The sequence below is a fragment of the Tachysurus fulvidraco genome, chromosome 10, assembly GCF_022655615.1.
Source record: "Tachysurus fulvidraco isolate hzauxx_2018 chromosome 10, HZAU_PFXX_2.0, whole genome shotgun sequence".
In the NCBI taxonomy this organism is placed as follows: Eukaryota; Metazoa; Chordata; class Actinopteri; order Siluriformes; family Bagridae; genus Tachysurus; species Tachysurus fulvidraco.
In genome coordinates this window covers 24,058,458-24,126,927 of record NC_062527.1, presented here as the reverse complement: position 1 = coordinate 24,126,927, position 68,470 = coordinate 24,058,458, and the positions used below count along the sequence as shown (strand labels likewise).

Below are 68,470 nucleotides of genomic sequence, written 5' to 3'. Positions count from 1 at the left end.
TCCACCAATGAGCTCATTCGGCGCATGAGCATGCTCACCACGACACAGGCCTCCTCGCCTTTTACGAGGCCACCTGCCCAGCCCCCCCAACCCGTGGTCGAGCAGAACATAAACCCCATTCGGGAGCCACATCTGCCCCATCCAGAGTGTTTTTTGATGCAGTGCTCAGTGATCTTCAAGCTCCAACCCTCCTCCTTCCCTTCGGATCGGTCCAAGGTAGCGTATGTTATCTCTTTGTTATCCGGGAAGGCCAAGATCATTGGCAACAGCAGAGTGGGAACGTTAGTCAGTCATCTGCTTCTCGTTCGATGCCTTTTCGGCTGACCTGCGCAAGGTTTTCGACTCCACTCTGCCTACGATGGACGCCACACGAGCCTTGTTCGAATCATCTCAGGGGTCCCGCTCAGTGGCTGAGTACGCTGTGGATTTCCGCATGGCAGCTGGGGACAGTGGCTGGAACCCCACGGTGCTCTACGACGCATTCTACCGCGGCTTATCCCCCCAGGTGAAGGATGAACTTGTGGCCCGAGAACTCCCCCACGAGCTTGACGACCTGGTTGCCAGACAAACCAGCTTGACGACCTGGTTTGTCTGGCAACCAGGATCGATCGCCGTATCCAGGAACGAAGAGAGGAGGGACGCCCAACTCGTACCTGGCCTCCCAGAACCCCATATGCCAAACCCCCTGTCGAACCAGACAGGTCATATGGGCCTCCCAGAAACCCATATGTCAAGCCCCGCTCGGAGTCTAACAGATCGCACTCGCCTCCACCTCCCCAGCCCATGGAGATAGGACGGCGTCTTTTGTCCGCAGCAGAGAAGGAGCGGCGCCGGGCCCACGACCTCTGTCTTTACTGTGGCAAGGCAGGACACTTTGCCTTCGCATGCCCAGCAAAAGACAGGGCTCGCCGTTGAAGGAGGAGCCCGCGGCAAGCCTCTGGTGTCTAGCCTCTCCCAAGCCACTTCTCCAAGCCCGTTTTCAGATCAAGAGCCAAGAACATGATCTAGCGGTCTTCGTTGACTCTGGAGCTGACGCGGAGTTCCTTGATGAGGAGTTAGTGCGTCAGCTGGAGATCGAGACTGAACCTCTACCCACCAGTCTCCAGGTATGGGCCCTGGATGGCCATATCCTTCACCGAGCTCGCTACCGCACCAAGCCCCTGCTGGTGTCCGTCACCAATGAACACACGGAGTCGATCTCCTTCCTCGTTATCCCTTCGCCCCACGCACCAGTCATGTTTGAATTACCTTGGCTGCAGAAACATAACCCTCACCTGGATTGGTCCAGCGGCCGGGTCCTTGGTTGGGGGATCTACTGCCAGGCTCATTGCCTGACCACCTAGAAACCCCGCTCGTCATCAGTCAAGGAGGACCTGCCCTCCGATCTCTCTCTGGTGCCTGCTGAATACCATGATCTGGGACAAGTGTTCAGTAGAGCTCGTGCCACTTCCCTACCACTGCACAGACCTTATGACTGTGCTATCGACCTCCTGCCAGGCACTTCCCCCCCCCCGGGGGCGCCTGTACCACCTATCCAAGCCTGAAAGGGAAGCCATGACCCAGTATATACAGGAGTCCTTGGAGTCAGGCATTATTCGCCCGTCTTCATCCCCAGCCGGTGCAGGTTTTTTCTTTGTGGAGAAGAAGGACGGGACTCTACGACCCTGTATCGACTATCGGGGTCTTAACCCTCTGGGGTCTGACCATTTTGGGACACTGGCAGAGGTTCTGACATGCTCTTACATTTGGTCTTTTTTCAGTTATTTCAAAACATATTAATGGCTAATATCACATAACATTGTATTCAGCACAAACTGGGCTACAATATTAGGCAAGTAAAATGTATGTACATGTTTGTATTTTTAAGTAAATGATGTTTATGTTTGGGTAGTAAAAAAAGAAAAAGAAAAGATGCTGAAATAAGGCCAAGAAACACATACTAAACATTTGTTCACACACAATAAAGTTCTCTACTCTTGTAGAGTTGATAATTTGCTACAAAAAGATGTGAAAACCATTTTACCCACTCATTCACATGAAACAATACATTGATTTAACTTTTGTAAGACAGTTTTTGTTGTGTAAAGGCAATATGCAAGGGAGGGTCAATGGTCATGAATATTGATGATTCACACCTGAGGAGGCCCAACCCCCTAATGGCTTAGTCTGGATTGTGTTGACAAAAGAATGGGGAGACTTAAAGAGAAAATCTTTTGCTTGTAGTGTAATAAAATAGTGTACAATGAAGTACAAAAGACTTAAGATTTTATTTATATCTGTACTTGACAAAATAAGACTTTTATTTTACCAATGTTAAAAAAACATGAACAATACAATAGAGTCAAGAGTCAAGAATTGTATGCAATGATTCAAAATGTCAGCTGTAAATGTACAGTTTGGTGTGCATCTAAAAATACTTTACATATAAATTAAATATTTATATAAATATAAATTTGTTAAATGTTGTCATGCCATTGTTCAAAACAGTTCCTATTTAACTGAACACACAAGGGAACATTACATGTTTTGCATTTCCAAGGTGTGTCCTGTCTTTTACCATGCACTGTCTTGCAGCGCACACATTTATTCTTTATTGTTCTCCCCGGCGCGTTTTGAATGACGGAGTATTTTAAGTGCATTTCACGTTGAAGAGGAAAAAAGCGCCAAAAACGCGTCTGCGAGTCTGTCGACCCCAGAGAGTTAATGCCATCACCATTAAGAATCGCTACCCGTTGCCTCTCATGGCCTCCACTTTTGAGCTCCTCCAGGGGGCGACCATTTTCTCCAAGCTGGACCTTCGGAACGCCTATCACCTAGTCCGCATCCATGAGGGCGAAGAATGGAAGACCGCATTCAACACTCCCACTGGTCAGTACGAGTACCGGGTGATGCCGTTCGGCCTCACTAATGCCTCAGCAGTATTCCAAGCACTGGTTAACAACGTTTTACAGGACATGTTAAACCTATTTTTGTTTGTTTACCTGGACGACATCCTCATTTTCTCCCGCACACCTGAGGAACACACCCGTCACGTCCGCGTAGTGCTCCAGAGGCTTTTGCAGAACCAGTTATATAAGAAGGCAGAGAAGTGTGAATTCCATGTCACGAAAACCACCTTCTTGGGCTTCATTCTGGCATCAGGGAGTGTTCGGATGGATCCTGACAGAATCAAGGCTGTTAGGTACTGGCCCTGCCCTGGAACACGTAAGCAGCTCCAGCAGTTCTTGGGATTCACTCATTTCTATCGCGATTCATCCGGGGCTACAGCTCGGTTGCTGCACCCTTGCACCAGCTCACTTCTCCCCTTCAACCTTATTCTTGGGGGCCTCAAGCCGAGCAAGCCTTCAAGAACCTGCAAAAGCTTTTTACCTCTGCCCCCATCCTCTCCTTGCCGGATTCCACACGACAATTTGTGGTTGAAGTTGATGCATCTGATACCAGAGTTGGAGCCGTTTTGTCTCAAAGGGACGTCAAGGACAATAAACTTCACCCGTGTGCTTTCTTTTCACGCCGTCTCTCCTCGTCTGAACGTAACTACACTATCGGCGAATTTGAGCTACTGGCAGTCAAACTCGCCCTGGTTGGAGGGTGCGGAACTACCGTTCCTGGTCTGGACTGACCATAAGAATCTTGAGTATCTCCGGACTGCCAAGAGACTGAAACCCCCACAGGCTCGTTGGGCACTCTTTTTCGGCAGGTTTATCAGCCGGGAACGAAGAACGGGAAGCCAGATGCTCTCTCTCGTCAGTTCTCCCCCGATCCCGTCGAGGCCATCGCTGAACACATTCTTCCCCCCTCTGTCACTGTTCGGGCGCTTCGACTCGGGATAGAGAGAAGGGTTCAGCATGCGGTGTCTAACCTGCCGGTTCCTACTGACTGTCCTGAAGGCAAACTTTATGTCCCTGACCAGCTCCGTTCCCAAGTTCTTCAGTGGTGTCACAACTCTCTGCTTTTCTGTCACCCCGGTTTCCCTCAGACCCTATCTGTTCTCCAGTGACGTTTCTGGTGGCCTTCACTCAGATGTGATGCACGGGAATTTGTCACAGCCTGCCCAGTATGTGCGCAACACAAGAGGATCATTCGTCTTGGGCCTCCAACCTTGTTTGGGTCGAGTATGCCCATAACTCTCTGCCTAGTGCTGCCAAGGGTCTGTCCCCTTTTCAGGCTGCCTATGGCTATCAACCCCCATTATTCTCCACACAGGAGCTAGAAGCCTCGGTTCCCTCGGCCTTGGCCCTCGTGAGGCGCTGTCGTCGAGTCTGGAGAAGAGCCCGCCTCGCCTTGCTGAGATCTTCCCAGAACTATGCTCACTGGGCCAACCGCAGACGCCGCCCCGCTCCTCCTTACCGTGTCGGGCAACGGGTGTGGCTTTCCACCAAAGACCTCCCGTTGAAGATAGCATGCAGGAAGCTGGCTCCCCGTTTCGTTGGACCGTTCCCTATATCTAAGGTTATCAATCCAGCTGCAGTCCAGCTCAAGCTGCCCAGAGTGTTGCGCATCCACCCCACCTTTCACAATTCCAGGCTGAAACCTGTCCAGGCCTGTGCACTGGTTCCCTCCACCAGACCCCCTCCTCCCGCCCGGGTCATTGATGGCGGCCCTGCGTTTACTGCCCTCCAGACTCCAGGGTCTACAGTACCTGGTGGACTGGGAGGGTTACGGCCCTGAGGAACACTCCTGGGTTCCGGCACGCCACATCTTGGACCCGGACCTCATCTCCCAGTTCCATCGTGAACACCCCGACCAGCCATGTAGGACGTCGTGAGATGCCCTGTGGAGGGGGGGTACTGTCAGCGCACTCCTCCGAAGCTCACCTTCGCGGCGCACTCTTGTGACGTCATTCCCTGTCGCATGACATTTATACTCGGCTGCGCTATTTAAGCACGCCGTTCATGCTAGATTGTCGCCAGATGACCTCTCATCACCACGTCGCTTTTGTGAGTCACTCCTGCCAGCCTCCGGTCCGAGTGTTTTCTGTGCCTCGCTGTTTGTATTCCGTGTGGATTTTCCCGTCTCGGATTACTTTTTTTTCCCCGGGATTCCTTACGTGAGTTTTTTTTTCATTCTCTGCTGCCGGGTGTTTTTTTTTCCGTTCTTTTTGCGCTCCGGTTATTGACTATAAGGATTACCCTTTTCCTGTGTGGATTACTTCCTTTTTCTGTTTGGATTATTTTTTGCCCATGCTTGGATTACTTCCTTTTTTTTCCTGTGTGGATTACTTTATTTCTCGTCAATCGAACTTCCGGTTTCGAGACTGTCTGTGCATTTATGCATTTATATATAGACATTTATTACTATCATTTATTTTAATAAATTCTCTTTTTTTGGACCCTGGCCTGCGTTTGGGTTCTCCTTCCCAGCACCCTCATCTGTTTGCTGATATTATGTTTATGTTCTGTAAAGCTGCTTTGAGACAATGTCTATTGTAAAAAGCGCTATACCAATAAACTTGAATTGAATTGAATTGAATAGACTTAATGCCCATTTGCTGTTACTGAAGCCTATGCTCATAAGGAGTTGTATTTACTTTATGGATATATTTGTGTGGTTTGACAAGTTTTGGGATGAGGATATGATAAACCTGTAAATATTTTGAATACAAGTGATGCAAGCAACAAAAGAAATGATCCCCCCCTTGTAATTTCTTATAGCATGAACAGTGCAAAGTAACTGAGACTGTTATAAGCTCAATGCACAATACACAACACCAAGGGATATGTCCGTTCGGTATTTGTGCTCCTGTCATCCCAAGGCATTTTATGTGGAACCATTTTGTGCAGGTTCACACACTGAATCTATAAGGGGGGAAATATGTAAATTATATCTATAAAATATTTATATTGCCATCCACTCTGCAGATCTCTTGCACGCCCCCATACTGAATGTAACCATGATTTTTCCTCCACCTAACTTGACTGTGTTCTGTGTGAATCTTGGGTCCATGCGGGTTCCAATAGGTCTTCTGCAGTATTTGCGATGATTGGGATGCAGTTCAATAGATGATTCATTAGAAAAATCAACCTTATGCCACTTTCCACAGTCCATGTTAGAGTAAATAGAAAAAATGTTTGGAACTGTAACTGAACAAACAATGCATAACTGAATGATAAATAGTTTTTATAGAAGTGTATGAGTGCATTATGGTAGAGCATTACGTTAGCATCGCAAAGGTTGTGGGTTTGACTCCCAGGGAACACAGTGATACTGATAAAATGTATGTAACTCAAATGCATTGTGCGTAAAAGTGAGTAGAAGATAAAAGTGTCTGCTAAAGGCATGAATGTTAACCTCTTATGGACCTCCGCCTATATGACTTGCCCAACAAAAAGTGGTACAGCTCCCACATTCTTTGACACACAGGGGTGACACACAGGCTGGTCTCGTTTGAAAGAAGAGATTCTCTAGTTTCAGAAACTAGTTTCAGATTGATTCTAGGCCTTACTGGCACAAAGTTACAGGGGTTTGAATGCAGGTTTTCCTGTTCGCCTGGGTTGTTTTTCTGATCAACTGATTAATCTTATTTTTCTGGAACATACTAGGGACAAACCAACAAGTCATAGCCACATGTCTTGGCTTTCACCAAAAAAAATTTCAAGTCAAAAGACCCAAAAATGGATTTTATATGAATATTTTTCTACGGCCCTGGTCGTCTGGTGCAGCGTTTTTGTGTACTTGTTTACTATATAACTTTGAAATAAAAGGCTGCAGGCTCAGTCTGACAAGCCATAAATAAGCCTAGACTCTCTCTCTATCACTCTGGTGGGAAAACAGGCCTGTAACTTGACACCCTGAGCTGTGAGAGGGACAAAAGGTCAGGGATTACGCAAGAATTCTTCTGCGCATCCAGTTCACGCAGACACAGTCAAAGAACATACGGCATGCCGCATACCGTTGGAATCGTCTGCTTATTGGCTAAACAGCTGTATAGGTCCCAGCCCATTTCATTGCTATTGGAAGGAGTAATTGTCAGTCAAAGGCAGGTTCCCAAAAATGAGGTCATGCCACCATTGGCTTCTCAGCCGTCTATCTCTGCCATACAAGCACCGATTGGCTCAAATGAGGGCTTATTTGATTCGTTAGGACCTGGGCTATAAATAGATAAATACGTAGACTTTGAATTTTTGAATATCCCAATTAGGAGTTAGAGCGGCAAAACGAGATGATGGCGCACTTCTGTTTCCAGTTTTCAGAACACTAACGGAAAATTTGCGGCGCATTTTGGATTAAAAGGCTTACAGATTTCAATTCCTTGGACCTGTGTGGATTTTTGTGGATTATTTGTGTTGGAATATATTACCCCAGTGAAGAAAGAGACGCGTCCAAAGGTAAGGGAAAAACCGGTCTAGCGCCACCTAGGTCAGTTTTGTCCAAAAATTTTTTCTAATTGTATGAAGGCTGTGAATCATATTGTGCTTTGTGTGTGGGCTTAAAAAAATTATTGAGAGTATAAACTTTACTAGGTAAATAGTTTTTTTGTGTTTTTGGAGGATTTGATGCTTTAAAGTTGAATTGAAGCTTGTTTCTGGGTCATCCCCTAGTGGCCACTTTGACTGCGACCCCTGCCATGCTGCCAAAAAAAGAAAAGCAAAAACAAGACACAGAAGTCAATATTTGCATTTACATGACATTAAGAGGTGGGTGGGGGTAGTAGTATACCACTTTTTTTTGAGGACTACACCACTGGTTTTATCTAATTTTATACAACTGAGGGTTAAAGGCCTCAGGGGCCCAGAGGGGTCTTAGTGTACCTGGGATTTGAACTCAGGACCATTTAATTGATAGCCCAACACCTTAAGCTTTTAGCTGCCACATCCCCTGTAGTTTAGCATTAATTGATAATTAAGCATTAATTACAAGTTTAACACATTACTTATGCTGTGAAAGCTTTAGAAAGGAGACGCAAAAAAAAAGCAAGTCTGTGGGATTGGGGTAAGTTATAATCAAACACATATTCACACACTCCTTGCCTGCTCGATGTCTTCATCTTCATGGCTGAAGGTGAAAACATAATAAATAGAATAGACTTTGCTTTTTCTGTCCAAATAATCAGAGTTTCTATTTCTGAAGTAATGAAATAAAAATCTATCTGATTTCTCTATTTTAATCTAATGTTGACTTTATACTAGCAACTCGTGTGAGGTTGGTCCTTGTTAGCTGACTGGCGAGGTCCGATGTTTGCTTTTCACTTTATACTTTACTTCACTGTGTAATTTGTAATAAAAGTGAAATATTTTATTTGTACTTGCTTTAGATAAGTTTTAAGTTTGTTTCGGGACAGAATACTTTAAGTATCTATATAACAATATTTTGGGTTTCTGATGTGTAAAATGTAGCTTTTGGGCATCGAGGCAGGATACACCCTGGACGGAGTGCCAACCCATCACAGGGCACACACACACTCTCATTCACACACACATTCACACACTACGGACAATTTTCCAGAGATGCCAATCAACCTACCATGCATGTCTTTGGACCGGGGGAGGAAACCGGAGTACCCGGAGGAAACCCCCGAGGCACGGGGAGAACATGCAAACTCCACACACACAAGGCGGAGGCGGGAATCGAACCCCCAACCCTGGAGGTGTGAGGCAAACATGCTAACCACTAAGACATGGTGCCCCCAGCTTTGGTGAAATTATTATTATTACTAAACATATTTTTCTGAAATAATATATATTTGTTCACATTTATTCTGTTTCGCTGTAGTAATAAAGGAAATTCTAATCAAGTTCACTCACTCACTCACTCATTCTCTACCGCTTATCTGAACTTCTCGGGTCACGGGGAGCCTGTCTCAGGCGTCGTGGGTCATCAAGGCAGGATACACCCTGGACGGAGTATCAAGTTCATATATTCAAAAAAAAAAGATCAGAATACAATTCTGAAAATAAAGAGTAAATGAGTGTGTGATGCTGTTCTGGTGAAATACTGACAGGGTGGTGTGATGGTGTGACTACATGACTATGTTTTTATGGTAAAATGATATTTAAACAAATATCTGTTTCTCACAAATGTTCTAGCAGATAAGTGTAAAGTCCTCTGTAATGAAGACGTCTGAAAGCTTAAACGTTCAGGTTTACTGTGGAAGAGCTGACACTGAAGACTAGTTTCAGAAAAGGTCGATGATGAACTCAACATGTAATAAATAAATAAATAAATGTCAGCTTATTAAGAATTACACACAGTTTGTTTATGTTCAGCTCCTCTGTACAAACCCCATGAATCAGCTATTAAGTCCAAGTTAAAGAGGTTAGGAAATATTAACACACAAGAATAACACAAAGTTTTATAAGATAAAGATGTTATGAACATATTAAAAAGTGTTTAATCCATTTTTATGGACCAGTAAAATAAACAAGGCTGACTTTGTTCTGGAGAGCATTTTCCCCTGTAAGATTAGCATTAGCATTAGCATGACTGAGTGAGAAGATCTCTACTTTAAATTCATATAGAAATAAGCAGCACTTAGCTAATGCTAGTTAAAGTGACTAGCTGGTTAATCTGATGTAAACCTGAACGTGTCTCTGTACTCTGTTAGGAAGAACTTAAGATAACTCGATAACGGAATTCAAGCGAATCGATTCATCAAAGCTTCAGAACCGACACTTTGTTCTCAATAGCGCTAATGAAAGAGTCGACTCTTTTGGGAATGAACTCTCAGTCAGTACAATAGTGCTTCTGTGTCTGTAATTTAACATGACTCGCTGATGTTTACATCGTTTACATTTCAAGCTGCTATCGAAAATTATTCAATTATTTTGTCTATTTTGTAATAATCCAGGAGTAACATTTCCTTTATAAACGTAAAACAACAGCTTATATTCAAAACGCGAGTCAGAGCTCAAAGTTCAAAATATACGATTGATTAAAGAGCCGAATGAAGGAGTCGACTCGCAAACGACACATCATTGTTAGAGCTACAACTGACGTGCGTAGGTCAGCGGAGATTTTTTTTTTCAGCGATCAAACTGAACACGCAGAAAACGTGTGGATACGTGTGTATAGACCAGTAAAAGTTTAAGTAAAGGAGGAGAAGAGCTATGAAGCTGCTCGCTGCAGTGTGTATTTGGCTCCTGTCTGGACCTCCAGCTCTAGGAGGTGACTTCACATTAATAACTGACTAAAGTGAAAGTAAAAACATTCATAACAAATAAAACGCTATGTTTTTGAACTTTAAGTTAAAAGTGTTTATTGTTAATTTTTCAGTTGATGTTTTCCTGTTTGGTCATTTATTCTGACTGTATTTTTACAGCATTTAGTCTCTATAGTGTATTATAGTGTATTATAGTGTGTTCTGTTTGCTCTTTAAGTGATAGTGAGTGTGTATATAAGTGTGGAGCTTCTTTAAATGTGTGTGTTAATCTAAATCGTCCAGTTTCTTGGACGTTCACGGAGGTAACATCTCACAGTGTGGCCTCTGAATCCTGACCTATATTGTTCTGTGTAGTTTTCATTTTAAACTGTTTATACATGTGAATTACACATGGATTTAGATTTAGACATGTGAAAAGAGAAGAAATTCTTTTAATCAGTATCATCTTTGATTAAATTTTTAAAATGTTAAAACAATTATGTTATTATTATTATTATTATTATTATTATTATTATTATTATTATTATTAGCCAAAAATTTATTTTTAAAAATGTGGCCTAGGGCTAGGGGGCACGGTGGCTTAGTGGTTAGCACGTTCGCCTCACACCTCCCGGGTTGGGGGTTCGATTCCCAACTCCGCCTTGTGTGTGTGGAGTTTGCATGTTCTCCCGGTGCCTCGGGGGTTTCCTCCGGGTACTCCGGTTTCCTCCCCCGGTCCAAAGACATGCATGGTAGGTTGATTGGCATCTCTGGAAAATTGTCCGTAGTGTGTGAGTGTGTGAGTGAATGAGAGTGTGTGTGCCCTGTGATGGGTTGGCACTCCGTCCAGGGTGTATCCTGCCTCGATGCCCGATGACGCGAGGTGAGGCTCCCCGTGACCCGAGAAGTTCGGATAAGCGGTAGAAAATGAATGAATGAATGAATGAATGAATGAATGAATGAATGAATGGCCTAGGGCTTTCGAGCCACATGCACCAAATTCGGATATGTCGTAGACCCTGGTCTGAAGTTTGTTGCTCCTATTTTTCTAAGTAATCGGAATTCCGGCATTCCCAGTACGGAAGCTCAAAGTGGCCTTTTTCCCATAGACTTCCATTATATATGTTTATATTTTTCGGTTTTCCCGTAGTCGACAATCGAACATCCCATAGACTTGAATGGGGAATTCCGAAAAGTCCTCTAAGCTCTCACACACGCAGCATGCGCAGAGCTCAGGCACGGCTTCTGTTCTGTGTTCTATGCAGTATAATAATAAGTAGAATCCCATAATGACTGCAGTCATGACATGAAACGTCAAAACCCTCAGTAGCCACTTTTTGCCAAAAGTACTGGCACCCCACCGGGTATTCTGGTGACGTCACTCGACACCACGAGACGTCACGTGTAGCCCCGCCCCCCAAAACAAGGGAAATCAAAAATTTGCACAACATGGACATGTGACGTATCAAAACACTCAGCACAATGAGGGGAACTGCCCCACGGGTATTCTGGTCACGTCACATAGGGCAGTTCATGTGGAGTCACGTCATGTGGGGCAGTCACGTGACGTCACTTGAAAATTAAACATTTGCAGAACATGGACATGTTATATATAAAACACTCAGCACAATGAGGGGAACTGCCCCACGGGTATTCTGGTCACGTCACGTGACGTCACGTGATCTAATCTCAACAAATCTAGTTATTATTATTATTATTATTATTATTATTATTATTATTATTATTATTATTATTATTATGTTTCTTAACATTTAGTCAATTTGTGATTTGGGACGTATTAGTTAAACATTTTCTCCACATGTTGAAGTAATATTTTCTACATGTTTCCTCCAGGTGAATTCTCTCTGTTTTACATCTACACGGCGCTCTCTAAACCTCTCAATCTGCCTGGAATCTATGAGTTCATTGCTATGGGAATGATCAATGATCAAGTGATTGATTACTATGACAGTGAGACTCAGGTTAAGGTTTCTAAACAGGACTGGATGAAGGAGAAGATGGAAAAGGATTACTGGGATAAAGGAACTCAGTCCCGTAAGAGCAAAGAGCAGTGGTTTAAGGTCAATGTGGACATCCTGATGGAGCGAATGAGACACAATAAGTCTGGTTAGTTCAGTTTTATTTAACATTACTCATTAAATGTCAGATTTCATTTGTTTATGATTCTTAATGGCACACAGTTCTTATCTTTACTGCACTGTCTCCATTTCAGACCTTCATGTTCTTCAGTGGAGACATGGCTGTGTGGTTGAAGGTGAAAACGGAAATAGTAAATTTGTGAGAGGAATTGATGAGTACAGCTACGACGGCACTGAGTTCCTCTCGTTTGATGATAAAAACTCGAGGTGGATCGCTCCAGTTCAGGCTGCTGAGCCAACCAAAAGGAAATGGGATGACGTGTCCATCCTTAACACATACACCAAGAGCTACCTGGAGAAAGAGTGTGTGGACTGGCTCACCAAGTTTATGGACTATGGACAAGAAGAACTGAGAAAGTGTTGTGAGTATCCAGGAGTTTTTTCTTGAGTCACATTCATCTTGATAAATTAAGAAGGAAAATGAACTTTATATCTTCTTTCAGGTCCCCCAGAGGTGCAACTACTTACAAAGAGATCAGTGACTGACAGCAAAAAGCTGACCTTGACCTGCCTGGCCACAGGTTTCTACCCTCCAGATGTGGAGATGCGGGTCCACAACTTCCCTGCCTGAACATCTGGTAGTATCTTCAGGAGTCAGACAAAATGGTGATGGCACATACCAGCTGAGGAAGACTGTGGACATCCTGGAGGATGAAGAACCACTGTACACTTGTTATGTGAACCACAGCACCACCACAGTATCAATAGATAGAAGAGGGGGTACGTGTTGCATTTGAAATGCTGAGAACTGTTTTGCTACTTAATGTAAAATTATTAGATTTTCATTTTAGTACATTTCATTCTGTCTTACTGTTCAAAGCTGTGTAATTAGGGGTGTAATTAGATTAGATTAGATTCAACTTTATTGTCATTAGGCATGTACAAGTTCAAGGCAACGAAATACAGTTTAGGTCTAACCAGAGTGCAATAGCAGCAAGTGCAGGATATAGTGTTTACAAGAGTTAAATAAGTTGAATAAAGTGGTAATATGGAAGTGATTTACTGCTGTGTGTGTGCTATGAACATGATATAGAGATGGCAATTACTATAAACTGAAATTTACAGAAGGATATGTGGCCGGGTATAATAAAGAACACAACACACCGGAAGCAACAATGCTTTTCTCAAACTTGGGTTTAATCTGACTGCTGTTTGTAAGTAGAAAAAGATGGGAGCAAATTTGAACAAAACCAAAAGTCTGATTTAAACAATTTTACAAAAAGAAGAAAATAGTGTGAATTTGGTGATGACAAGATTAAATCTCACTTAAATCAAACCAAAACACATCTCAGACTGCCTTATTGTAACAAAAAAAAACAAAAAAACAGATTCAACTACCAATTGAGATACAGTCAGGTTAAGCAAAAACACATACTTGAAACATTCTAGCAAATTCTACTAGCTTATGCGAGCTAATACTAACTACTAATACTGTTAAATACAGTCAAATACAAACAAATACTAAGTAAATACTATTTAGCACTAACAAATACAAATAAAATACGGTAGTGGCTAATATGTTAATTTACCAAGAGATTCTCTCGTCACAGGCACATTAGATCCAAATGTGTCCAAAACAATCACCAATAAGCAGCAAGCACAATAAACATACTTCTCTCACCACGTGAAAAAGATGGCTTCTCCGACTTGGCCCACAGCTTCAAAACTCGCAAACTTTATTGAAAAAAGGAGAAAGTGCGTCTCCTAAAGGAGCCATGACCCTATTTTAAAACACTACAATGATGTATATTTTAGCACCTGGCTACAGATATGTACTATAAACATAATCTAATTCATATAAATAATTAAGGGTATCTTCTACATCACACATACCAATACATTCCGCTATTGATCACAATTTCCTCACTCATTCATTTGAAACATCCTTCCTTATTATTCCCATTCTCTTGCTTAGACCTTATCTGTTCATTATTAGTCCTAATCCCATCGCTTGTTTGCCCTGGTCCATATATGCTAATATCATACAGCAAAAGAAGAAACAAGTGCAGATACTTATTTCTACAGTGTAAAAAGGAACAAACATACCATGAGATATTAACCAAATTTTTAAAAAGGCTCAAGCTTGTCAATCTGTCCCTATTTGTCCAGAATCTGCTCCTCTGGATCCCACTAGCACTGAAGAAATTCATTTGCAGTCCAGTCTTGCAGTTAGTGAAGGTGAAGACAAATGCAGTTGTGATATTTATAAGTATTGTGAAAACAGGAACAAAATAACTATGAAACAATAAAGCAAATTTTACCAAAATAGTAAAAAAAACAGGAACGAGGCTATGGCAGGGTAAACAACAAACCAACCATGACATCAGCATCTGCTTGGCAAAGAAAATGAAAACAGGAACTAAGTCAAAAAAAAAAGATCAAAAAGTACATGAGATTACCATCTGGTATAATAAGGGGTTGTCCATAAAAATAATAGCTTTATTAAAGAAATACTAATTCCTTATTCCAAAATATTATTTCAAAACAATGCAAAAATAATTCTGTTTTAAAATTTCTTTAATTTATTGATCTAAAGCCTTTAAAGTTCCTACGGACTGATGATGTGGCCATGTGATGATAAAATAAACTGATTGAGTATCCCCCCCCCGGGATTTACGCCCATGAACACGTGTGTTATACGTGGGTCAATATTCATATTAATCTATCTGGAGTTTATACGATAAAGGATGATGAAGATGAGGAAGATGATGGCTGCAGTGTGTTTGTGTGTGACACTTTGTGTCTTCGCGCCTGCTTTGGGAGGTGAGTGTCCGGAAACAGAAAGTAATCCGTAAGTACTTTATAAAATCATTATAACAGAACAAAAAGACACAGAGATGTAAAATATTATTCTAAATACATGGCAGAATGTTTGCAGTTATAAGTCTAATCAAACTTTAACATTTAACACAATAGTAATATTTATATGTTAGAGTTTTACAGTTTTACAGTATTTGGAGTATTTGAGTATTCGACACGTTTTGCTGTAATAACAGACACATTTGAGCTCCATGTGCTTTGCTTTACCACGTGTTCATGTAAAAGCTGATGATTCTTTTAGATCAAATCCATCCGACTGAAGTCTGAACAAGAAAATCAGATTTTTTTGTACAAAGCAATTAATATGGAAAAGATCTCAGACAGGGAGCTAGAACTAGTGCAGAATATTGGATATTACATTAGATACTGAATATTAATCACATTATATATAATTAATTAACATCATAAAATTAAACATATTGAACATCTATTTTTTGGTTTAAATATATATATATATAAAATATATATATATATATATATATATATATATATATATATATATATATATATATATATATATATATATATATTATAAGTCAAGTCAAATTGACTCTGTTGATAATTGCATTTTTTTATTTCTATTTGTTTCTCTTTATTTATTGCATATATTAAATGCTGCTACTAAAACTGTTGTATAAACTTAAAGCCTCACTACAATACTCTCAGTGGTCACTTTATGAGGAACATCTGTCATCATACAGGTCCAGCATTTCAGCAGATGTTCACAACAAACATCAAAGTCTGATCTCTGTGACTGGTATCATATGGTTTCATTATGACTGAATTGAGTTTACACAGTTTAGTTTTTACTAATAAAGTGGATGGTGAGTGAATTTTTGAGTGTGATTGTGGTTTTGGGTTCATGTTTGTAAGAGTTCTACATGCTCATGAAACCACAGTGTGTTCACAGTAGCGGAGGTGTTTCCTGTGTCCTGTGTCGGCTGTGCAAAAGATTTACGGTTTACTGCACATTTTTTGTACACATTTTCCCATAATAAGTGTTGCATGTAAATGAATTTAAACAAATCATCTTCACCCTGCGTTAGAAACAAAGAAATCAAAAAAATCAAAACAAAAATGATTAAATGTAATAAAAAATGTGAACAGATTCACTTTGTTCACTCTCTCTCACTCACTCATTTTCTACCGCTTATCCGACTACCTCGGGTCACGGGAAGCCTTATGTGCCTATCTCAGGCGTCATAGGGCATCAAGGCAGGATACACCCTGGACGGAGTGATTCACTTTGTTCCAGAGTGAAAATGTTATTAGTAATAAAATAGTATGGGACTTTGAGTGAAGTTATCAGCTGATAGAATAATGATGCTTAATCATTTGTCCAAAGTAAAGAAAACATTTCCAGTGTAGGAATCACATTAGATCAGAATAAACCAGCCTCGAGCCAACAAGTCTACTGAACCCTGAGTCTCAAACAGAACTGCTAGAGAACGGTTGAGTTTGTCAGTTCAGTCAGATTCTCAGTTACAGAGAATAACAAGTAACATTATTTCTTTTTATTACTTCTTTTTGGGTCGTCTTTTTTCTGTTTTTGTTTATTTTCAGCCTGAATATTTCAGTGGCATTTTTGGTGTTGAATGTAAGTCAAACTTACACTGAAAGGGTTCATCTCACATTCAGCACAGATTATATTTGTAGTAATGGAGGAAGCTGCACTGAGATCAGGGAGAGAGGCAGGGCTGTGTCTGTTAATATCCGACAGGTTAAACACCAGTGTACAATGCTTGTGTTGTTTCAGTGTTTTCTTAAAAAATAATAATAAAGAAATAGAGGAGATCAGGAAGAGGCAAAAACTTTTTAACAGTGCTGTAGATCAGTCGCTCTGCCATACATTCATATGGAATTTACATTTACAGCATTTGGCAGACATTTTTAAATGCAAAAAAAAGTCTTGCGACTCTGGGAAACTATTGTTTGATCTCGTTCCCTCTGGTACATGTGTGCGTTGGAAGGACTGCTGTGACTAGTCCGTTACACGATCTTGTTAAAAACTCTCGTTTCATTTCGTTTCCTCTGGTATGCGTGTTCCCTAAAGGTCGCTGTGGATATTCTGCCATTTCAATTTGGTGGATTTAGTGACTTTAGTGACTGCTGGGCATTCTTAAACTGTGTAACAACAACCAATTGCTCAATAGCACCTGATATCATTAGCCAGGTAATAATGCTGCTTTTATTCTCATTGAAGTGTGGGGTTTTTATTGTGTAATATGGAGAGATGGTCATGTTAAAATGTAACTGTTTATTGTAGTTTTATTCATATTGGACAAAGGGGAAAGCTTCTCTTCGAATGAGGCAGCCAGGTTAATCTGACTGTTTTAAAAGGAGGTTTGTCATTTGGATTTGTGAAATGTCCACATCTTATACTGTGTATATTTGATGCTCTGTTTTAATTGAAATGTATTAAAGGTGTTTTTATTTATAGGAGTACTTTTGGCTGTTCACTGGGCAACCACTGTTTCTTTCCTGTTGTATTTTTCATTTATTTTCTTTTCCATATTTTTGTATTTCTTTACATCATTATACAGTACATGATAAATTATAATGGGGAATAATACGCTCCTGTTTTAATAAGTGTGATCTCCCTCTACTTGGGTTTGTGCTGTGGGTTTGTGTAGGAATTGAGTTCTTGTGTATTGGGTGTCTGCTTATTTGTTTATTCTTTGGATTTGAGGTGTGATTGAAATATCTTTCATACAGGTTTAATTTTGATGTGATTGTTATTGTGTGTTTATTTTTATTAATGCTAGAACTCATTTCTTTATGCCCAGTGGGTGTTTAAATCTGAACCAGTAAGAGGAGCTGTTGACAGTCTTTGTATATGTGGAGCTTGTATTTTACCATCACTGTTGAATAAATTGTAAACTCCTTTGTACTCTAATTCTAATTCATTCATTTGAATTGCTTGATTGGGTTGTCTTATTTTCTCCCACTAAGTTGTTAAAGTGGGGGTGGCATAGTCTTTCTCAGTTTAATTATCAAAATTAGGAATTTATACCTTATGGTTCACATGCTATTGGTTACATCAGTGATTTATATCTGATGCGTGCACCTAGCCAGTGGAGGGATCGCAGCAGCGGGGTGGTATGGAGAACTTTGGCAGGTTGAAAAGGAGCCATGCAGCTGCATTTTGGATCATTTGCAGAGGACGGATTGCGTTCGTATTTAGACCTGCCAGCAGTGTGTTGCAGTAATCCAGTCTTGAAATGACAAGAGACTGAACAAGTACCTGAGCAGTCTGTGTGGACAAAAATGGCCGAATCCTTCTAATGTTGTAGAGAAGGAACTGACATGAGCGAGTTACATTAGCTATATAAGGGGAAAAGGACAGTTGATTGTCCATGGTTACCCCAAGGTTGAGAGCTGTGGCTGATGGAGACATCAGATCATTGTGCAAGGACATAGCAAGATCATGACCTGGGGATGAATCACCTGGGATGAACAGCAGTTCAGTTTTGCTAGGATTGAGCTTTAACTGATAATCAGTCATCCATGATGAAATTTCGCCAGACATGTTGAGATCCAGTCAGAAGCTGTGGTATCTGACGGTGGGAAAGAGAAGATAAGTTGTGTATCATCAGCATAGCAGCGGTAAGAGAACCCATGTGAGGAAATAACTTCACCAAGAGATTGAGTATACAGGGAGAAAAGAAGAGGACCAAGTACTGAGCCCTGTGGGACACCAGTGGAGAATCTGTGTGTAGCAGATTTCATTCCCCTCCATGTTACCTGATATGAGCATCCTTTCAGGTAGTAAGCGAACCATTCCCAAGCTGATTCGCAAATCCCAAGACTCTTGAGGGTGGACAAGAGAGTCTTGTGGTTGACCGTATCAAACGCTGCGGAAAGGTTAAGGAGGATGAGGACGGATGACAGTTTGTCTGATCTAGCAGCATGTAATTTCTCAGAGACATCCAAAATGGCTGTCACTGTGGAATGAGCTGCTTTAAAGCCAGACTGGTTGGGGTCTTGGAGGTTGTTCTGTGAGAGATAGACAAACAGATGATTATAAACAATGTGTTCAAGAATTTTTGAAAGTAACGTGAGAAGTGATACCGGTCTGTAGTTACTGATGTCTGATGGATCCAGAGCAGGTTTCTTTAGGATGAGAATAACCCTTGCTCTCTTGAAAAGGGTGTACCTGATCAGATGTTATGGATCTATTGATGATAGTGGAAATGAAGAGCAGAAGGTCTTGCAAGATGGTCTGGAGCATAGTGGAAAGGAGGGATCCAATGGGCAGGTGGTAGGATTGCAAGACTGGATGAGTTGTAAAATCTCTTCTGCTGCTACAGTTTAGAAATACAACAGCAAAGGAGGAGTCCATAGTGTGAGATGTAACTGCAGTCGAATGGTTCATGTTATGTTCTATTAATGATAGTTTGTACTAGTGTGTCAAAACGGTGACTCTGTAATCCTGTGTAGAAATGAACAAATTGTTGTCATAGCTTTCAGTTCTTCAGTAATAACAATGATGACATTGTGTATGAACATTCATTAAAAAGTGCACTAGATGGACATCAGAAACATGACCAAAGACAATCAGAAACCAGATGATATCCAGTGAAATAACCAAAACAAACACACCCCAAACCCATATGGGTGTCATCCCTGTTTTGATAGCTCCGCCCCACACATACATACGTAACCTAGGCAACTATTATGGCAAAACCTGCTGGGGCAGCTGGCCGAGGGGATATTTTATAAATAAATGAACACAATGAGTAATACTATGGTAATACAAATGTGTTTTTGTAGTACTGTGTGTTGTACTGTGAAAGGTTTAGCTCCATTTCACGCGGAAGACGACGTTCAACACCTAGAACCCGAGGCAAAAGTAACGGCAGGTATCCACAATGTGAATGTTTTAAATCGCTTTCGGCTAATGTCACACATCCGCACTAAACACTGTCTTCACTGCATATTGACAAGACACGCCCATTTATGCTCATTGGATACACGTTTGTTTTGTTAGTCGGCCCGACTCTTTTTGTGAAACATTTTTGAAACATCGTGCACTCCACCTTTAATGTAGATGTAGAACATCTAATGTAGAACATCTAAACCTACTTGCATTGTATTTCAGCTGCATGTGAACAACATAAAGATAATAGAAGTAGGACATGATTTGGTCTCAAACAAAAGTGAAAGTTGGTAAGATAACTTTCTATTCCCTCTCCTCCAGGTGAACACTCACTGTTTTACACCTACACGGCTCTGTCTAAACCTCTCAATCTGACTGGAATCTATGAGTTCACCGCACTGGGCATGCTCGATGACCGAGAACTCGACTACTACAGCAGTGAGACTCAGGTTAAGGTTCCTAAACAGGACTGGATGAAGGAGAAGATGGAAAAGGATTACTGGGATAAAGGAACTCAGTCCCGTAAGAGCAAAGAGCAGTGGTTTAAGGTCAACGTGGACATCCTGATGGAGCGAATGAGACACAATAAGTCTGGTTAGTTCAGTTTTATTTATCATTACTCATTAAATGTCAGATGTCCTTTCTTTGTGATACTTAATGTCACACAGTTCTTATCTTTACTGCACTGTCTCCATTTCAGACCTTCATGTTCTTCAGTGGAGACATGGCTGTGTGGTTGAAGGTGAAAACGGAAATAGTAAATATGTGAGAGGAATTGATGAGTACAGCTACGACGGCACTGAGTTCCTCTCCTTTGATGATAAAAACTCGAGGTGGATCGCTCCAGTTCAGGCTGCTGAGCCGACCAAAAGGAAATGGGATGAAGTCTCCATCCTTAACACATACACCAAGAGCTACCTGGAGAAAGAGTGTGTGGAATGGCTCACCAAGTTCATGGACTATGGACAACAAGAACTGAGAAAATTTTGTGAGTATCCAGGAGTTTTTTCTTGAGTCACATTCATCTTGATAAATTAAGAAGGAAAATGAACTTTATATCTTCTTCCAGCTCCCCCAGAGGTGCATCTACTTACAAAGAGATCAGTGACTAACAGCAAAAAGCTGACCTTGACCTGCCTGGCCACGGGATTCTACCCTCCAGATGTGGAGATGCGGGTGAGAAAGTCCACAACTTCCCTGCCTGAACATCTGGTAGTATCTTCAGGAGTCAGACCCAATGGTGATGGCACATACCAGCTGAGGAAGAGTGTGGAGATCCTGGAGGATGAAAAACCACTGTACACTTGTTATGTGACCCACATCACTCTGAAGAATCCTATAATTGTAGGTGAAGGTAAGTGGAGCATCGTTACTGAGCCGAGTTATTCTACTTACAGCCCGTATCAATAAAAACACAGTGGTGTAAAGAAAGACAAATGAATGTGAAAATGTAAAAGGTGGGATCTCTTACATTGCTCTTATTCTTATTGTTGCATGGACAAGATTGCTTTGACTGCTCCGTAGCTTCGAGTGTTAGCATTGGAGCAGTGATTGGAGTTCTGTTGGTGCTGGTTGGGGTTGCTTGTGTCATCTATATTCTTTATTCCAAGAAATATATTGATGAGTATTGCTGCTCTAACACTGGAATATCTCACCTGACATCAATACATTTAAGCTCTTCTCTTCCTCATGTACTTTAGTCTGTCCAGCTTTCTTGAACATAACAACAAATGAACAACAAGCTGTGGATGGAAATGTGGCATATATTCCAGCTCCTGCAGGTATGTGGACATTGTGTAATGATTCTGTTTGGATATAAACAAGCAGCTGGTAAGTATACGAGCTGTCCCACTGGTCCTGTTCCTGTATTCTGCACGATGATAAATAAAGTTAAATCTATTCTAATCAAGTCTTATCTAATAAGAAGCACGAGAAGAGAAAATTGTGTTCTACATTTTAAAACTCAACAGAGGAAGTATGGTGTATTTTATTACTTACATGTGTGTACACCTGTGTGTATTTACAGCTGATCTGGAAGCGAGTGGACATGCGAATGGACATGAGAAAGAATGTGCGAATGGACATGAGAAAGAATGTGCGAATGGACATGAGAAAGAATGTGCGAATGGACACAAGAATGGCATCAACTAAGGTTGTAATGCATTAATATTTTAAAGCTGAATGTGCTCAAGGTGAAGTCTTCAGGACAGAAGAGTTTACTCTTTGTAGTTTATTAGTAACATGACAGGAGGGGGTTTTATTTAGCGGGTTTGTCACCTGAAGTTAAAAATACAAAAGGGGGTGCTGTTGAGCAGCCAATGATGTAAGATGTGTGATTTGAGACTCCTGCAGAGTTTATGGTAGAAATTTAGATTATCTTTTCGATATATTTACCCTTAGGATATTTTGTTAAAGCCTTTTTTCACCACTTGGACATATTATCATGGCTGGTAAAACATCTAATACCCGTGCCACCACAACCCAACAATAGAAGCCTGCTACACAGGTAGCAACCCCAGACCCTGGGACTCCTTCTTCACCCCCCAGCGCCACCTCTTCTCCCAGGGAAGTCGCCCAGCTATTTGATGCGGAGTCCCTGAAGCGAGAATTGCTAAGCTCGTTAAAGCAATACATTGCTGAGATTTTTAAAACCGAACTTCGAGCAGCGCTGGTTGATGATTTGACCACAATTAGAGATGACCTACAGTCAGTAAAAACATAGCTGGTGAATGATAAGGCTGCTTTAGATGCAGAGTTGGCTGCACTTAGAGGTACAGTGGGAGAAATGAAAACAAACTCGCACATTTAACTGCAGAGTTTGTTTCGTTGCATAATAAGTGTGAGGATCTCGAATCTCGGTCATGATGGAATAACATTAGAATAGTCTGGATTCCTGACGATTAACACTACTGTTGTCTCTACACTGCTTAAAGAAGCTTTTAAACTGGATGAAACACCACTGTTAGACCGAGCACATAGAACCTCTCATCCGAAGCCCAAACGCGGAAGTGAACGGTCATTGCCATGTTTCATTATTATAGCAACTGTGAGAATGTCCTACGGCGTGCAAGAGATAGTCGACAGGATGCTGTGGGAGAAATAAAGATGTCCGTTTCTCCGACCACACGGCCAAGGTGGCCCGGGATGGAGCCACCTTTAATGTTTGTTATGGTCTCTTCTTTCTGGCTCGTGTGCGGATCACATATACGGGTGTGGAAAAATACTTTGTTTCTGCAGAAGAGGCCAAGAAGTATATAAAAACGATGCACATCGGGTAGTGTTTTAGTTAAGTAATATGGTAATATCAGGTTGCTGCTGGTAAATGTCTACGCACCTAAATATTGATGATGTTGAATTCTCCAACAGATTACTGAATAGCACCTCATTTAAAATCTCATTTGTTGATTTTTGGAGCTGATTTGACTTGTGTACTTGACCTAGTGCTCGATAGATCTAGTTCACTACCAATATCTCAATCAGCTATGTCAAAATCCTTTTTCTAACTTTATGACCCAGAATGGGAATAAAAAAAAATCTCCTTTTTCTCTCAGATTCACCAATCATACTCAAGAATAGATTATTTCTTCATAACAGCTTCAACTCGTCTTTTGCTGTTGTATGATGATTATTCAAGTATTTTAATATCAAATCACGCAACACTATTTCTGGATATTCAGCTGTCTACACAGAGATCTACTCCACCACACATTAATTATTGATAATTAATTTCTGTTATAAGCTTATTATTATTATTATTATTATTATTATTATTATTATTATTATTATTATTATTATTATTATTATTATTAGACAAAAATTTATTTTAAAAAATGCTGACGAAGTTTTTATTCCGGACTTCCGACGGAATTTTCGGTTTTCCTGTAGTCGACAATCGAACATCTCATAGACTTGAATGGGGAATTCCGAAAAGTCCTCTAAGCTCTCACACACACAATACATCCAACATTAAGAATTGCATGTACTGTTCTATGCAGTATAATAAGTAGAATCCCATAATGACAGCAGTATTGACATGAAATGTCCAAACCCTCAGTAGCCACTTTTTGCCAAAAGTATTGGCACCCCACCGGTCATTCTGGTGACGTCACTCGACACCATGTGACGTCACGTGTAGCCCCGCCCCCAAAACAAGCGAAATCAAAAATTTGCACAACATGGACATGTGACATATCAAAACACTCAGCACAATGAGGGGAACTGCCCCACGGGTATTCTGGTCACGTCACGTGACGTCACGTGTAGCCCCGCCCCCAAAACAAGCAAAATCAAAAATTTGCACAACATGGACATGTGACATATCAAAACACTCAGCACAATGAGGGGAAAAATCAAAGCCAACATCAAAGTTTGTCACGACGAACTTTACAAATCTAGTTCTCTATTGTTGGCAGATAATAAATTTTGTGAATTTCAGTCTAATTCTATTGATGAGTTTCTCCTTTTTAATCAGAATGAACTTACATCATCATCTTTACTTTGGGAGTCACTGAAGGCTTTCCTTAGGGGGCAGATTATTTCATACTGCTTCTCCTTTTGGTCTGTTATGTAGCAATCATCTGTTTTGCATCTGGATTCTTTTTTCTCAGTGTGGTATAGCAAAGGTATACATGGTTTCTTGACTTATACTCAGAGGGATTTTTTAACAGTTTTGTCGACATTGTATGGGCTACCTGCCAGCCACCTCTTTAGATATTTTCGCATTTTGTGCAAATTTCCAATGTCCACCTCTCCAACACTTGGAAGGATAGCTTATGTATAAATCACAAGGAAAAGGTGCTGTCTCTGAGATTTATATACAGTACGTATTCTGGATTTCTGTGACCAAACTACCTCCATAACAAAGGCTGCTTGGGAGGGCGAACTGGGACTTCAGCTTGGGGACAGGTGGTGGGATAGTGTTGTGAATGGCTTTGGTAATGTCTCATGTGCTCGTCTCACACTTATCCAGTTTAAGGTCATTTACACGGTGCATTTTTCTAAATATAGATTGTCTCAAATTTACCGTGATGTCGAGGACAAATGTGACAGATTCTCTAAGTCAGTGGTCCCCAACCCCCCAGTGGCCCAAATGGTACCGGGCCGCCCAAGGAACATTAAATTATTTCCATTTTATTTACTGTGGTGTATTTCTCTCGGGTTTGCGCGACTTTCCATGGAACGAGAGGTTAACCGGGAGCTGAGAGACGTGACCTAAAGCCGCACCAATACCGCGCATGCGCAAAATATCATGATATCGGGCCGGGTTTAGGTGACGTCTGGAGCTGAGCGGCTGCGAGCGGCAGTGGTGTTGTAGCTTTGGTGGAGAGAGAAGGTGTGTATCGTTCTTCTCTCTGTTCACCGGTACTTTGTCATGTTTAACAGTGCTTGGTGTACGTGTATATTGTGTTTGCTCAAATTTAACCTACAAATTAGCAAAAATGAGCACGAAACAGACGTCGTTAGAAAGTTAGAAACTCTGCCGGTGTTCTGGATTAAAGTCATGGCGGAATACCCTGAGATTGTCACCACAGCACTTACATCCCTATCGCCATGTCCGACATGCTATCTGTGTGAAGCGGGGATTTCTGCAGTGATGGCAACCGAAACAAAACAATGGAATAAACATAAGCATAAGCAACATATGCATAACATAAGCAACATAAGGACATAAGCAACACACTTCGGGTGTCATTGTCTCCTATTACCCCAGATGGAACAGTCTCGTTGTAAAGAAACAAGCTCAGGGTTCTCATTGATTTAGCGTTGTAGTGAGTTAAAAAGGCATGTTTAAATACAATTAAATTAAAATTATTAATTATTAAATATTAAATATACGATAAGAGGTAATACCTCCAAATGTTTTCACAAATGGCAACCGTTTATTTCATATTTCATAGGCCTTCAGGTTTTGCCAGATTAGGTTTTTCTTTTCTTTAAAATCACTTGTATTTGATCATTAAAAAGGGCCAGGACCGAGGGTGGGGGGTGGGGTGTTTTGTTTTCTTTTTTTCTTTTTACTTTCTTTCCATTATTGTTATTGTTGTAATTCTTTTACTTTACCCCCTTTTCATGTAAAACTAAAATGGGATTCTGCATTGTTATTTGACTTTGTTTGTCAAATAACAAAAAATAAAATAAAAAATCTCAGCTTGTCATGTTCCTGAGCAACCATACTGCACCATATCAGTAATTGCACATATTTTATATTCATTTATTTGTATTATTATTCATAAGTAATAATAATTGATCAACACTTCAGCCCTGTTTCCTGTTTATTATGTGATTTAATGTAATTGCATTTATGTAATGTAATTGTCAGTAATGTTTCTCTTTTTCTTTACAGCAGCATGAAGACAAGGATCTCAGACCAAATGACCACGAAAAAGTTTTAACCCTCATGTTGTCTTTTACATTTTAAATTCAATGTGATAACAGAATTGGGTACGAATTTCAAATTTCATGCAAAAACATTTGACAAAACCTGCATGTTTAGTAGGAAGACATCTAACTACAGATGATCAGCAGCTAAAGCATTCTGCACACACGAGTCTGGAGGTGTGAGCAAACGTGCTAACCACCAAGCCCATAAGAACCAGCTGATCATTATTTGGAGTTAATCAGAATAACTTCAGTAATGGAAGACATATTATAATGACATTTGTCCATTAGTTTGTGTGATTGGTTCATTTAGAGCACTCACAAGACTCATTATAAAAGATTTTGCATATTTATTTCCCTAAAATGTTTCTATTTGTTTTTCACTATATCACATTCATTGGAGAATGAATGCACATGCGCAGTTCACAGCTTGTATAGTGGACGCTCATACTGTAGCTCCTGTGCGTGAAGATCAGGCCACAACACGCGTGTTATACGTGGGTTAATATTCATATTAATCTATCTGACGTTTATATGATAAAGGATGAGGAAGATGATGGCTGCAGTGTGTGTGTGTGTGACATTTTGTGTCCTCGCGCCTGCTTTGGGAGGTGAGTTTCCGGGAACTGAACGACGGTTATGTTTTCCGTTATGTTTGTTTACTGAAAATAACCTTCTGCTTTTAGACTTTATTTTATATTATATTGTGTCTGGGGTCTGTAGAATTTGGTCAATAATTGTTATATGTTAGAGTTTTACAGTATTTGGAGTAGGGGCGATTTTAGCCCTTTTTTATGGCGTCTCCAGCCTCCTGTGTGTGATCTCAGCCATTATAAGGTAAAACTATAAGGATAATTTTTACTTTCAAAAATTAAAATGCAGGACATGTCGTCGGTTGGAAAGAAAATTATTTATCAGTTTGATCCAAGAGCGAATTTTTTTACGTTGCTTTTACGTACGTGCGTTGTAGTCTTTTAAAAGTGCGTCATCAGTTGTCTGTTTTATCCGAACGGAGAAGCACAAGGACGCGCAGCGTGCACGCGCAGTCAGAGCTGGACGCGTTTATCTATAACAGAGGTATTCAACTAAGCGTAAGAGAAAATTTCTTGAAGCAAAGCTCCGGAAGATCATAATGTCCAACTAGTTAGTGTGATTATATATTTAAGTCGCCTAGTAGTTGTATCAACATCTGCAAGCAATCAATACATGATTCAATACTTCCATCAAGTTCAATTCAAAAACGTTTTGACAATATTTATTGTCTCGTAACATAGAACTGAACATATGTATGATTGTAGATATGTATAAAGTTCTCTCATTAAATAAATAAAAGTAGGGCTACATTTCATAGTAAGAGAAAATAAATAAAATGTGAAAATTGTGTATGTTTAAATAAAGTGCTTAACTTTCCCTTTTATATCTCAGTGAGAGAACTGAGCTCTAGCTTGGTTAGGGTTAAACCTGGGCTTGGGTTAGGGTTAAACCTGGGCTTGGGTTAGGGTTAAACCTGGGTTAGGGTTAAACCTGGGCTTGGGTTAGGGTTAAACCTGGGTTAGGGTTAAACCTGGGCTAGGGTTAGGGTTAAACCTGGGCTAGGGTTAGGGTTAAACCTGGGCTTGGGTTAGGGTTAGGGTTAAACCTGGGAAGGGTTAGGCTTAAACCTGGGCTTGGGTTGGGGTTAAACCTGGAAAGGGTTAGGCTTAAACCTGGGCTTGGGTTGGGGTTAAACCTGGAAAGGGTTAGGCTTAAACCTGGGCTTGGGTTAGTGTTAAACCTGGAAAGGGTTAGGCTTAAACCTGGGCTTGAATTCTCATACACATGTGGAGCTGCTCATTAGTGACCCTGGAACAGTATTTAGTTTGGATTATGTTCATTGTAGAGAAAGCTGCCTCACAGTTGTATGTAGAGCCAAACATGGTCAGGATGTATAGGGCTACTTTCCTCAGACCTGAAAGGGATCAGGGACCCTGTCTTCAGATTTGACTCGACTGTTTCTCTCCCTTTCTCCGTCTCACTCGTCTGTTTCTCTCCCTTTCTCCGTCTCACTCGTCTGTTTTTCTCCCTTTGTTTTCTACATGTATCGCGATCTTTCCTCCATGTGTAACTTTACCCTAATTCTCTCTCATCTGTCTTGCACTGTTAAGTCGCACTGTTTACTTCAGGAATGCACAGACTTGATTGGCTGAGTGGTATCATGTGCGATGGCGTAACTCGCATGCAATTGGTCTGTGCGTTTCAACTGCGCCGGTTAAGATGGTTGTACTGGTTAAAATAGAAGCGCCCCGTCAAGTTTTAAATCATAACTTTTTGTTTTGGCTTTAAGTCCGGGTCCGTATTGGACAGCTTCTGGGTCCGGACCAAGACCGCAGTCCGCCTGTTAGTGATCTATAACATTTGTTACGTCCAAAGACGTATATTTTGTCTTGTCCTGTGGTTGTTGTGTTGTCTCCTGTGGCTCCTCCCATTGTCTGCTCTCAGGTCACCTAATTGCTTCCTCCTAGCACCTGTTTACCAACCGGAGGGAAAGGAGTTTAAAAGCAGAGCAGAAGGCTCAGACGGCGAGACCTTTTTCTCCAAGAGCATGATCCGTGTCCTGCCCGGCGTGCTGTATTGAATTCCATGTTGTGCTTGCTATCCAATGTTATAGTGATCAGTGACTTTGGTGCTGATTGTTCATTTTGTTATCTCGTGTAATTTCGGGAACGGTAGGGAGGTGGGTGCCCATTTTATTTTGTGAATCCTTGTTTTCTCCTGTTTTGTGTTAGTTAGGGAGTGAGTTCAGGTATCTGTTATTTATTTTACTTTTGTGTTCTAGATTATCAAGATTTTCACTCCCCTGGCAGTGAACATTTGTTTGTTATTTTGGTTTTGCCCCCTTCTGAGATTTTGTTCCCTGTTATATCCAGATGCTTAAATAAACCTTTAAATTTGATACGGAATGTTGTTGGTGTGGTGCTGTGGCAGGGTCCGGGTTATGCTCTTTCCTCTTTATAATGTGTTCGGTCCTAAATTCCCTAGAAATGCGAGATACGTGCGGGATGTAACACATTAATCGGAGTAAAGCTGCAAAGACGGTCATAGAAGGTATTTTATAAAAATTAACTGCGAAGAATTTTCACAAATCCAGGGAATTTGGCACTCATTAGGTTGTACAATGTTCTGCTATTTCTGTGCAAATTGTTTGCAATGTTGTTTTTGTTTCTGTTTCTCCCACAAAAGCATGTTTTTCAAATGAAAACATATTACTATAAACCCACCCTAGTGGTTTTCATTATTTAATTAGAGACATTTCTTTTAAAATGTATGTATTGTGAGGATGTATTTTATATCATCCCACAAGTAAAAGTTTGTTGGAGGTACAGTTATAAAAAGTTGTAGTACTACTACTGCATGTTTCTGCTATAGTAGTGAACTTAATGTACACAGATGTGTGTGTGGCTGTAGTGTATATATACAGTACTGTGGTGATATTTAAAATAAATCAGTTATACCAGTGAAATTTCACTATTCTTATTACCAGAGTTGTCGCACAAACAAATTATTAATGCAAACAATCCATTCAATACTAAATAAAAATAACATTTATTGATTTGGTCTTTCTTAGTTATGACAGTTTAATTGTTCCTAATAAAGTGGTTGGTGAGTGAATTTGCAAGTGCTATTGTGGTTATGGGTGCATGTTTGTAAGAGTTCTACATGTTCATGAAACCGCAGTGTGTTCACAGTAGCGAGAGTGTAACCTGTGTCAGCTGTGCCAAAGATTTCCGTTTTTAAGTAATTATACTAACGTACTCGTACCTTAATGTCACGTTTTCGGATTGCGCAGGAAACCCTTCCACAATCCCACTAAGAGATGTGTCCTAGTTTGCACAGGTTAGTGTTGAAAACACAAGATCAACTATCAAAGTTGGTCTTACCTTGAACACAGGTGTCCTTCAATGTCCCTCGGTCTTCTAACAAAGGATCCTCTTTAAGTTCTACATAATCTATTTGAATTTTTAAATGAAGGAGGCAGACTTTTTTGTCTTTTTCAGGATCCTCACAATGGGAGGCCTTGTGTTTATTAAAAGTAGTGTAATACAAATAGGTCTGTGTAATATATGTAAAATAAAAAGAAAAAATTACAAATAAAAACTCCTTCAAAAAACTAAAGAGTACTGGAATACAGTATTTTCCGCACCATAAGGCGCAGTCTCAATTACGGGGTCTATTTCTGTACTTAACCCATACATGAGGCGCACCGTATTATAAGGCGCATGCTAAAACATAAGGTCTACAAAAAAGGTAACAGAAGCAAAACAGTGAGTTTATTTGAACTTTATTCTACTATTTAACACACACACATTTTTTAATCAGTCTTCTCCCACAAATCCATCAATGTATTATGAATTACGTCCCTGTGTCAGCGGGAAATGGTCCGGCAGTCAATCAAGCAGAGCGCTTACCAAAGTCACACAGATTTTTGGAACTCAGTGCGCACATAAGGCACACCGGATTATTAGGCGCATGGCTGATTTATGAGAAAATGTAAGGCTTTTAGGTGCGCCTTATAGTGCGGAAAATACTGTAAGTAAAAGTTATTAAGATGCAAAGATTATAACAAACTAAGAAACACTCTCCAAGTGTAAACTTGTGTTTGTTCTATGATGAACCTAAAGTATAACATGCACTGAGGCTGTCTACAATAGAATGCACACACAATGTGATTCAAGACGGGTGTTTATACATTCTGTGTCATTTCTGTTGCCAGTTGGATTTGGCTGTCAGGTTTGGTCGGCTTTGTGCCTTTTAGTCGGCCACCATCTTATCTGACGATCATTTCTAGTTCTCCCAAACATATCTCGCCAGCGACTTGTGTGCTACTAATGTCTTTTTCTTTCTCTATTCTCACGGTTAACACTTTTATTTATGGTTGCAGTTAACTTACTGCAACTTGTCAGGCTGTGATTATATATGACCGAAGCTTTCTCTCGCCATTGAATTCGACAGCAAGCTATAAAACACTGCACATGCAGATTACTCCCAGCGAATACACATTAGGCTTCACTTCAACAGCATTCATTAAAACACTTTGTGTGCAGATACTCCCAGTAGGCTTCATAAGCTTTCACTACAAGAAACAGCTTTTCATCTAAGTTTACATTAAAAATAAGCAATATTAATCTAATAAATTCTATTACAGGAGAATACATTATTATAAGTAAAAGAAAAGCAATTCAGAATTCTCTTGAATGTCTGAAAATAAAACATAACACATAATGCATTATAATATTTTCTTTTGGAATCTTCTTCCAGCTGTCTAGGTACAGCATCTGATCCCTCGGTGTCTTCTTCTAAACACTCATTCAAACATTTCAACTCTTCAACCAACTCTTCAACCTTTTGTATTTTTACATAAATGTTCCTTTGTTTATTCACCTTATGTTTCTCTTTTATTTCCCTATTTCTCCTTCTCTTTGTATTATCTATGTCCGTCTGTCTACTGATGTATAAGTCAATAATTGGTCGTGGTGTACCTTTATATTTATCATTTAATTGCTGAGAACCAGTAATCGTTATGTAGACTCTTGTAACTCCATCTCATACATGCCAGTGTCTGATAATATCCCGTACATGCCGCTGGCTCACAACAGTTTACTGCCCACTTTTTTGTACACATTTTCCCTTAAGTGATGCATGTAAATGAATTTAAACAAATCATCTTCACCCTGCGTTAGAAACAAAGACATCAAATAAACACAAATCAAAACAAAAATGATTAAATGTAATAAAAAATGTGAACAGATTCACTTTGTTCCAGAGTGAAAATGTTATTAGTAATAAAATAGTATGAGACTTTGAGTGAAGTTATCAGTTGATAGAATTATGGTACTTAATCATTTGTCCAAAGTAAAGAAAACATTTCCAGTTTAGGAATCACATTAGATCAGAATAAACCAGCCTCGAGCCAACAAGTCTACTGAACCCTGAGTCTCAAACAGAACTGCTAGAGAACGGTTGAGTTTGTCGGTTCAGTCAGATTCTCAGTTACAGAGAATAACAAGTAACATTATTTCTTTTTATTACTTCTTTTTGGGTCGTCTTTTTTCTGTTTTTGTTTAATTTCAGCCTGAATATTTCAGTGGCATTTTTGGTGTTGCATGTAAGTCAAACTTACACTGAAAGGGTTCATCTCACATTCAGCACAGATTATATTTGTAGTAATGGAGGAAGCTGCACTGAGATCAGGGGGGACTCAGCTGTCCGGACCTCTAGGGGAAGTTCATTCCACCACCTTGGTGTCAGAACAGAGAAGATTCTTGTAGTAAACTTGCTTCTTACCCTGAGAGATGGTGGAAACAGTCGAGCAGTGCTGGTAGATCTGAGGTAGCGGGGTGCAGTGTGAGGAGCAATGAGGGCTTTGAGGTAAGAGGGAGCTGGTCCATTTTTGGCTTTGTAGGCCAGCATCAGTGTTTTATATCTGATGCTTGCAGCTACCGGAAGCCAGTGGAGGGATCACAGCAGCGGGGTGGTATGCGAGAACTTTGGCAGGTTGAAAACAAGCCGTGCAGCTGCATTTTGGATCATTTTCACAGGACGGATTGCGTTCATAGGTAGACCTGCCAGCAGTGCATTGCAGTAATCCAGTCTAGAAATGACAAGAGACTGAACAAGTACCTGAGCAGCCTGTGTGGACAAAAATGGCCGAATCCTTCCAATGTTGTAGAAAAGAAAGCAACATGAGCGAGTCCCATTAGCAACATGAGAGGAAAAGGACAGTTGATTCTCTATGGTTACCCCAAGGTTGCGAGTTGTGGCTGAAGGGGAGATCAGATCGTTGTGCAGGGATACAGCAAGATCTTTACCTGTTTATGAATCACATGGGATGAACAGCAGTTCAGTTTTGCTAGGATTGAGCTTTAACTGATAAGCAGTCGTCCATGATATTTCTGCCAGACATGCTGAGATCCGATCAGAAGCTGTGGTATCTGAGGGTGGGAAAGAGAAGATAAGTTGTGTATCATCAGCATACAGTAGCAGTGGTAAGAGAACCCATGTGATGAAATAACTTCACCAAGAGAGTGAGTATACAGGGAGAAAAGAAGAGGATGAAGTACTGACCCTGTGGGACACCAGTGAAGAGTCTATTTGGAGCAGATGTCACTCCCCTCCATGTTACCTGATATGAGCGTCCTTCCAGGTAGGAAGCGAACCATTCCCAAGCTGATCCGCAAATCCCAAGACTCCTGAGGGTGGATAAGAGAGTCTTGTGGTTGACCGTATCAAACACTGCAGAAAGGTTAAGGAGGATGAGGACGGATGACAGTTTGGCTGATCTAGCAGCATGTAGTTTCTCAGAGACATCCAAAAGGGCTGTCTCTGTGGAATGAGCTGCTTTAAAGCCAGACTGGTTGGGGTCTTGTAGGTTGTTCTGTGAGAGATAGACAGACAGTTGATTATAAACAATGTGTTCAAGAATTTTTGAAAGAAATGAGAGACGTGATAGCGGTCTGTAGTTACTGATGTCTGATGGATCCAGAGCAGGTTTCTTTAGGATGGGAATAACCCTTGCTTTCTTGTAAGTAGTTGGTATCTGACCAGATGCTATGGATCTATTGATCATGGTGGTAATGAAGAGCAGAAGGTCTTGCAATATGGTCTGGAGCATAGTGGAAGAGAGTGGATCCAATGGGCAGGTGGTAGGATTGGAAAACTGGATGAGTTGTAAAATCTCTTCTGCTGCCACAGTTGAGAAATGCGACAATGAAGGAGTGGAGAATCCATACTGTGAGATGTAAGTGCAGTCGAATGGTTTATGTTACTTTCTATTAGGAAGAAAAAGAAAGACTGCATTACTGAAGTGTTTCTAAATGATAGTTTGTACAAGTCCGTAAAAACATTGCCTATATAATATAATATAATAAAATATAATATAATCACCACTTGATTTGGTGACTCTGTAATCCTGTGTAGAAATGAACAAATTGTTGTCATAGCAGTTATTCAGTAATAACAATGATGACATTGTGTATGACCATTCATTAAAAAGTGCACTAGATGGACATCAGAAACATGACCAAAGACAGTCAGAATCCAGATGATATCCAGTGCACGTTAAAGGTGGGGTGCACAATGTTTGAAAGCCAGTGTTGACATTTGAAATCACCAAAACAAACACACCCCTAACCCATATGGGTGTCACCCCTGTTTTGATAGCTCCGCCCCACACATACATAGGTAACCCAGGCAACTATTATGGCAAAACCTGCTGGGGCAGCTGGCCGAGGGGATATTTTATAAATAAATGAACACAATGAGTAATACTATGGTAATACAAATGTGTTTTTGTAGTACTGTGTGTTGTACTGTGAAAGGTTTAGCTCCATTTCACGCGGAAGACGACGTTCAACACCTAGAACCTGAGGCAGAGGTAACGGCAGGTATCCACAATGTGAATGTTTTAAATCGCTTTCGGCTAATGTCAGACATCCGCACTGAACGCTGTCTCCGCCGCATATTGACAAGTCATGCCCCTTTCTGCTCATTGGCTACACTGATGTAATAAAGAACATCTAAACCTACTTGTATTGTATTTCAGCTGCATGTGAACAACATAAAGATAATAGAAGTAGGAAAGGATTTGGTCTCAAACAAAAGAGAAAGTTGGAAAGATAACTTTCTATTCCCTCTCCTCCAGGTGAACACTCACTGTTTTACACCTACACGGCTCTGTCTAAACCTCTCAAGCTGCCTGGAATCTATGAGTTCACAGCACTGGGCATGCTCGATGATCGAGAACTCGACTACTACAGCAGTGAGACTCAGGTTAAGGTTCCTAAACAGGACTGGATGAAGGAGAAGATGGAAAAGGATTACTGGGATAAAGGAACTCAGTCCCGTAAGAGCAAAGAGCAGTGGTTTAAGGTCAACGTGGACATCCTGATGGAGCGAATGAGACACAATAAGTCTGGTTAGTTCAGTTTTATTCATCATTACTCATTAAATGTCAGATGTCATTTCTTTGATTCTTAATGTCACACAGTTCTTATCTTTACTGCACTGTCTCCATTTCAGACCTTCATGTTCTTCAGTGGAGACATGGCTGTGTGATTGAAGGTGAAAACGGAAATAGTAAATTTGTGAGAGGAATTGATGAGTACAGCTACGATGGTGCTGAGTTCCTCTCCTTTGATGATGAAAACTCGAGGTGGATCGCTCCAGTTCAGGCTGCTTTGCCGACCAAAAGGAAATGGGATGAAGTGTCCATCCTTAACACATACACCAAGAGTTACCTGGAGAAAGAGTGTGTGGAATGGCTCACCAAGTTCATGGACTATGGACAAGAAGAACTGAGTAAATTTTGTGAGTATCCATTTTTTACTTGAGTCACATTCATCTTGATAAATTAAAAAGGAAAATGAACTTTATATCTTCTTCCAGCTCCCCCAGAGGTGCATCTACTTACAAAGAGATCAGTGACTAACAGCAAAAAGCTGACCTTGACCTGCCTGGCCACGGGTTTCTACCCTCCAGATGTGGAGATGCAGGTGAGAAAGTCCACAACTTCCCTGCCTGAACATCTGGTAGTATCTTCAGGAGTCAGACCCAATGGTGATGGCACATACCAGCTGAGGAAGAGTGTGGAGATCCTGGAGGATGAAAAACCACTGTACACTTGTTATGTGAACCACATCACTCTGAAGGATCCTATAATTGTAGGTGAAGGTAAGTGGAGCATCGTTACTGAGCCGAGTTATTCTACTTACAGCCCGTATCAATAAAAACACAGTGGTGTAAAGAAAGACAAATGAATGTGAAAATGTAAAAGGTGTGATCTCTTACATTGCTCTTATTCTTATTGTTGCAAGGACAAGATTGCTTTGACTGCTCCGTAGCTTCGAGTGGTATCATTGGAGCAGTGATTGGAGTTCTGTTGGTGCTGGTTGGGGTTGCTTGTGTCATCTATATTCTTTATTCCAAGAAATATATTGATGAGTATTGCTGCTCTAACTCTGGAATATCTCACCTGACATCAATAAATTTAATCTCTTCTCTTCCTCATGTACTTTAGTCTGTCCAGCTTTCTTGAAAATAGCAACGAATGAACAACAAGCTGTGAATGGAAATGTGGCATATATTCCAGCTCCTGCAGGTATGTGGACATTGTGTAATGATTCTGTTTGGATAAAAACAAGCAGCTGGTAAGTATACGAGCTGTCCCACTGGTCCAGTTCCTGTATTCTGCACGATGATAAATAAAGTTAAATCTATTCTAATCAAGTCTTATCTAATAAGATGCACAAGAAGAGAAAATTGTGTTCTACATTTTAAAACTCAACAGAGGAAGTATGGTGTATTTTATTACTTACATGTGTGTGTGTGTACACCTGTGTGTATTTACAGATGATCTGGAATCGAATGGACATGCGAATGGACATGCGAAAGAATGTGTGAATGGACACAAGAATGGCATCAACTAAGGTTGTAATTCATTAATATTTTAAAGCTGAATGTGTTCATGGTGAAGTCTTCAGGACAGAAGAGTTTACTCTTTGTAGTTTATTAGTAACATGACAGGAGGGGGTTTTATTTAGCGGGTTTGTCATTTGAAGTTAAAATAACTTAATCTTAGCTTGTCATGTTCCTGAGCAACCATAATGCACCATGTCAGTAATTGCACTTATTTTAAATTCTATTATTATTAATGAGTAATAACAATTGATCAATCCTTCAGCCCTGTTTCCTGTTTATTATGTGATTTAATGTAATTGCATTTTAATTCATTTAATTTAATTAATTTTCAGACTTCTTTAAATCTGGTTATGTTTGTGTCAGTAATGTTTCTCTTTTTCTTTACAGCAGCATGAAGACAAGGATCTCAGACCAAATGACCACGAAAAAGTTTTAACCCTCATGTTGTCTTTTACATTTTTTTTTCATTCTAAATTTAATGTGGTAACAGAATTCGGTACGAATTTCAAATTTCATGCTTTTAAAAATAGAACCTGCATGTTTAGTAGGAAGACATCTAACTACAGCAGTGTTGTGCTAGTTACTAAGAAAAAGTAACTGGTTACAGTTACTAGTTACTTGATTCAAAAAGTAACTTAATTACTTTGTTGATTACTTACACTAAAAAAGTACTAAAACTAAAAATAACTTTTTAGTTACTTTTTTAAAGAAATAATGAGCATATTTCCACTTTGAGAAACTCGTCTTGCTCTCGCCTCGACTCGCCGTTACTGCCGCACATACTTGAATAAATGGAAACACGCCTACAGTGCAGCGTCTTCGTGTTTGCAGGTTGGCATCCACCAATCCTACAATGCGTCGCTGCTGTAAACGGTTTAGTCTGTAGGCTACACTTCAGCCTAAATGAATTAATTTAAAAAAGTAACGGACAAACGCACCGTATGGTAACGCTAATGGAGTTACTTTATTTAAACAGTAATGCCTTAGAGTATTAGTTACTGTCAAAAGTAAATGCGTTACAGTAACGAGTTACTGCCCAACAATGGACCACAGATGATCAGCAGCTAAAGCATTCTGCACACACGAGTCTGGAGGTGTGAGGAAACGTGCTAACCACCAAGCCCATAAGAACCAGCTGATCATTATTTGGAGTTAATCAGAATAACTTCAGTAATGGAAGACAAATGTTTCTATTTGTTTTTCACTACATCACATTCATTGGGGAAAAAGATCTACTATGATTTATAGAATCATGAAATTCACAGGAACATTTTACATATTTACATTCAGTGTTGTGCTAATTACTAAGAAATAGTACTCAATAACTCAATTACTTTGTTTACTACTTACACCAAAAAGTAATGCATTATTGTTAAAAATAACTTTTTAGTTACTTTTTTAAAGAACGTCCTTTAATGTTCCCATTAATGCCGTTTATGCCTTATGGCAGGGGTGTCAAACTCATTTTGGTCTGGGGGCCACATACAGCTTAATCTGATCTCAAGGGGCCAGACCAGACCAAACTCATAGCAAAATTACATGGAACTAACAATAACTCCACTTTTTTCTTTGTATTAGTGCAAAGAAGAAGTAAATTATAAAAATCTTTAGATTAAATGAATTTTCCTTTTACAAAAATATATTATGGACAACCTTAGTCGTGTGTGCAATTTTAACAACACTTTTACTCAGTTTAACATTTAAGTTTATTATGCATAAAAACTGAACACAGTTATGGTATAATGGAATGGCGCAAAACATTTAGACACAGGTTTGTGGAACTTAAACACTGTCCTACATGTTAAGATAAATCAAACATCAAAATATAGAAATTGTTTAGAATCCAATTTCCAATTCCGGGAAGCATTTCTGAATACATGAATTGACCCCACACACTTAAAATCTTAAGTGGCAGCTGTTTTAAAAAGAAAATCTTTGTAAAAATTGTTAATTCTGTCTCGAGTTCGCTAAAGACCTAAAATTTTACATCACACTGCACATCAATTATTATGCTGGCTTTGTAGAAGCCAACATTCTGATTTCCATTATAAGCTTATTATTATTAGGGGTCAAGCCCCGAAGAGGCGTAGACACCTAATGTTATTGTCGGTTTTCTTATTCTTATTATTCTTATTCTTATTATTATTTTTCTTAGCAGACTTTTTTTAAGACTAAAATGCAGCCTAGGGCTTTCGAGCCACATGTACCAAATTCGAATATGTCGTAGACCCTGGTCTGAAGTTTGTTTATTTCATTTATTTGTGAATTTCTCTAAGCGATCGGAATTCCGGCATTCCCAGTACGGAAGCTCAAATTGGCCTTTTTTCCCCATAGACTTCCATTATAAACTTGAGGTTTATAACTCGGCAAGTTTTCGAGCGATTTACACCGAACTCGGACAGGTTCTTTAGGACCTTACTCAGGACCAAGTTTTTATTTCGGGGTTCCGACGGAATTTTTGGTTTTCCCGTAGTCGACGATCGAACATCCCATAGACTTGAATGGGGAATTCCGAAAAGTCCTCTAAGCTCTCACACACACAATACATCCAACATTAAGAATTGCATGTACTGTTCTATGCAGTATAATAAGTAGAATCCCATAATGACTGCAGTATTGACATGAAATGTCCAAACCCTCAGTGGCCACTTTTAGGCAAAAGTATTGCCACCCCAACAGGTATTCTGGTGACGTCATGTGTAGCCCTGCCCCCAAAACAAGCGAAATCAAAGATTAGCACAACATGGACATGTCATATATCAAAACACTCAGCACAATGAGGGGAAGTGCCTCACATGTATTTTGATCATGTCACATGTCATCACGTGTAAATCACAAATTTGCACAACATGGACATGTGACATATCAAAACACTCAGGGGAACTGCCTCACATGCTTATGTCCACTCGCCTCCAAAAGTATTGGCACCCAAGCGGTCCAGTAGCTTTCGCAATCTTTCTGTCCACTTGCCTCCAAAAGTAACACCGACTCTTTTGTCCACTCGCCTCCAAAAAGCATCGGCCTTTGCGAATACTTGCACCGTCAAAGCCAACATCAAAGTTTGTCGCGACGAACTTTACAAATCTAGTTTCAGGTTGCATATCAATGGGCACATCAGAAGCTCTGACTGTGAATGGTGAGCTAAAAACTGCGAATTCTGTCTTGAGTTCACTAAAGACCTAAAATTGTTTCTTGAACTCCCTCAGCAACCCGAAAGCTTGTATTTGTACTGTCACATCAGGATTAACGCTTGCTGTGCACACATCTCTTAGACAGGGAAAATGAGCCATGCTGAGTTTTATAGTGGTGCCGAATATTTACATTTACGGCATTTAGCAGACCCCCTTATCCAGAGTGACTTACAACTGAGGGTTAAGGGCCTTGCTCAGGGGCCCAGCAGTGGCAGTTTTGTGGACCTGGGGTTCAAACCCATGACCTTCCGATCAGTAGCCCAACACCTTACCCACTGCGCTACCACATATTATATTCCTTAATCACTGAAACTTACTGCTTGCACACAGGTTTCCCATTCACCTCCATGAACATATAGGTATAGGTCAATTTTTCTTGAAAAATCCAACACTCGGTGTCCACTTTTCTCTTCCTTTTTTTGTGATAAAGACATTATGTTGATGAGGGTGCAAGGGCCAACAGAAAAGCAGGTAAACTGATAGAACCAAACGCCACTCAGAACCTGAAGCTCAGTACCTACCATCTGCTGGAAAAAAATGAAAATGATTTTTTTTCATATTGCAGATAAATCCCCCGGGCTGGATTGAACTCCCTGGTGGGCCGGTTTCGTATGTTTGACACCCCTGTGTTATGGTCTATAATATAGACTCTATACAAACACAAAACTGACTTAAACACAAAGTAATTTTTAAACACTATTTTATTTAAGTCAGACCAGCACAATCTGAATATATCACAAATATTTCTGAAATTAAAACAAGCTGAATAATATATTCAGAATCAAAAACTAAAGTGGCTTATGCATCATAAAAGCTGTTTGTGGAGGTGCTTCGACAGATTGGAGTTGGTGTTTATCGCAGTAGATCGGACATTCAAACAGAAAGAGACATCTTGCATTTGATAAAAAGGTTTTTATCTTTATACTCAACTAAAGTGAAATAATGAGCATATTTCCACTCGTTTTGCTCTCGCCTCGACTCGCCGTTACTGCCGCACATAGTGTACCTGAATAAACAGAAACACGCCCACAGTGCGGCATCTTTGTGTTTGCAGGTTGGCATCCACCAATCCGAAAATGTGTTGCTGCTTTAAACAGGTTAGGCTCTAGGCTACACTTCAGCCTAAATGAATTCATTTAAAAAAGTAACGGACAAACGCACCATATGATAACGCTAACGGAGTTACTTTATTTAAAAAGTAATGCATTACAGTATTAGCTACTATCAAAAGTACCTGTGTTACAGTAACGTGTTATTGCCCAACACTGTTTACATTACAACATATTTGGATTTATGAATATTTGATTTCTAGGCTTTGGGTAGAGAAACAAAGAAATAGAAAAAAGAAGCAATATTTAACCTTTTAAGATTTCAGGGAGTGCCATGAAAAAATGTGAAAAAATTATCTATTTTCAAATGACTTCTACGTCAAATTAATTTCTTTTCTTTTTTTTTTTTTGCTCTGAACAAGTAGTCTAGGCCAGTGGTTCTCAAACTGGGGCCCCTGAGATGGTACCAGGGGCCCTGGCTTTATGAAGTTTTATGAAATAATGAATTTATCATAAATTCTGTGTAATTAAATCTCAGAAAAATAAAGCTATTAATCACCAGCACTACATTGTATGTAGCTCCTCCTCCAGTTCTCTCCAGCGCTGGAAAGCTGATCCTATATTAACACGTCCTACTTCTTGCCTTATCGTAAGCCTGTCGATGTTAAAACCGCTTTCTACTAACTTCACACATGCACACTGAACACTCTCTCCACCCATATTGACAAGACACGCCCCTTTCTGCTCATTGGCTACATGTTTGTTTTGTATTTGTTTAGATTTTTGTTTATTATTCGGCCCGACTCTTCTGAAGCATCTCTTCTGAAGTTTTCTGAAGCATTTCTCAAAAATCGGAGACCCTGCCTTTAAGTGCTACTTGCACACTCTCAATAAATGTAGTTCAATTTTAAATAAATTGTTCCTTTTTTATTTATTGTCATTTATTGGAACAGTTTAACAGCACTTTTTTATTTCAGAGAGTATTGTTTTTAGTTATTTTGTTGCACATTTAAATATTATATTCAAGTTTTTGGTACTTAAAAATTGTATGGTTCTCAAGGTTCTTTATGCACTATGTATGTGTATGCTCCTGAAATAAAAATTCAGAAAGATGTGATGCATTGTTTTTGTTAATATACCTCATATACAGTCTCTTTAAGGGTACGTATCAAGTATCTTAATTAAGCAAACAAAAATCACAATTTAAACAATGAATCTAAATCTAAAATATAGCTACAGAATCGCAATATGTATTGAATCTGCACAAAAGTATTGGGATAGTATTGAATTGCCAGATTAGTGAATCGTCCCAGCCCTACAATTCACACGGTGCAGATGGGAGGGAGAACAGCTGACTGCTCAGTTCATGGGAATAAATTGTGTATTTCACTCACAATTGTCACAAAAAACTCACTACACTGTCTGTCTGGTCTCCCTGTGCATTGCTTTGCGAGATCACGTGGTGTGATTTTTTTTCCTCACTGCTACATGAGTCAGCGTGAGAATCTGTGGGTGTGGTGTGCGAATATGTGGGTGTGGTGTGAGAATATGGGGGTGTGGTGTGAGAATATGGGGGTGTGGCGTGAGAATATGGGGGTGTGGCGTGAGAATATGGGGGTGTGGTGTGAGAATATGGGGGTGTGGCGTGAGAATATGGGGGCGTGGCGTGAGAATATGGGGGCGTGGCGTGAGAATATGTGGGTGTGGCGTGAGAATATGGGAGTGTGGCGTGAGAATATGGGGGTGTGGCATAAGAGCGTGAGAATTGGGTCAATTGCGTGAGTCTCACGCTGAATGCTTGTAGTTACTATTGTGTGAGAGTTGTTTGTTGTACTCGTGTGTTTAGCCATTCCTGTTAATACTGATTCCTGCCTTTTTTCCAACACATATATTTGTAGAAATATAGTATTAACAACCTCAACATTTTTATCTATCTATCTATCTATCTATCTATCTATCTATCTATCTATCTATCTATCTATCTATCTATTTATTTATTTTTATTATTATTTCATGAAGTCTTTAAGATATTCTGGTAGTTTTCTTGCTGAACGTCTCACACAACCTGTTTGTGAACTCTCAGACTGCTTTGTCTCCTCAGTACCAACCAACTCTGGTTTTGTAAGTCTTGGTTCAGGATCTGTGGCATCAAACACTACAGTTTCTACCAATCCTTGTACTAGAACATCAGCTTGGGAAACAATTTCAGAATTTAGAACCTCTTTCTGTTCTCGACTATTGAACATGCTGACGTACTACTTAAGCATTTTCCAGACTCTGTATGATGCAGGTCTTATGATCTCTGTAATTTCTCTCTGCACCCATTTTGGTCCATAACCAAAGTTCCTGGTATACACGTTATCACCTACTTCAAAATATCTGGACTTGGCCTGTTTATCATGTTGTTCTTTCTGACTCTGTTGCTTTGTTTCAATTTTATTGTAGAGGTCCAGATGTATTCTGTCGAGTGAGCATCTCAACTTCCTTCCCATCATCATTTCTGCGGGTGATAACCCTGTTGTAGACTGAGGTGTTATTCAATAACTGGACAATGCATGGTGTAACTTGGTCTCAATGGTGTCCTCTGAGCTTTTTTTTTAAAAGAGAGTCTGTACGGCGCTCTTATTCCATTTCTGGACATGAATTCTTTACATGACTCACTCATAAAACACTGGGCATTGTCTGACACCATGACTTGAGGAACGCCATGCACACTGAAACTGTTCCTCAGGCACTCAAGAGTGACGGCTGTCATTGCTGAACTCAGGGGATTTGCATCTATCCACTTAGAATGTGTGTCGATTAAGATTAGAAACATTTTACCCATAAATGGACCAGGATAATCCATATGCACACGTCTCCAGGGCTTCCTTGGCCACTCCCACGGATGAAGTGGTGCACACGAGCTTTTCTCTGTTCCTGACAAATTTTACAGCTTTTGACTTTACACTCAAAAAAATGATTTGTTCATCTTACTTAATTCAATTATGGACAGAGGTTCCACATAAGCAACTTGTGTTTCATTAACATTAATGGAATGTTTTGAATCTATGTAAACATCTTGTGTTGTGACAACACAACAGAATTGGGATGAATCTATGTAAAATAGTAATGTCCAACCAAATCAATGGAATTGCTTCCTTGTAAATTAAACTGGTTAACTTAACTGGACATAATTTTGTTTATTTCAAATTGGCCAAACAGGTTTCATTCAACCAACACAAGGAGATTAGTTTCAAATAACTCAATTAAATTATGGACAGTGGTTCCATCCGATTGGTTTTTGTTACTTTTACTCAATGATTTCTATTTAAAAGTTACTCCCTTTAACAGCATTTGTTTGTGTGATTGTCTCGTAGAGTAAAAAACCTACAAAGATATGTAACAATTTATAAAACTGTATTTGCCAAACTTGCAATAAACAGTGTTTTAAACAGCCTGCTCAGTCAATATATTAAAGAGTCTTTGAACGTGTGCAAAATTCTTATGCAAAATATAAGATTATCTAAAATAACTTTGCAGTGTTTTGATTCGAAAACAAAGTCAGAAGGTGAAAATTAAAACTCTGCTAACAAGATAGCTACAATTAAATAAAATATATTTACAAGAAATGAAAAAAAAAAGAAATCCAACATACAACCAAAATGTCCAGATGGTAACGATGTGTAACGATGTCTAACAATTATTAAATGCCATACATCACTGCTAAAATGAACTAGAAATCTTTTATGGAAATTAACAGATGAACTAAGCACCAAATAGGCAGCTTGAAAGTGTAACAATTTAAACCACAACTCTGATTAGGGGAAGAAGAAAAACAAATCTAGATTCATTTTGCTTTCTAAATCTCATGAAAATCAAGCTAGGACTTAATGTTGCACGAGTGTGAGTATGCATTGGAAATAATGAACCCTATTAAAAAATAATAACCAGCTGTTTTTGTAAGTTTTTGTCTTGATATTGACTTACTGTCATGAGCAACGAACCACCGCGGGAGCGTCGCCGTAGAGACGCGTCTCCAGAGTACTAGCGCGCTTCCGGACTACACTTCCCATCAGCCACCTCTCCTCCTGATTACACTGCCACCTGTTCCTCATCTCCCATTCACATAAAACCACGCTTGAACTTCATACCTGTGCGAGGTCTCGACATGTTTTTCTGCAGTCATTCTGAGCGTTTCCTGTATTCCGTTTTCCTGTTATTACTTCTGCTTTCTCTTTCTGACGTTCTGATTGTTTGCCACCTGCCCCAACCTTTTGCCTGTCCCCGATTCTGATTCTGCCCACTGTCTGACATTGTGTTTTGCCGGTTCTGATCCCCGCCTGTTTGACTTCGCCTGTGTTTATATTCAATAAACTACTGCTGCAAATGGATCCCCAGCCGTATGCCTCCTCGTCATTACACTTACATTACTGTTTCATACGACTGCTGAAGCAATGGTCTGCAAAAAGATTAAAAACCATGTACAGGATCTTACTGTTGTAAGCTATCAGTTAAGAGAGAGTTAGAAAATAATTTCAAAATAACTTCAGAGTAACAATTTTGAACATAAAAAACTTTTTTTTTTATATAAACACAACATTAACATTTTAGCATCCAAGGAACAGTCCTTAAACACAGAAGGACTTGCTCTTTAGTGTTTGAACTTTGTTTGACAACTTATCATCATGCTCCAAGATCAACTTTTGAAGTGCTTCGAAAGTGTACCTCAATTCAGGAGGGTAGCTTAGATTTAGTCCATATATTAGTCCCATTAACGTGGCTGCTGCATATGGGACACTGCAAAGGTTTTGAAGAACCTTATGCCCCTCCAACACCACTCCAATATCTTCCATTTCTGCACCTACAAGCCGTGTGACATAAATCCCCATCACAGTCTCCTGGATCGCCTCCTGTGCAGTGGCATTGTCTGTATCATAGAGTGGATATATTAAAAAAACACAATACTCTTAAATTCCTGTTTATCAGCTTTAAAAAAAAAGCGTTTAGAATCCATTTTAAAAAACATATACTCACAAAACACTCCGGTCTGGTAGGTTCTTCATTTAGGTAGGCACAAAGAGCTTTGATTATACACTCTCTCTTCACTTCGATGTCATCAGTCTAAAGATTTTCAAGTAAGAACAAAGTTTTAAAATTCGAGGCTGTTATGCTGGGGTAAGTTTGAGCTAAACTATGCAGAACATTGTCCATATACAGTAGTGTTATACATGAAACATCTGTCTGACTGGGAACGTTTTGGGACAAGTGGACATGCAAAATGGGTTCAATTTGAACGTTTGACTAGGACACCTTATGGACGTCTGTGGACATGCAAAAGTGGTTCAATATCTGAACATCTGAATATGGACCCTCTTGGATGTAGATATGCAATTCACTATTTGAACACAGAACACGTGACTGAAATTGAATTGTTTGGGTGAACTAACACTTTAAACCTATGATTTTGTTGAGCGTAGTTTTCCATACCTGTGTAGAGGGCACCAAGAGGTGTTTAATTTTTTGTCCAATTACTCCTCCTCTGTTTGCAAAGATCTTCATCAGCTTTCCGGAGTATCCATCCAGCTTGGAATGCCAATGGAATTGTTGTAATTCTCTCAAATTCTGCAAAAATCTACAAACACATGAAAAGTAATTTGTTACCAAAACAGCCATATAGTCTAACAATGAACAAATTTCACTTAAAAACTTTCACTTACCTCTTCTGTTTTAAAAAGAGCAGGCCACCTGATTTTGAAGTCTAAAATAAGTGGTTCCTTGATCACCTCATTGACAAAAAACAGGTAACACTATAATGTACTCAAGTTCACAATGTTAACAATACAGTAGAGGAAAATACATTATTCAACAATAAAGCATTAAACTTGGAATCTTAGACAAGTGGAACTTAAGTGCATTAATTTAGTTAAATGTGCACAGACAATCTTGATGTAGGCAAGAAATGGTACATGTTTTTCCATCACTTTCACTGTTAATGAACATCTGCTAATGACTGCATCTTTTAAACAGTTTAAGTTGCTACTAGAAACAAACAAACAAAAATTATTAACATTAATTAACATTAAACGAACATCGGTTTAAGAGTAATCATTTATTGTCAGAAAGATTTCTATATATTAGACTATTTACACTCACCGTTTCAAAGTGCTTTCCAACAACCTCATCTGACACCATTCACCATCTTCCCTCTTTCGCGCCGTCTTCATCCAATACGTTGGAAATCGTCACTTCCGATTTTTTGAATCGCGAAATTAAACGCTTTACGTTAGTTTAACGACTGGTTATTAAGTATAGTGGAACATGACACATTTTAAGTTAATTAAACACAATACAATAGTGTTTTGGTGGGGAATGAAATGTATGTGTTATTTTAAAAAAACATATTCGGGTAAAACAAACAGTGCTGCAAAACCTTTTTTTTTGAGTGTAGACTCTATGTCCACATCCAGTTTAGGCCACCACAGGTAGCTCCTCGCCAGGCCTTTCATCCTCGACATCCCTGGATGACACTGATGCAGTTGGTCCAACAACACTGAACATCCTTTCTCAGGAATGATAAGATGTGCTCCCCACAGCACACAACCATCTTTAACACTAAGCTCCTGCTGTCCTTTTCATAAGGTGCAAAGTCAGCTGCATCACTGTGATCAGGCCACCCTTACAGTACATCCTCACGAACTCTAGAGAGTACAGGATCTCATGCAGTACAGTGCTTGATTTGTGCTGATGTTTTAATTGAGCTCACATCTTTTTCCAGCATGAAAGTGTGTTCATGCTTGCGTTGCTCCTCGTGGTTTTCTGGAAGAGGAAATTGGCTGAGAGCATCAACATTTCCATTGTCTTTTCCAGCTCTGTATGTAATCACATTCATAAGCACCTAGCAGCACGGCCAATCTCATTACTCGTTGTGAGGCCATTTGTGGCACAGTTCTGAGCTCATTTAAGAGACTAATTAGAGGCTTGTGATCTGTACAAATTACAAATTTGCATCCATACAAGTACTTATGGAATCTTTTGACTCCAAACACTACAGCAAGTCCCTCTTTATCTAGTTGTGAATAGTTTTTTCAGCCCTTGAAAATGTTCATGAAACAAACCCTATGGGTTCTGTTCCATCCTCCATCCGGTGTGCTAAAACAGTTCCAACTCCAAACGGGGAAGCATCACAGGCAAGTATACAGTAAGTTCTTTTTGTGTGTCATAGTGTACTAACACTTGACTTGACTGTAGTAACTCTTTAGATTGGTGAAAAGCTTTCTCTTGTTCCTCTCTCCAACCCCAGGTGACATCTTTCTTCAGCGGTTTGTGCAGAGGTGCTAGAAGTGTTGAGAGCTTTGGTAGGAAACGGTTATAATAATTCAACAATCCCAGGTAAGATTTAAGCTCTGTTACTGAAGTTGGTGTTGGTGCATCTTTGACTGCCTGAACTTTTTCAGGGACAGGATGAATCCCTGTTGCATCCACTCTGTCCCAGGAATGTGACTTCCTTTTCCATGAAGTTGCACTTTAACCTCAGACCGGCCTCCTCCAGCCAATGCAACACTTGATCTAACGTCCTCAAATGCTGCCTATCGTCCTTCCCAGTCAGCAAAATATCATCCAGGTATACGACTACTTTAGGAATGTCTTTTAGCACAGCTTTCATGGATGTTAAGTTGAAAGATGACTTCCGGTTGAAAGGGCATGCTGGTGGGTTTGGCTGCCACTCCTCTCTCCCATTTAATTTTTATTTTAGTAGTTTTTTGCTATGAGCCAGTGAAGACAATGTGGGTTTTTTTTCCGTGATGTGGATTCATGTGGACCCTACTGTTTTGTTGCCTGGCCCAGAACGTACTCTGCTTACACCGCTGTGAGGCTGCTGTTGGTGGGGACCCTCATTTTTAAATGTGTGCATTTAAAAAAAAAGTTTTTTTTAAATTTAAAAAAAAAGTTTTTTTTAAATCACCCACCCACTGTTTAAGGGTATTTGTCTTCCTGGAGACAAAATGTTTCCAGATGTTTGATTCATTTGTCTGTAAGATTGTTAGATTCACATTCGCTTGCACATTGTAGCCTCCATCATCTTTGCTGCTAACTAACCCTTGCTTGCATCATGTGATGATGACACATCATCCTCTCAAAGGTCAGCTAGGATGTAACATGTTTGTGGAGTCAACTAGATTTCTCCTATTGTGTTTTTGTCATTTTAAAGGTTTTACCATCTTTCATTCATCTTCCAATGAATCATGTATTTATTTGCCCCAATGTTGTGTATAAGCCAGAAACTTCAGAAACTGCATTCTAGAGTCAAAATTAGTGACATTTTGTGAATAACAATGTAGTGCCTATTGCCAATAAAAAAAATATCCACACCATTTTAAAGCCACAAATCCTCTACTACTATGAAACCTCATGCATATATATCAAGCAACTCAAAAGGACAAAAGTCCTTGTTCTTGTCACAGATTTATGCTCTTTACTTTTATATTCCCTCTGAATCAGATAACCAAGAAATTGCACTGAATACACATTGGAAACACACGTTCAGGCTCGAGTGGCACTCCGAACCTTCGACTCAGCAGAAGTGCGGCGACCTGGCAATCGATCAGCTGCGTGTAGGATTTCCCAGTGGAGTTCTCCAGGCTCCTTCCTCCCTGCACAGTTTATTTTGGAAGAAGTCCCCATCTAGAATCCTGCATCATTTGCAGATGTTTATATATTATCTACTCCCAGTTTATGACCAAACAGTTCAGCTAGAGTAGGATTTAATTGGGTTAGTTCTTGTTTTGAAGAGTAAGCTGTCTTAGGAAGTAGGTAGGAGGGAGGGATGGAAAAAATATTTATAAAAATTTTTTTTTTCCCATTATCCTCCAGATCTAACTTCTAACTTCTAACTTGTTTTGTGATGGTGATTTAAGATTAGAGGAAGTTACAGAGTGTATTGGCAGCCTTAAAGATAATCCTTCTCCAGGTAATGATGGACTTGTTAGTGAGTTCTATAAAGTGTTTAGAGATAAATTAGCTCCCTTTTTGTTAGCTCTCTTCACAGAATCTGTTGAAAAGGGGGAATTGCCCACTTCTTTAAGACAAGGTGTTATTACGTTAATTCCAAAACCAGATAAAAAGGACATTTTCATGGAATTACAACATAACAAGGAAAAACATTTAAGTTGTGTCAGTTTGCAGATGACTGTCTTGTTTGTGAAAGATAGGAATGAAATCAGTAAAGCAGTGAAATGCATAAAAGATTTTACAGATGTATCAGGGCTAAGAATGAATGTGAATAAGTCAGTTCTGTTTCCTCTTAAAGATTGTCATTTACCCAATCTCTGTAATATTCCAATTGGAAATCAAATAACATATCTAAATGTAAAGATGAATATTTGCGCAATAAACTTTAATCCAATGATTAACAGAACGAATAAGAAGTTTAATATGTGGTTACAAAGGGATTTGTCAATTCAGGGGCATGTGCTTTTGTCAAAAGCCCAAGGAATCTCCAGATCAGTGTATGTGTCATTATCATTAGACATCCCCCCTAAAGTTACCAAACTTCAGTCAGGACCACTTCGTAAACGAAATTTAGCGAGCATACTGTACAGTTAGTGTTGGCGGGATGGTTCTGTTCTGGGAGAATTTTTCCCACGCGCCTGTCCGTGAGCATGCATGACGGGGCGGGGAGGCAGTGCTGGGGAATGAATATACCCCCTGGTTAATAATAATAATAATAATACATTTTATTTAAAGGCGCCTTTCTAACACTCAAGGTCACCGTACAAAAGAAGAAGAAAAACAACAAAAAATATAGTTATACAATACTTACATAGAAAAAAAAAAAAATTGGTCCAACATTACAAATCATGATCTAGAATATGCTAAACTAAACAGATGAGTTTTAAGCTGAGATTTAAATGATGAAAGAGAATCAATATTACGGAGCTCAGATGGAAGTGAGTTCCAGAGCTGAGGTGCAGAGTAGCTGAAAGCTCTGTTCCCCATCGTTACAAGACGGACAGAGGGAACAATGAAATGAGTGGAAGAAGAAGACACTGTTACAGCTCAGTGTCAACCTCCCTATCTCCCCCCTAAAGATAAGAACTGTGTGACATTAAGAATCATAAAGAAATGACATCTGACATTTAATGAGTAATGATGAATAAAACTGAACTAACCAGACTTATTGTGTCTCATTCGCTCCATCAGGATGTCCACGTTGACCTTAAACCACTGCTCTTTGCTCTTACGGGACTGAGTTCCTTTATCCCAGTAATCCTTTTCCATCTTCTCCTTCATCCAGTCCTGTTTAGGAACCTTAACCTGAGTCTCACTGCTGTAGTAGTCGAGTTCTCGGTCATCGAGCATGCCCAGTGCTGTGAACTCATAGATTCCAGTCAGATTGAGAGGTTTAGACAGAGCCGTGTAGGTGTAAAACAGTGAGTGTTCACCTGGAGGAGAGGGAATAGAAAGTTATCTTACCAACTTTCTCTTTTGTTTGAGACCAAATCCTGTCCTACTTCTATTATCTTTATGTTGTTCACATGCAGCTGAAATACAATACAAGTAGGTTTAGATGTCCTTTATTACATTAGTGTAGCCAATGAGCAGAAGGGGGCATGACTTGTCAATATGCTCTGAAACAGAGCTAAACCTTTCACAGTACAACACACAGTACTACAAAAACACATTTGTATTACCATAGTATTACTCATTGTGTTCATTTATTTATAAAATATCCCCTCGACCAGCTGTCCCAGCAGGTTCCACCATAATAGTTGTGTGGGTTACGTATGTATGTGTGGGGCGGAGCTATCAAAACAGGGGCGATACCCATATGGGTTAGGGGCGTGCTTGTTTTGGTGAATTCAAACATCGTGCACCCCACCTTTAACGTGCACTGGATATCATCTGGCCTCTGACTGTCTTTGGTCATGTTTCTGATGTCCATCTAATGCACATTTTAATGAATGTTCATACACAATGTCATCATTGTTATTACTGAATAACTGAAACTGCACTTACATCTCACACTATGGATCCCCACTCCTTCATTGTCACATTTCTCAACTGTAGCAGCAGAAGAGATTTTACAACTCATCCAGTCTTGTAATCCTACCACCTGCCCATTGGATCCCTCCCTTCCACTATGCTCCAGACCATCTCACAAGACCTTCTGCCCTTCATTACCACTATCATCAATAGATCCATAGCATCTGGTCAGGTACCAACTACTTTCAAGAGAGCAAGGGTTATTCCCATCCTAAAAGATAGAAACCTGCTCTGGATCCATCAGACATCAGTAACTACAGTATCACTTCTCTCGTTTTTTTCAATAATTCTTGAACGCATTGTCTATAATCAACTGTCTGTCTATAGAACAACCTCCAGGATCCCAACCAGTCTGGCTTTAAAGCAGCTCACTCCACAGAGACAGCCCTTTTGGATGTCTTTGAGAAACTACATGCTGCTAGATCAGCCAAACTGTCATCCGTCCTCATCCTCCTTGACCTTTCAGCAGCATTTGATACGGTAAACCACAAAACTCTCTTATCCACCCTCAGGAGTCTTGGGATTTGCGGATCAGTTTTGGAATGGTTTGCTTCCTACCTGGAAGGACGCTCATATCAGGTAACATGGAGGGGAGTGACATCTGCTCCACGCAGACTCTCCACTGGTGTCCCACAGGGCTCAGTACTTGGTCCTCTTCTTTTCTCCCTGTATACTCACTCTCTTGGTGAAGTTATTTCCTCACATGGGTTCTCTTACCACTGCTATGCTGATGATACACAACTTATCTTCTCTTTCCCACCCTCAGATACCACAGCTTCTGATCGGATCTCAGCATCTCTGGTAGACATATCATCATGGATGATATGTCTACCAGAGATATCATCCATTGGATATCATCATGGATGACTGCTCATCAGTTAAAGCTCAATCCTAGCAAAACTGAACTGCTGTTCATCAGGTGATTCATCCCCAGGTCATGATCTTGCTGTATCCCTGCACAATGATCTGATCTCCCCTTTCGTCACAGCTCACAACCTTGGGGTAACCATGGAAAATCAACTGTCCTTTTCCTCTCAGGAGCCCCGGTTGTCTGACAATATCTGCTAAGAACAAGTAGGCTTGGGTTTAATGCTTCCACATTCTGATGCTGATGCTGATGCCAAAAGGGTATTTTCGGTGGTCAGTTTGAACAAAACCTCAAGTGTGTGTGTTGCCTTTCTAACAGAGTGTGTGTGGTGTCTGTCTTTCTAACTGTCTGTGTTTGTGTGTGTGTGAGTGTGTGTGTGTACATTCGATAGCAGCTTGAAATGTAAACGATGTAAACATCAGCGAGTCATGTTAAATTACAGACACAGCAGCACTATTGTACTGACTGAGAGTTCATTCCCAAAGAGTCGACTCTTTCATTAGCGCTATTGAGAACAAAGTGTCGGTTCTGAAGCTTTGATGAATCGATTTGCTTGAATTCCGTTATCGAGTTATCTTAAGTTCTTCCTAACAGAGTACAGAGACACGTTCAGGTTTACATCAGATTAACCAGCTAGTCACTTTAACTAGCATTAGCTAAGTGCTGCTTATTTCTATATGAATTTAAAGTAGAGATCTTCTCACTCAGTCATGCTAATGCTAATGCTAATCTTACAGGGGAAAATGCTCTCCAGAACAAAGTCAGCCTTGTTTATTTTACTGGTCCATAAAAATGGATTAAACACTTTTTAATATGTTCATAACATCTTTATCTTATAAAACTTTGTGTTATTCTTGTGTATTAATATTTCCTAACCTCTTTAACTTGGACTTAATAGCTGATTCATGGGGTTTGTACAGAGGAGCTGAACATAAATAAACTGTGTGTAATTCTTAATAAGCTGACATTTATTTATTTATTTATTACATGTTGAGTTCATCATCGACCTTTTCTGAAACTAGTCTTCAGTGTCAGCTCTTCCACAGTAAACCTGAACGTTTAAGCTTTCAGACGTCTTCATTACAGAGGACTTTACACTTATCTGCTAGAACATTTGTGAGAAACAGACACTAATTTGTTTAAATATCAATTTACCATAAAAACATAGTCATGTAGTCACACCATGACACCACCCTGTCAGTATTTCACCAGAACAGCATCACACACTCATTTACTCTTTATTTTCAGAATTGTATTCCGATTTTTTTTTTAAATATATGAACTTGATGAGAACTCTATTGAATTTTCTTTATTACTACAGTGAAACAGAATAAATGTGAACACATATATATATATATATATATATATTATTTCAGAAAAATATATTTAATAATAATAATAATTTCACCAAAGCTGGGGGCACGGTGTCTTAGTGGTTAGCATATTTGCCTCACACCTCCAGGGTTGGGGGTTCGATTCCCGCCTCCGCCTTGTGTGTGTGGAGTTTGCATGTTCTCCCCATGCCTCGGGGGTTTCCTCCGGGTACTCTGGTTTCCTCCCCCGGTCCAAAGACATGCATAGTAAGTTGATTGGCATCTCTGGAAAATTGTCCGTAGTGTGTGAGTGAATGAGAGTGTGTGTGTGCCCTGTGATGGGTTGGCACTCCGTCCAGGGTGTATCCTGCCTCGATGCCCAAAGACGAGCAGATAGGCACAGGCTCCCCGTGACCCGAGAAGTTCGGATAAGCGGTAGAAAATGAATGAATTTCACCAAAGCTACATTTTACACATCAGAAACCCAAAATATTATTATATAGATCGTTAAAGTATTCTGTCCCAAAACAAACTTAAAACTTCTCTAAAGCAAGTACAAATAAAATATTTCACTTTTATTACAAATTACACAGTGAAGTAAAGTATAAAGTGAAAAGCAAACATCGGACCTCGGCAGTCAGCTAACAAGGACCAACCTCACACGAGTTGCTAGTATAAAGTCAACATTAGATTAAAATAGAGAAATCAGATAGATTTTTATTTCATTACTACAGAAATAGAAGCTCTGATTATTTGGACAGAAAAAGCAAAGTCTATTCTATTTATGATGTTTTCACCTTCAGCCATGAGGATGAAGACAGCGAGCAGGCAAGGAGTGTGTGAATATGTGTTTGATTATAACTTACCCCAATCCCACAGACTTGCTTTTTTTTGCGTCTCCTTTCTAAAGCTTTCACAGCATAAGTAATGTGTTAAACTTGTAATTAATGCTTAATTATCAATTAATGCTAAACTACAGAGGATGTGGCAGCTCAGAGCTTAAGGTGTTTGGCTATCAATTAAATGGTCCTGAGTTCAAATCCCAGGTACACTAAGACCCCGCTGGGCCCCTGAGGCCTTTAACCCTCAGTTGTATAAAATTAGATAAAACCAGTGGTGTAGTCCTCAAAAAAAAAGTGGTATACTACTACCCCCACCCACCTCTTAAACCCCGTTTCCTGCATGCTGCCAAAACAAGAAAAGCAAAAACAAGACACAGAAGTCAATGTTTGCATTTACATGACATTAACATTCATGCCTTTAGCAGACACTTTTATTTTCTACTCACTTTTACACACAGTGCATTTGAGTTACATACATTTTATCAGTATCCGTGTTCCTGGGAATCGAACCCACGACCTTTGCGATGCTAACGTAATGCTCTACCATAATGCACTCATACACTTATATAAAAACTATTTATCATTCAATTATGCATTGTTTGTTCAGTTACAGTTTGTTCCAAACATTTTTCTATTTACTGTAACATGGACTGTGGAAAAGTGACATAAGGTTGATTTTTCTGATGAATCATCTATTGAACTGCATCCCAATCATCGCAAATACTGCAGAAGACCTATTGGAACCCGCATGGACCCAAGATTCACACAGAACACAGTCAAGTTCGTTGGAGGAAAAATCATGGTTTGGGGTACATCAACAGCCTGAGGTATCAAGACCTTCTTGCTGCCCATTACATACCACAGGAAAGGGCAAATTCTTCAGCAGGATGGTGCTCCTTCTCATACGTCAGCCTCCACCTTTCTGTCCTAATTAAATAATTAAACATCAAGACATGATAAGATTTTATTTCGGTAAAATAAGCATAATCTAGAGCCCTTTGTCTTTCATCTAAGCCACTTCTGATTCCAAATGATCAACTAAAAGTCAAGTTATTATCTGTTAATCTGTCTATTTACACAAAATACACGTTTGCAATTGCAAATAACTGTAATAATTGTGGATGCTTAGGTTGTAATTATTTTATACGTCCATTTCAGTGCTAAACCAGTCAACATGCCAACTGCGTCATAACTGGATTTCTAATTCAGATATACTGAAATACATGAAGTAAACTCTTCTGCAAAGTAAGCCTTTAACACCATAGCCATGAAGTAATACTGATGTATCTGTAACACACTGAAATGATTGTCATCTTGTTTGCTAATTTTAGCTTGAGATGTTTTAATTTATTGCCTAATATACCTTTATTTTATATTGGACAAAATATTGATTTCTGATCATGTTGTGCTTGCAAATTTTAGGGTTGGGTATCAAAAGAAATTTTCCGGTTCCGATTCCGGTTCCAGTTCTGCCTTACGATTCCCGGTTCTGATTCCGATTCCATAATAAAAGAAATGTGAAAAATAATGCACAATACTTAAACAATTCCATTTGTGTTTATTAATCACTTTAAATATTTTAAACAGAGAATTTCAATTCATATAAATTTGAATTTAAATAAATCCAACATCAAATTTATCATCCAGAATTACAACTTAGCAAAACAGTTAGCAATTTTTCTGAAGAAAAGAGAACATGTCTGCTTTCTCTGGGAGAAAATGAGACCTTTCCTGGCTTATTGTATCTCCCGCTGTGGAGAAAACCCTCTCAGAGGGGTAGATTTGCTTCATTGTTGTAGTTTTGCAAAATGATTCCACACTTTAGACTTTTTTTTAGACATGTTTAACACAAAGCGAACCTCAGCAGAGCAGCGCGAGTGACTGATTTCTGTGGTAAACTACGTTAATTTGGTTGCGTGTCTGTAAACAGTGTAAACAATTAATATTCATGAGGTAAGACATGGCTATTTAAAGTCACTGCTCCCTGTGCTTTGCCCATCATCGCATCGGAACCGCGTTTGGAAACGAAACTTAAAAATTCTGCGTGGTTCCGGTTCCTGTTAAAAAACAGAACCGGTTCTGATTAAGAACCGGTTCTCGGTTCCCAATCCTAGCAAATTTGGGTACGCTTGTTCTAATTTGTACATAACTGTAGTGTTGCCGTTTTGTTTCTTTAAAGTTGGCTGTATTTTGGATTGCTTCGGTCCAATTTAGCTTGATAGAATAAGTTACGCGATAAATTACTCAGTAAGAATAATTCTGGTTCAATTTTTTTTGTGTTGTCCGTTTGTATTGTAATGTTACTTTGCCCTGTATAGTAGGCTAATAGACTTTTTATTTCGGTGGAGATTTTTTGTTGTTGAGATTTTTAAAAGTGGCTTTTGTTTTTCAAAATTTTAATTAAGCACATTTTGAAGTTATACTGCATTTTGTTCAATTTGTAATGTTTTAAAGGCTATATTTGTACATTGTATTAAAACATGTTTTTTCAAGTCCATTTCTCAGTATAATAACATTTGTAGTTTACAGTTAAAAAAAGTGCAAATAAACATTAACTGTTAATGCTTTTGACAGTAATGTATTGTTAATGTAGAAAATAACAGCTTTATGCTGTATTTATAAAAATTTTAACAGTAACTTTCTGGCAACCGTGCTGCCAGTTACTTACAGTACTTACAGTCTTTTTTTAATATTTGTCAAGCAAGTCTCAAATTTGCGACTTAAGTCTGACTCAAGTCAAGTCATACGACTCAAGTCCCCCATCTCTGGTTATTTAAGCAGTAAAGAAAGTGCTTTCTTCTAAAGAGCCTGGAAATTACTGATACCTTCAGTAATGATCAAAGCTGAGGGGAAGCAGATCTACAAGTTTGTAATAGAGAAGTAGATATTTGGGTCATTCTACGAAACGGGTGCCATTTCCACTTTGCAATTGTCCACATTTTCATTAAGAACAAACTTTTTTTTTTTTTTTTTTTACTTACAACTTTAAATATTATGTTAATCCTCCAAAAAACATATTTTCCCACCTCAGGCACAAAATCCTTAATAATATTATCAATTTTATTCTGGCAAGGGAGTCTTTTTTTTACCACCCCGTCACGGACAATATGTATGGGATAAGATTAGTAAAACAAGAAATATATTTTTAAAATCTAATGTTTTCCTAATAGTAAAATGTCCCTTTATTGGAAACCATCAATAGAAAGTCTGTAATTTAATTTAAATAATTATTCTTAGTTTTTTAATCTTGAAATATGAATTTGACTTTTCAATGGCCTCATTGTTTGTACTTAAAAAACGAATACACTTAAAAAATTCAAATAAAGTTACATTTATTTGATTAGTCCACACAACAAGAACATCATTCAACATTAATTTATGTAAAATTTATTTTCTTTTAAATACATTTTTAACAAAATGGCCCTGTGACAGGGTGGTAACTGATGCCACGGAGTGGTTCACTGTGACAGGGTCGTATGGACAAAGTGTGTATCTCTATGGTATGCTTATTATAAACTTTATAAAACGGGGGAGGGGAAACATTAACATTGGAAATTTAACGGAAAACTTTGGTCATGCTCTGAAAAACTAAAAAAAGAGCATCATTACAGTGACTGGGAGAGTCGCATCCACATCCCTTTGGATTTCCATGTGGTGGGATGTCACAGGCCGTGGTGCTTGAGGGATTTCGAGCACATCATTGAAGAGATACCACATCAAGTCATCTTTTGGAGCCCAGAAGAACCTGTTGACACCTACACGGTGCATACACTTTACCAGGGCATGCGTTTCATCTGTCTCCATGATGATCCCAGGAGAAAGGTCATTGTCATATTTAAGCATGCACCACTTCCCAATGAGATCTCCACTTTCCCAAGCAATTGCTTCTGTTGGCACCTTTTGGGCTGTCATGTTAAAAGTAAAATGATTTGTTGTGAAGCATTGACATCTCAGCTGCTTTTGCGTGGAGCACATGCAACTTATTTCCCGTTAAAGGATTTCTCCTGGACTGGATGTGACCACTTGGTAGGTTTTCATTGTGGATGGCACTGGTGGATTCTTGCCTTTCATGTTTTCCAATGCCTGCTCAACAGCTTCAGATGATACATAAAATCATCAACATGACTTAACAGTTCTAGATATTTCAGTTAGGGCCTTATATAGCTCATGGGCATCGGGTATGTCGCGGCCATTGGTCACCAGCTTGTCTGCTGTTCTTTTCAAGGTTCCCCCAACACTGTCAGGGGACTCCTTGCCATGGCTTGCCTCAAAAAAGTTCCTCGTTCCACCCTTTAGACCTTGTCTTGCTTTCTCTTGCTTTCTCTTATCTTCTTGTTCTGCTTCCTCCACTTTTTATGCAGCTGACGCTTGCCTCTCTCTCTTAGATCACTAATCTTCTTCTTTTTTCCTTGCTCTACGTCCCGTCTCCATCTCTGACGCTCACTCTTTAGATATTTTTGCTTCCTCTCAGGATCAGCATCCCGATGTGCACGGCATCGCCGTTGTCTCTCAGCAGCACTTAATGGAGCCATTATGGAGACAGATCTATCTGCAAATGTTATTAAATGTAACATTCTTCATTAAACACAGATAGTGAGTGGTTGAGTGAGTGAGTGAGTGAGTGACATAGTGAGTGAGTGACATAGTGAGTGAAAGAGAGAGTGAGTGAAAAAGAGAGTGATTGTGTGACATACTGTAATGAGTGAATGAATAAACAAAACAGGGTTAACAGATACAAAATATCAACCTATATCAGAATCCTTGATTTCACACATCTTCACATTCAAATGGGAAGCAGAACCACCCCGTCACATTCCTTACCACCCCGTCACAATAAAACATGTGACGGGGTGGTATGTGACGGGGTGGTAAATATCATCCCAAAATGGCCGCATGTCTCCCATGTGGTCAAGTTCCTCACCATGCATACATGCATTCTATCTTAAATATAATTTTATTTGCATTAATAATGTTAAAAAATATATAAAAATGAGTTTTCCCTCTCTATCTTGCGTGACTGGGTGGTTGGTTTGAGCTTGACGGAAGCTGCCTAACATGAAAAATCAACAAATAAAGAATGTAGAGGAATGTCAGTACTTGACTGTTTTTGTACTTGGTGGCAACAAGGCTCCAATGATGTCACTTCTGCTTTGTGATGTCATTTATTGCAACAGTACATTATTTATTGATAAAACAAGTTAGTGTGACGGGGTGGTAAATCAAATTGAAGGACGCACACAAATCATAAAATATTTACAAAAAAATAAGGTTTATTTTGAATAAAATATATCTTATGTGAAAAGGGACACAAATATAATTCTGAAAATAATATCTTTTTAAAAAAAAATACATAACTAATTTGGTGATATTTTAGATGCAAATGTCATGTTGGTCAACATGGACATGTGAAAATGGCTATGTACTAATGCAAAATTATTAAAAATAGTATGTTATTCTTTAAGAATAGTGTTTTTATTATACATCATGTTAACAAGAACACTTCAATGAATAACTTTAAGCTTTGTAAGCACATTTTGGGACATTTTTGTGCCTTATGCATCTCATCAAATGTTGCGGACCCAAATGGCACCCGTTTCGTAGAATGACTCATTTATGTTTGAAGGTTTCACACTTAGATGGAAGGCTGAATCAATGACTTCCAAGTCAAGAAAAAGATCCAGGTCTGATCAGACTTGAGCAAGATCAAACTCTTTATCCACAGGATTTATGTAAAGTTTACACTTCCCTGTCACCTGCACCTAAAAGAAATATAAATGATATTCATTATTAAATAGATAAATAAATATGACTGTAAAAGATTTTCATTGACGTTTCATTCGAGTGTTAAAAAGAAAACAATAGGTAACAGATCACATCATGTACTCACTGATCTTACAGGTTATAAATGTGTCCGCTGATAAAAACTAACCTTGTGGCTAAAGTGATCATTACATATTACTGACACTGGCTAACTACAAGTAATGTTAAGTAAATGTACAGTGTTAAGCTCTGAGTGTTAAACACTTTGTATGTTAAATGTCCCACATCTCAAACAGCTCTTTATACAGATAGAACATGAGAATCCTTCACATACTATTTTCAAACCAAAAGTGTTTATAGATAAATTGATCAGGATTACCAGGATTTTTTCCTTATTTCTTTAAGGTCCTAATCACCAGTTCATATTTAATGTCCAAGCATAAATACCACCTACCCATAAGCAGCACATTGGCATGGTTGTTTGCTGGGGAACTGCTGTTATGTTGCAAAGCTAAACAGATTAAAGAAAAAGAACAACTTATAAATATATATGCACATTACTAAATACTGGTCTTTCTATTGTAAAAAAAAGTTTTAATGAACATTTGATGTGATGTGACATGATGTGTTCCACTGTTTGAAGACCAAAGGTTCTAATCTGTATAATTTTACTAAAATATACAAAGAGCACTCTGGTCACATGATCCTGTACTTTCATGGAAAGCTTGTGCTGTTACTAGGAATCATCTGCACTCAGTAGCTCTGGATAAGCCTACATGCATTATATGCTTTTTGCATTATATGCATTATTTCTGCTTAAAATGCCACCTTGTGTGCTGCCATAGAGCTCATAATATTTCAGTCAATCATTTTTCAGAGGACACATACTTAAAACATTTTTAGAGAAGGCATTAATGTGAACTGACTTGAATTGTGACTGGAATGTGTATAAAACTTCGGCATTATCTGGTTATACTCACTGAATATTCCCATCTTTATAAGGACGAAGAGAACGACTGCAGCCACAACCAGCATGACAACAGCTCCAATCACTCCCCCAATGATACCACCCTGAATCTTTGGTACAGTACAATCTAGGCATGGGATTTCTTCAAAGAAATAACAAAACAAAAACCTCAATAATGGAACTTCCAGCAGGTACAACAACTTTCCTCCATACCAATAATAAAACTTCTACCAATTACAGCATTAAATGTAAACTATTTCAAAGACATTATATCATAGTATGTAATCCACTATGTTTACCTTCATGTCTACCATCAATGACTATTGGTTTGTCGAGGGTGATGTGGTTTACATAACAATCATAAGAATCTTTTTCCTCCACCAGGATGTCAAGACTCTTCCTCTGCTGATATGTTCCATCACCATTGGGTCTCACTCCTGTTGATGTTACCAGGTGATCAGGTAGAATAGTTCTGCCCTTCCTCAAATACATCTGGATATCTTTAGGGTAGAACCCCGTGGCCAGGCAGGACAGGGTCAACTTGTTAGTGTCTTTTACACATTTCTTTGCAAATATTTGAACATTTGGTTCAGCTGAAAAGACAGAAACATTTTCAAATATTACTACAGCAGTAAGACTCAGGTCAAGGTTGAAATGATTTCAGTAACAAATCCTGGATACTCACAATGTTTTCTCAGTTCTTCTTGTCCATAGTACATGAACTTGATGAGCCAGTCCACACACTCTTTCTCCAGGTAGCTCTTGGTGTATGTGTTAAGGATGGAAACTTCATCCCATTTCCTTTTGGTCGGCTCAGCAGCTTGAACTGGAGCGATCCACCTCGAGTTTTCATCATCAAAGGAGAGGAACTCAGCACCATCGTAGCTGTACTCATCAATTCCTCTCACAAATTTACTATTTCCGTTTTCACCTTCAATCACACAGCCATGTCTCCACTGAAGAACATGAAGGTCTGAAATGGAGACAGTGCAGTAAAGATAAGAACTATGTGACATTAAGAATCATAAAGAAATGACATCTGACATTTAATGAGTAATGATGAATAAAACTGAACTAACCAGACTTATTGTGTCTCATTCGCTCCATCAGGATGTCCACGTTGACCTTAAACCACTGCTCTTTGCTCTTACGGGACTGAGTTCCTTTATCCCAGTAATCCTTTTCCATCTTCTCCTTCATCCAGTCCTGTTTAGGAACCTTAAGCTGAGTCTCACTGCTGTAGTAGTCGAGTTCTCGGTCATCGAGCATGCCCAGTGCGGTGAACTCATAGATTCCAGGCAGCTTGAGAGGTTTAGACAGAGCCGTGTAGGTGTAAAACAGTGAGTGTTCACCTGGAGGAGAGGGAAAAAAAACTAAGTGTAGCCACTCACCATAAACAAAAAAACAATCTTATACATTCACCCTAACACAAGGCAATTTTCACTGGACACCTCACTGATGCTCAGTAAAAAGCTCTGATCTGGATCATAAAATGAATTTAGAAATCAACTTGGTCTAGTGGCTGGTAAAAAAGAGCAAGTCTCTGTCAGTCCACTAGAGGGCGACAAAAAGCGTATTAAATTCAGGTCTCACTAAATGAGTTACAAATACTTTATTAGTAAAATAAATTATGAAGCTCTAACAGCGTGTATTCCCAAAATATCTCATTTACAGGTTGTTGTTTTTTTTACCAGTGACACGTGAATTTTCATGTAATCACATCTATACATTTTAATTGTATATAAAACTAGTAGTAGGTAATTAATTTCTCAGACTGAACATGGGCTACTATTCTGTCAATGAATGACATAATTCTAGTTAATTCCATTTCACATCACAGTTTATCCAATAAAAATGAGAAAAAGGCTGAACATTATGTGGCACTTTGTTCTGTATTTTGTCACATCACACGTTTACTTTCAGTTTTAGAAAAAGTTTTAAACTTTCTGTTTTTTCTTCAACACACAAATCACATGCAAACATTTTTTCTTCTTAGGTTACATCAGTCTACATATCACACATGGACTCTGTGTTGTTCTATAATGTGTACACTTAGATATACAACTGATGAAAAAAGTATACAAGAAATAATAAATAAACAAACAAACAAACAAATAAATAATTCCTGCTGTTTCAGTGCACAAAACACTTTTATCAACACAATAAAACACAATAAAACACAATAAAACACACTTCCTGCTCACTTTGCCCCCACCCTTATGGCCCAATGCCAACAGGTTACTGTACTGTGACTCTTATTGTCTCCTTAATGTTCCACTTCATGATCAAATTAAAAGCCGAGTCATTTGTGTGTTTTTATGAACAGAAACACAGATTTTAACATCATAAAAATATTATTATTAAAAAATATAAAAAAAAATTTTTTGGAAAAAATGGTTGTTCTAATTTGTTGACTAATTAATGTTGTTCTAATTTGTAAGTAAATAATTGATGCTTGATTTCATTTGAGAAAGAAAAGAAATCAGTGACGAAACGAAGTGAACAAAACACTGGCGCAGTCAGAAGAAATCCGCCATGTTAATGAGATACAAACATTAAAGATCTTCCATAAACACTAAAGTTCCTCCCTGTGGTCTGAGTGTTAAGTGTTAAGTGTTCATTATTCACAGGATCTCAGCTGAAACACGACTAAAATACAATTAAAGCGACGAAAAACTGATTGTTTTAAAATCTTCCTGTTACTCTTTTACTTTCGATTCTGATTCACACACACACACACACACACACACACACACACACACACACACACACACACACACGCACGCACAGACACACACACACACACACACACACACACGGACACACACGGACACACACACACACACACGGACACACACGGACACACACGGACACACACACAATATTAAAGTAATATAAACGGACACTGACCACCGAAAGCTGGCACAAAGGCACAGAAGAGCAGTGAAAACACAACCGTGATCCGCCCCATGGTGTGGAGCTCAGGTCGATCCCTCAGTTACAGAAGTCTGATACACAAACTGACTTGTTTACTCAGTTAGTACACGGAAGCTCCAGGAGACAGGAGGCGTGGTCAAGACCAACCAATGACAGTTTTTTTATCTGCATCCAACCAATCAGCGTCGGGCTGTAATTAATATCCAGGTAGATTGAACATGTTCAGGGTTCTGAAATGAATCAGAGCTTAAAGACGCTGGAAATGACACTGTAGTGTGTGTGAGATAATAATAATAATAATAATAATAATAATAATAATAATAATAATAATAATAATAATAATAATAATAATAATTCAAATGTATTTGTATAACACTTCTAACAATGAACATTGTATCAGAACAGCTTTACATAACACTTAAAAGTTAATATAAAGAATAATACAATACAAAATATCAAGATTACTATTAGACTTATATTTAAATGTGTTTGTATTTATCCCTATTCAGAGGTGGCAAAAGTACACACATCCTTTACTCAAGTAGAAGTTCAGATACTCATTTTTTTTTTAAAAGACTCCAGTAAAAGTAGAAGTAGTGACTACACTCTTTTACTCAAGTTAAAGTAAAGAAGTTTGGGCTCTGACACGTACTTAAGTAAAAAGTCATTGCCATTATTTTACCTTCATTGTATTTTATCCTAAAAGCAGAAACAGTGAAAACTAGTCAAAGATTTATGGCAAATATATTTAGTGTTTTATTTGATCCAGGATTCACTAATATTTTTAACCACATGTGGAAACTTCTATGTACGACAACAGAAACCATCGTAGAACTGTCTCATGTATGTGCACTTAAAATGAGTCACACACACATACACACACACACACACACACACACACACACACACACACACACACACACACACACACACACACACACACACACACAAGCACACAAGCACGCACACACACACATACACACACACATACATATACTGTAATATATATGTATAAATATACATATGTACTAATCCCTATACACACACACACACACATACACACACACACACACACACACACACACACACACACACACACACACATCTTTTCTTTCCTTCTTTATCACTTCCTCCCGAAACGGAATCCGAAGACCCCCGGCGATGGACGAGAGCACTTCATTTCGTTGTATAGCACCTTCATCCAGTGTTGTAATGTAACGAAGTACAAATACTTCGTTACTGTACTTATGTAGAAATGTCACGTATCTGTACTTTACTTCGCTATTTAAATTTGTCAACTTTCACTTTTACTCCACTACATTTCCTAGATAAAATGTAAACTTTTACTTCGTTATATTTCCACTAAGCATCTTCGTTACTCGTTACTACAAAATAAAGTCAGCAGAAATGTGTGTGACTGTAATAAGGGAGATTTGGTGTATCACTGCTGCTAGATTGTATTACGCTCCGCACGCTGTACGGAGAAGCACAGGTACGCGCAGCGTGCACGCGCAGTCAGAGCTGGGGGCGTTTATCTATAACGGGGGCAACCAAAAGCAGTGAAATGTCACTATTCTTATTACCAGAGTTGTAGCACAAACTAAATATTAATGCAACATCAATACTAAATAAAAATAATATTTATTGATTTGGTCTGTGTGAATATCTGTTTATTAATGACTGCATTCATCAGACACACTGTTTGTAGAGAATACACACACACATGAACTGATCTGATTCAAGACTGGCATCATTACATCATGTATAACATTTTGGTGTCCACTTTTGCCATTTAATAACACCATAACTTTTGCTTACTATGTAGTCATATAATATATAATATAAACCTCTTCTTGTTTTAAATTCTCACTGAGGGATAAAACCCCTAAAGATGAAACCCTAGAACTGCCCCTGATCTTATACCTACTGAAAATCACTGAAATTTTACTTTTACTTTGACTTCAAATACTTAAGTACATTAAATATCAGAAAATGACTTTTGATACTTAAGTACAGTAAATATCAGATACTTTAAGACTTTTACTTGAATAATATTCTAAAAGGTGACTTTCACTTCTACCAAAGTCTTTTTCTAGTACTATACTTGTACTTATACTCAAGTATTGCTTTCTAATACTTTATACAACACTGCCTTCATCCATGTCTTCCTCTTCTTCTCCTCTCTTGTAGTACGTCATCTACATCAGGTGTTTCACAGAGGGTCCGAGAGCTCTCCTGCCCGCTTCCATCATCTCCACCTTCTCCATCAGCTTCACCCAGGCCTCGATCAGTGCAGCTTCATAATCAGGTAAGACGGGATGCAGAGGGAAGCTCAGACCTCCTTCAGGACAGAGCAACGGCAATGACATGAGCAGAGACGAGCAGATGTGGAATGTCTGGAGTTTCATCTACACAGAAGGACAAAAGCAGAGTGTTTAGTGATCTCAAGAGTGACGCCAAGGAAGACGCATAAATGGACTGAATGTATACAGGACACTCTAGAAAGTACCTTCTGGCAGAATTCCTTGTGTCTTTTCCCCATTCATCATCCTTTTCTTTAAATACGTATCGCTTCAAACTCATCCCACCGTCACAGCCTCAGATTCGAAGCTGCCATTGGTTACGACCTCCATGACGCACACATCAAAGCCATCAACATTCCTCAGTCCTGGAAACACAGTCTGTTTAAGTGGCCAATTACTGTGACCGCTCACAATCTATTCATTACGACACATAACACATAAACAGTGTCATTATGTTCGTGATACACTGATCCATCTCATAAGGAACTCAGAGAAACATCTAGAAGAATGTGACTATCTAGGTGATAACGTTATTTTAAAGGAAGGGTTGTTAGCACATGAACTTATGTCACTTATGAAGACCAAACCACAAATAGTAAAATATTACGCTTTTAAAGAAAGCGAGCAGAACTGAAACTAATCTGATGCTAACATAAAGCACTTCTGAGTCTGGTTTCTTCCTCTTATCATCTCAGGGAGTTTTTCCTTGCTTTTCTCATCTCTGGCTTGCTCATTAGGGACAGGGATAGATATATATAGTATCATACATTTTAATATTTTCAAATTCAAATTTAAATTGGAAAAATCTGTAGTGTGTGAGTGACTGAGAGAGAGAGAGAGAGAGAGAGAGAGAGAGAGTGTGTGTGTGTGTGTGTGTGTGTGTGTGTGTGTGTGTGTGTGTGTGTGTGTGTGTGTGTGTGTGCCCTGTGATGGGTTGGCACTTCGTCCAAGGTGTATCCTGTCTTGATGCCCGATGACGCCTGAGATAGGCACAGGCTCCCCGTGACCCGAGGTAGTTCGGATAAGCGGTAGGAAATGAATGAATGAATGAATGAATGAATGAAACAAATGTACAAATTCATTCATTTATTTTTATTCTTATTTTTTCTTTTTCTTATATATATTTTTTCTTTATTTTCTCTTTCTTCTGTTTCTATTCTTCTGTAAAGCTGCTATGAGACAAGGGAATTGTTCAAAGTGCTATACAAAATAATGAATTAGTGAAGGCTGCTCTAGCACAGTTAAGCATGGAGGAAGAGATGTGATGGTAGGATGTTATGATGGTGTGATGGTGTGATGTTATGATGTTATGATGGTGTGATGGTGTGATGTTATGAAGGTGTGAGGTATGATGGTGTGATGTTATAATCGTATGATGGGGTGATGGTTTGATGTTATTATATGTGTTGGTAAGATATGGGTGATGTTCTGGTGATCTGCTTCACTGGGAAA

General features: G+C 39.2%; 3 protein-coding genes and 2 pseudogenes across 12 annotated transcripts; 3 read left to right on the top strand and 2 right to left on the bottom strand.

Annotated features, from left to right (window-relative positions):
- Positions 1–9,937: 9,937 nt before the first annotated feature.
- On the top strand, positions 9,938–13,282 carry LOC113663899 (annotated as a pseudogene).
- A 1,568-nt stretch (positions 13,283–14,850) lies between these two features.
- On the top strand, positions 14,851–36,772 carry LOC125138454 (major histocompatibility complex class I-related gene protein-like). Of its 10 annotated transcripts, none has more exons than XR_007144105.1 (9): positions 14,851–14,997; positions 20,255–20,527; positions 20,634–20,921; positions 21,003–21,287; positions 21,431–21,553; positions 21,634–21,714; positions 21,960–22,085; positions 26,277–26,922; positions 28,813–29,243. XR_007144105.1 is itself a non-coding variant. In XM_047819464.1 (8 exons), exons 1-8 carry the CDS (start codon positions 14,922–14,924, stop codon positions 22,082–22,084), a joined length of 1,203 nt encoding a protein of 400 aa, XP_047675420.1. In that variant the 5' UTR covers positions 14,851–14,921; the 3' UTR covers positions 22,085–22,099. The 10 variants fall into 10 exon arrangements, 7 of the variants coding, with proteins under 7 accessions (XP_047675420.1, XP_047675417.1, XP_047675418.1 ...); XR_007144106.1 differs by having other exon boundaries at positions 28,790–29,243; XR_007144104.1 differs by having other exon boundaries at positions 26,277–27,148.
- A 14,353-nt stretch (positions 36,773–51,125) lies between these two features.
- On the bottom strand, positions 51,126–51,912 carry LOC125145718 (major histocompatibility complex class I-related gene protein-like). The gene is made up of 2 exons (XM_047819792.1): positions 51,900–51,912; positions 51,126–51,427 (listed from the first exon to the last, which is right to left on the bottom strand). The coding sequence occupies exons 1-2, from the start codon at positions 51,910–51,912 to the stop codon at positions 51,150–51,152; spliced, it is 291 nt and encodes a 96-aa protein (XP_047675748.1). The 3' UTR covers positions 51,126–51,149.
- Positions 51,913–52,066: 154 nt separating this feature from the next.
- Positions 52,067–68,470, top strand: part of LOC125145717 — a 20,269-nt pseudogene continuing 3,865 nt past the window's right edge.
- LOC125145678 (class I histocompatibility antigen, F10 alpha chain-like) lies at positions 60,299–64,845 on the bottom strand. The gene is made up of 7 exons (XM_047819493.1): positions 64,689–64,845; positions 62,858–63,130; positions 62,464–62,751; positions 62,078–62,371; positions 61,792–61,920; positions 61,266–61,322; positions 60,299–60,810 (listed from the first exon to the last, which is right to left on the bottom strand). The coding sequence occupies exons 1-7, from the start codon at positions 64,747–64,749 to the stop codon at positions 60,788–60,790; spliced, it is 1,125 nt and encodes a 374-aa protein (XP_047675449.1). The 5' UTR covers positions 64,750–64,845; the 3' UTR covers positions 60,299–60,787.

What these genes read in the sequence shown, in the direction of transcription:
- LOC125138454 (XM_047819461.1), top strand. Translation starts at nt 14,922, where the DNA reads ATGATGAAGATGAGGAAGATGATGGCTGCAGTGTGTTTGTGTGTGACA. An exon ending in CTTCGCGCCTGCTTTGGGAG is followed by an intron (nt 14,998 to 20,254) that starts GTGAGTGTCCGG and finishes CCTCTCCTCCAG; the next exon opens with GTGAACACTCACTGTTTTAC. An exon ending in TTATTCCAAGAAATATATTG is followed by an intron (nt 21,554 to 21,633) that starts ATGAGTATTGCT and finishes CATGTACTTTAG; the next exon opens with TCTGTCCAGCTTTCTTGAAC.
- LOC125145678 (XM_047819493.1), bottom strand. Translation starts at nt 64,749, where the DNA reads ATGGGGCGGATCACGGTTGTGTTTTCACTGCTCTTCTGTGCCTTTGTG. An exon ending in CTTTGTGCCAGCTTTCGGTG is followed by an intron (nt 63,131 to 64,688) that starts GTCAGTGTCCGT and finishes CCTCTCCTCCAG; the next exon opens with GTGAACACTCACTGTTTTAC. An exon ending in CATTGATGGTAGACATGAAG is followed by an intron (nt 61,921 to 62,077) that starts GTAAACATAGTG and finishes ATTTCTTTGAAG; the next exon opens with AAATCCCATGCCTAGATTGT.